The sequence below is a fragment of the Glossina fuscipes genome, unplaced genomic scaffold (assembly GCF_014805625.2).
Source record: "Glossina fuscipes isolate IAEA_lab_2018 unplaced genomic scaffold, Yale_Gfus_2 0, whole genome shotgun sequence".
In the NCBI taxonomy this organism is placed as follows: Eukaryota; Metazoa; Arthropoda; class Insecta; order Diptera; family Glossinidae; genus Glossina; species Glossina fuscipes.
The window spans coordinates 37,287,668-37,359,756 of NW_023998414.1; the positions used below are offsets into that span (position 1 = coordinate 37,287,668).

Genomic DNA, 72,089 nt, shown 5'->3' on the forward strand with positions numbered 1-72,089 from the left:
TTAATTAATTGCTAGACATTGCTGATGCTCCCCGCTATCCCCTATCATCCGCTATTCATCTTCACATTTATTGCGTCCTCGGGATAGGATAATATATCAATGCGAAAAGTACGATTTGAAGGAAATGCACTGCGATCTGAAAGCTCAGCTACAAAATAAATCAAAGTAGATAAATAAGTGAAGAGGACGACGAAATCATAGTTTAAAAATATATATATATTTCAAAATAAATATATTACATATATATATTGTTAAGTTGAGTTGTTGCACGTTTTCTTCGAACTGACTTGCAATAAAGCACTCGTTCCGAGATAATTTTCTGAATCGATTGAAACTTCTCTGTTCGATTGTCTATCGATCTGACTAAAATCGATTTACAAATTTGTTGCTGCCCTTTTCAAGAGGTTTCAAAGAAATTCGCCAAGAGAACGAGACCCGCGAAAAACGAATTGCATCCAATCCTTGATTCTTACGATCAGTCGCCGTGCAAAGCTTTGACAAGCGATGGCAATTACTAAATAGATATGGAAAATTTTGTCGGCTTGGGATCACGTTTTGAACCTACTGCCCAGATAAACTTGTTTTTCGACATCAAGCCTTAATTTTTTAGTATTTCGTTTGAAAATATGTTATAAAACTTAAGATCATCTTGACTTGAGATTATCTTCTTCGGACTCTGGTCTATGCAAATGCATTGATAAAGCATTGCAGTGGACCGAAGTGCAAAAAAATGTTCGCATTCTATTTACGAATAATTGTACACTATGATCTCATTTTTCGGCGTTTTCCGAATTTTATTGAAAATTTTTAATTTTCGCTTCAATATTTGCTTTGATTTCTTTACAAAGCTTGATGGATTGATTATCTTTTTTACATATTTACATATATTGATTGTAATGCGGATCATTCATCACGGGAAAGTGCAAACGAATCTTATGTAGAGGGCAAGGCTCATTAAGCCGTTTATGCTATGCAACTATGTTAACATTCTGTTAAACCGATAGTTGATAGTTTTCTTTGTTTAAAAAATATTTAAAAAAAAAAAATTATTTTTATTTTTATCCTTCACAAAAAAGAAAATTACATAAAGTAGTTTAGCATTAGAATGAATGCTGTTTACATAAGATGAAGAGTCAATGATGTCGTTAATAAATTTTACTCGGAAACGCGTTAAACGAATCAAGTTCTTGCTAAAATAAAGTAAATGTTAGTTTTTAAACTTTTTGAAATGTTTCTGATATTGAGATTCATCAGCATCACTTCTTGAGATCTTATAGATGATAGGTGAGTTAAGTGCATATGAATCGCGTTGGTTTTGCGGACATTGATAACTTGTAGAAGATCACTGCAGGTATACTGAGAAAATAATAACAACATGTATATATAATATGGATAAAAGAATAAAATTAATAAATAAATAATCGAATGTAATCGAAAACGAATGTAATTGTTAAAGTTAGTGAGGAAATCGCGTATAGTATTCCTTTTGTCCAATGGATTTTGTTTCTGTTTTTTTTTTTTTTTTTTGTTTGTTTATGGAGTAAATTTAGTTTTATTTACGCACCAATACTGAGTGGTTAATACGTTTTTAAAATTTTTTATCTAATTTACTAAAAAAAAAAAAAAAAAAAAAATAAAAAACCAAAAATAAACATTATTTCAAAATTTCATTCCTTATCAAAAAACCAAGTGTATACATATGTAAACGTGTCCGTCCTTTAAATAAACAAAAAAACGTGGGAATTACAATTTTTTTTTTTTTTTTTTTTTTTTTTTTTTTTTTTGTTAATTAAAAATTATCCAAGTGTGTACTGGACGACATAACCCAAGCACTAATTTTTAATTTGTTTTCATATATATAATGCAATCTATATATGTATTTTGTACAAATCCTTATCACAAATTTTACGTTTTACTTAGAATTCACTCCACACATCAAAAAAGAAATAAATAAAATATACTAATAATAATACAACAAATCCATACAAAAGCATTTACTCTGCTTCTTCTCTTACATACGTATTACTATTGCTATTATACTTTGCTAACATACTTTGTTTTTGTGGGAATTCTTAAGCTTATCAGCTTCTCTCTCAGTTGGTTATCCAAAGTCTCTCTGTGCACAATTGTACAATTGAGTTTGTCCCGTTAGATACATTTTGCAATAATATTTTGATAAACGAATTCAATGAATTTCGCTACAGATTGTTGTTGTTACAACGGGTACACATTTAGTAGCGCACTGGGTTTATCAAAGCGTATAGAGAAAATGCATTACATATATATCTTTAAAAGAGAACGATATTATGTTATGTTCACGGAAAATAGGATTATATTTTCCAAATTTTGTTAAAAAAAAAAATTAAAAAATTTTAACAAATGCTCGATTTCTCACATAATCAAGTATACGCGTTTGGGTACACGTAAAGGAATTTATTTGAGATTTTTTAAAACTCGAAATGTTCTCGGATTTAAAAGAACACAAAATCTAGTCAATAACTGGAGTTTTACAAAAAATAGCATCGATTAGTTTATTGATAAGGATGAATACGATCAACGATGTAGGCTGGGTTGGGTAACTTTTTCCATCAACAGTTCATATTTAATTTTCGTATCGCAGCTCAGGCCAGCACAAGGTTTTAAAATTTTGAGCCTAATAAACCGAATTCGACGGCATCATGAACTGGATGCGGCACGCGATGCGGCGCTTGCCCATACCTGAATTAAGGTATGACTAAGATCTATGTTCTCTCAAATTGCAAGTTTTTTATTATCAGTACTCTATAAAATTAGGATTAGATAAAAGCTTTAGCCGTAAATCTTTCTCTCCTTCGCTCCTTCCTTCCTTATTTAATCTTTTTTAGATCAGTTTCAGAAATCTGATAAATTGTTTGATTCAAGTAATGAATATTTAAACGTTCGACTTATTTGTATCATAATCTTTAAGTTACGTAATCAAGTGTGTTTTGTTGCTGATCTTGATGACCGTATTTCTTGAGTGTATGCGGAGGACATGCTGGCCTACGTTTAGTTGCATCTTGTATACTACAGTTGAAGATAAGATACAAAAAGTCTGCATATATCGTAGTGTAGACAATGCTCTCTTACAATAATAATATTTTAGCATAAGCACGTTTAGATATGCATGGCATGGTCCATTTAAACAGTCCACTTTTAGATCAGAATAATTCCGTAAGATTAGAGCGAATGATGGAAAATTAAACAATGATGTCAAAGGGTATCAAATGTGTCCCTGTAAACCCATATATATAAATAATGTTTCTTCTTTTCTTATTAATGTTTGTTTTTGTATATTCTCTAAAAACAATTTAATTTTCTCACGTTAATTGCTTCTTTTTTTTTTTTTTTTTTTTGAAGATTTCCAGGCCATTCATGATTTCATATTTGAAAAGTGCAAAGTCCGTGGCACAAACCGTGGCACTTGATTTTATTACAATTTAATATTAAAGCTTTATTTTAATTTGATGAAATATCAAGCAAAACAAATCCTTATAATCTTATTTAATACATATATAGCAATAGCATAGCATATAGAAATACGTGACTCATGACTATAATAAATATAATAATAGCAGTTAGTTATTATGAAAATTCTTGGCCAAGAATTTTCACCTGAAATTCTTTTGAAATTTTAAAATGACTTAAATCGCTTCTCTTACTGAATTTGAAGAAATCTCTTTAGCTTAACCAGTTTTAATATAGAAAATATATCATGTTCTTATTGTCAAGTTGTTTTGTTATGACAGCGAATTTCTTTCTAACAGAACCAATCTCTCGATCTCTTCGATCTCTAGCACAAAGAGTTCTTGGTTTCACTTAATATGGTTTCAAGATAGTCGATAACTCATGCATCAAGTTTAATTTGCTTTGTTATTTGCTAGGATATATCTCGCTTATCTATGCATTATTCCTATTTTTACATTAACAGTTTGTGCTGATTCGAGCGAATATCAATTTCTATACTTTGTCCTGCCTAATCTATGATGAGATCTGTCGTATATTCGTATTTTAATAGAGCGAGCAAATTATTGCTGTAGTAACTTATACTCATGGAATGATAATCTGTTCACTGAAGTTGTTTAGCAGAAAATTTTCTTAAATTTTAACATTATCTGCCGTGCCTCTCAATCTTTGGTGGCAATCATCTCATACAAGAATCATTAGTCAGAATTAATTAATCCTGGTAATGTCTTATGCAACAATTTTAATGGTATTTTTATACCTATCACTGAACGATAAGATTATGTAAAGTCCAATATTCCGCTAATATTTTAACCGCAACATATATGGATAATACAGAAATATTATTTTTGTCTAATGATCCCAAAAATCTTTCTCTTACTTCCTTACAAGACCATTTGAGCAACATTTTGTCGTGCCTGAATAAATAACGTCCACGCTGAATACCATCTGCTATGACATACATGTAAAGTATCTTGCCTTATGTATTGATCGAAGACTAAAATGAAGAAATCATAAAAAACCTAAATGCTTCCAATTCAACTTAACTCTATTGACTAATACAGCCCGAATTGCAGCTTAATCTAATGACTCAATTTCATATAAGAGAATTCTCCAAGTCATTTGAACTTATGGCATGCAAATGTGTGCGAAGAAGGCAATAACTCAAATATTAAAATTCTACAAGAGTATCAGTCTAGGACTATTTATTTCATGGTTAACGTTGTCTATGTGATTCGCCTGCAACGCTACTATTCATAATGACCTTGAAATTGGATAGCCTAAAAATCCAATTAAACATTTTTCTTTAAAATATTTCGACAATCCTTTGGCAATTTCTTCACCGCCCATGAAACCAATGAAATGAGAAGATTGAAAAGGCCCCAAAAGTCAAGGGTCCAAGACTCCTTCTCAGCATGCATTATAATACCAGTAATTATTAATGTAAACATCATACATGTATGTAGCTCTATTATTAACTACACGTTGTGATGGGTTAAGAGGAAGATCCCTCGTAGGCTACGCACTTTCGTAGGCTACGCACTTTCCCTATTCGAAGACAATCTTCTTGGTACACTACAGTCATTTTGCATATTTAGATGAGTTTTGGTGTGCTTGGCGCTGTATCGCTGCAGTAGCTCAAGGCCGTACCAAGATGTGTATATCAAAATTGTTGCGAGGATTGAAAATATCTGACTGGCACAAGGGGAATTACTTTCAAAGGGGGCAAAATAGATATTGACGAATAAATACATAGTTTTCGAGAAAAATAAAAAGTTAACTTGTTGTTTTTTTTTTTTTTTTTTAACACACACGATTTTCGAGGCTAACAACATATCAGTGGAGTTTCAGCTTTGTTTGTCAATTTATGCTAAATTTGACGTCCAAACGAACTATGCATAAATGATCGCATATCCAATTCTATTTAGAATCTCTGATCGATGACTTTCGACTCCCCACTTTTTTTGTACCAAGTTTAAGGGAATTAAAAATTTGCCATATCTTCACCGAATATGAAAGATCCACTGAATAAGTTTATTGCGTAAGGGATGAATGAATTATTTGATTTAATATACTTGAAATCCTCATACGCTAAAGCATTTATTTACTCGTTGTCGGCGATTAGGCAGTGGGAGAAGAATATTGTTGATGAGAAGAAAAAGTTTATGGTCTTTGTCGCAAAACTAATTGAAAATTCAATATTCTTGTATTCATTAGAAAAGGAAAAATTTAACTGTTCTTCTTACCGTTGTATTTACCATAAAGTAATTTTCTCGTCCAAATCTTAATCATGGGGGAATGAGTTACTTGCATTGCTTGCATTCAAATGAACTCTTTAAGTCTCTTTCGTTTTTTTTACAGTTAAATTGTTTTCGCTCTTAGTTATCATTTTGCGCATGTCTACGCAGTAATAACGAATAACATTTTTGAACCTTTGAAGCATATAATACGCATAGGGGATACTTACGCTCTCCGTTTTCATAGTCCACACAGCAGCATATTAGATTTGGCAAAGTTCTTCAATAACCCCCTAACACAAAATCCGATATTCTTGTATCCTTCTAGTCAAATAACTATCACAATCTTAAAAGTTTGCCTCAAGCTAGAAGCATAAGATTACTATTAAATGTATTTCAAATGTTGTCCTTTCTCAGTTTGCATTCAAAAATTCCCTAAGATACGAACATTTTGGATACGAACTCAACACAGTTTAGATTATTAAAATTGGTCTTGAAATTGTTTTCTTTAAAATTTGCCCTTTAAGTTTTGAAATCGGCCAAAAAGTGGTTTACACATAAGACGCAATATTTGCGACCGATTTTCACTATATGCAATAGCTCAGGCATCGATTTAAGCTTGTCTGTCCGTCAGTCCTTCTTGTTTTCGTGCGTGAAACTCAAAAGTCGCAATTTATGAAATATTTTCATGAAATTTTGGTACACCGATGTGTCTTGACTCAACGACGGGTCACTTCTTCGAGTACTTCCCTTATTATAACAACTTATTTTTTGAAAAGTCATTGTATGAATAACTGCCAGCATCGAAAGATGAAGGTCATCAGTTACTTTATGACTTTTGAAAAACTCTAACGGAAGCTTCGGACACCCTATAACGTGTCAAATTTCGAATCGATCTAGATATGATTGCATCGGTCCGTCTTTCTGCCCGCTGGCGGTAAACGTATACGGGATCGCAAATATTGAAATATTGACTTAAAGTGCAAAGTAATTGTTGAATATGGTACGCTCTTCTATTCCATATATTTTTCTGGCTAACAATATATATAAATTAGAGTGTCTTCAATTCGTACTGTTATGCGTTTATTTTCTCTTTCATGGAGATCAAACAATTTTAGATGCGATTAGACTCGTAGATTATATAAATATAGCCACGACAAAAAGATAGGATAGATATATTGATTGTGTTGAAATTTTTGCAAATGGCTTGAAAGAAGCTTGAAAGACGTTGTCATGAATACGGGCATGTCTATACGCATTGTAGATGCAGTCGCGATAATTAATCTATCCTCTTCAAAATTACCCAAAAAAAAAAAAACAAAAAACTTGAAAGTTCTTAAAAGCTCGTTGACATTGAAAATAGGATAAATCGGTCAAAGGATACGTCTGTACCGAAAGATACACTGTAAATTTGAATTTTTTGCTTATTACAGCAATAAAAAAGTTTCAGGTATATATTCCGTGATTCACTCTATAGTATGTATAAAAAAATCGAAAACATTGGCCACGCCCACCCAATATTGTAGAGTAGCGAAATTTCACTTTTTCGTTCTCTTTTCGGCGTGGGGAGGACGACGAGGTGAGAGTTGGAGATATGACAGACTGGAATGCTTTGCCTAAGAGTCGTTGTCCGTCAAAATTCTTGCATATTTTAACGCCATCTTAGCGTTGTTACAACGAAATTCGCATCCGGCTGGTATTTAATATTTTCCCATCGATAATTTTATTATTATTTTGCAACCATATTGGAATTCATTTAGCTGAAATTGAATGCAACTGACACACAGAATGTGATTGAAAGTTAAACATGTGCGTGTTAAAGTCAGTTTTTTTTTTTTTTTTTTTTTTTTTTGTTAAAGACACATCTCAAATTTGTCGAAATAAAGCTATCAAAAAGACGTCCACATTCATAGAAAAAGTTTATTCGTTGATGATAGCTCACCATTCCTTACATAAATAACATATCAAAATAATGCAAATTATCACAGTACACAACGATTAAATTGATTGGTTTTGACCTTTCTCCGCATAAAGTAACAACTTTCCGTTTAGTAGTGTTGAGTTATTCAGTATTTGCAAACACTAATCATGGATTCTTGACTCTACTTTTCTGGCTTGATTTAAAGAAGTCGGCTGCGGAACTTGTGCAAACACTTTTAGAAGCTTATGGTGCTGCTGTTCACTCATATCTTAAGAGGCCGAAGACAATAAATTGCAAGACGAAAACTCAATACAAACACTCCAAGAACTTTTGAACAGCTTAGGAGTTGATGAATCAACTGTTTCTAGATGTTTACATGCGATAGAAAAGATCCAAAAGGAGAGAAAGCCCAGCTACCATACGAATTAACTGTAAATGTCATTTCGAAATGTCATTTCGAACCTTTTCAATATCATGGTTTCATTGCTTGCCGGGCAAAAAAAAAAAAAAGAAGAGTTTTCTAAAACGTATTGTAACTGGCAATGAAAAGTGCATCTACTACGACAATCCCAAACGCAAAAAGTCATGGATCAGTCCACAATTGTCATTCACATCGACATCGAAGCGGAATATTCATGGCCAGAAAGTTCTGCTGAACAAATGGTGGAATCAACAAGGTATAGCGAGCTTCTTAAAACCGAATGAAACTGCACTGTAGGATATATTGGAGCAAAAAAGACTAGAGGCAATAGCGGTTAACCGACGCAAAGTCTTCCTTTTGTACGATAACTCTCGGCGACACGTTGCTAGAGTGTTTAAGGATGCACCGTTGCAGTTCGAATGGGAAACTCTGCCGCATCCAGTCTACTCACCAAACATAGCAACTACTGATCACAATCTGTTCATTTCTATGCATCATGGCTTGGCTGGCAAGTGGTATCGAAATGCTGAAGAAGTGCGAAAATAGATCGATATTTGGATCGCTGCTAAACCAATACCGTTCCTTTGACACGGCATCGCCACGTTGCCACAAAAATCGGAAAAAGTGGTAGAAAATGATGAAAAATATTTTCATTAATAATTATTTCATCAATTTTTCTCAATAAATGCTTTCTTCAAGTGAAAAAACGATCAAAATACATGCAGACTTGGAAAAGTCTTGTGAATAAGGATACTATCGGTTGCCTTAGCTAGGCAAGGTTATCTTTTGAACAAAAATAAACGTTGGTTTGCATTCGATCATAAGCGTCGCTGTACCATCAAGCCGGAGTTGCAAAAATTACTCACGACTTCCGAAAGACCCCATTAACAACAATAGTTTTATTGAAACTCGGACCCGGGAATTTTTGAATTAAAAAGTCTACTAATCGCGACTACTAAACTACTTAACTGTATTACAACAATGATAGATACGTTGGAAAGAAACCTATTATTACCATGAAAAATATGGCATCATTATCCACATTCGCTAACTGCGTTACATATGGCAAAAGAATATGTTACGATAAGTTAAATACCTTGTAATTTTTGATCAAGATGCACACAGAAAGAAAACATTTTTAAATTCCTCGACTACCTCGGCTATCAGTGAAAACATTTGCATTAATCTCATTCGGGGCTTTTTTAACCCATTCATGAAAGGTAGATCCTCTTCCATCCTTTATAATCATGCTGTTATTGTTGCAGTAACGATTAACGGAATTAACGGAGATAACTTTAGAACTGGTTCAACTAGTGCTTAATATTCCTTTATTTCTATTAGTTTAAAAATTTGTTTCGTTTTCGCTTGAAATATTCCGTTATATGCATTCAACTTTGCTTACTCGGTATTTGGTTTTATCCTACCTATCTTCAGTTTTAAAGATGTTTTTTTTGACTCGCTGCGTACTCATATTATTGCAGGGGATATTATAAAAACTGATCTATGAGTCGGCCAATTAGTCGAAATTTATTATTAATAAAATCGACATTGATTATATATATGTTATTTGTTGTTGCTTTTGTTGTAATAGAAAGTAAAAATTATCATAGATTTAAAAATACTACATATTATCTAATAATTTAATGCCTTTTTTAATGCAACCCTGCAGTGTAAAGTGATTGTTTCACTAAATCTACAGATGTTTACATCATGCTTTCTCGCTACTATGGCTAATGTTGTGTTAGTGGAATGTTTTTTACATCCATTCATTTAGTTGTTGTAATTTAGTTGTTTTGTGTTGTAATAAATTTATTTAGGAATTGTTTTTTTTTTATTTATTTATTTTGTATTTTTTTAGTTAATAAATAACATTACGGATTGGAAATATGTTTACAGCGCTTTTGATACAATCGTCGAAATTTCTTATATATAAGAATGGAAATAATATGAAATTTGTACCTGTTTATGTAAAATATTGTGCGACGAAAACTAGCAAAGAGGAGAAGATTACGATAGGTGATGTAACGAAAGAGATCAAAACACCACAACAACCTGAACTAGTGCCGCAAAAATATGGTTAATCCACAGATTTTTACATTTCATGCAGAGGCATCGGATTAAATAAATATTGATTTTTTTTTTTTTTTTTCTTTAGTGCAATATGCCGAAGATGGTACTATACAGCTAACGCAATCGGCTTTACATCATTTGAGATGGATGCTGCAAAAGGACACATTGAAGCAGGATATATTTCTGCTGGGTCAACCTGGTCCGCTAAGGCGACAATTGGCGATGCAATTTCTGGAATTGACTCAAAGAGAATTGGAGTACATTGCCCTTAGTCGTGATACAACGGAGAGTGATTTGAAGCAGAGACGTGAAATTAAAAATAAAGCGGCCGTCTATTATGATCAAGTACGTTGTCGCGGCGAATGATTGATGGTGTGATTGAACTTTGTACTCCTTTGTACAAACGCGTGTTATTTTATGATTTTAGTGTGCGGTTAAAGCAGCGATAAATGGTCGAATATTAATATTAGATGGCGTGGAACATGCGGAACGTAATGTTTTGCCGATTTTGAATAATTTGCTAGAAAATCGGGAAATGCATTTGGAGAATGGTAAATTTCTGATGGCCCCCGAGCGCTATGATAAACTATTAGAGGTAATTACTATTGGGAATATTTATGGATGAGTTTCGCTTTGGGAATTCGTTGCTTTTTAGAACTATACTAGAGATGAACTGGATTCTTGGGGTCTTTTAAGAGTTTCCGAGGATTTTCGCGTAATAGCTTTAGGTTGCCCTACCCAAAAATATAAAGGTACACCGTTAGACCCGCCGTTACGATCACGCTTTCAATCAAGAAATATCCCACACTACTCGTTTGAAGTAAGTAGTAGTGACCACGTAATATATGAGTTTTAAGATTGCTTCTTAAACGATTTGCTTGAATATTCTAGGAGATGTTTATCGATTTGATAGTCTCCGCTCCTCACGTTCCTGTCGATAATCTGAAAAGTTTGCTTTCGTTTGGCTTGGCCGTACAAGCGGCCGATAGCTCTTCTAACTTACCAGATTTTCCTCTGGACAATTTACATTTAGCCGCCACAATGATGGTAATTGCTTTCTTATTAAGTTTAACGCAAACAAAAGTGAAGCTTTATCAAAGTAATTCATTTTATAGAACACAAATCCAAAGCTGAGTGTGCATGATGTTCTGGTGCGCTTGTATCCCTACAATTGCAGTTTAAAAAAAGAGCAGCAGCAACGTATTAAAAATTTATTAACTTCGTTTAGTATATCTCCTTTGCCGAGCGGTGCCGTAAAGAAGATCATTACTCAAAAAGATAATACTCATAATATAATAAAATTCCAAATCGATGACGTTATGGTGAATATACCCGGTGGTCGATATGTTAAGCTTTCTCAAAGAGAAAAGAATTTTGTTGATTTAGATCACCAACGCCACATACTTGCACAGATGATTCAGGCGGCAGCGGTGGGTGATATCTGCCTAATAGGTCAAAAAGGGGTAGGAAAATATACGCTAGCTCAACATTTGGTTTCTACGCTGCAACAATCTCTTGAACCTATGGTTCTCTATGAAGACATGACTTCACGTGATTTAGTTCAACAACGTATTACTACCTTGGATGGTGATACAATATGGCGTGATTCTCCATTGGTACGAGCGGCGAAGAATGGATCCGTAGCTCTGCTGAATGGTCTCAATCGTTTGCATAAAAGCACTGCAAGTGTATTGCAGCGACTAATACATGATCGTGAATTGCAATTATGCGATGGCATCACCCTTCTACGAGGCGATCGTTATGAGTCTTTGTTGCAGCAAGGTTTCTCCAAATTACAATTAGCGGAGCAGGGTATCTTTAAAATACACGATAGTTTTCGTATCATAGCCTTAGCGGAACCACCAAACCTTTCCGTGGCCGCACAAAACTGGTTGACACCCGAGATGTTGAGTCTTTTTTTGTTTGTTGAAGTTCGGCCTCTACAACAGTCGGAGGAGTATGAAATTTTGCGCAAATTGTATGGCGAAATTAATGAAGAAATGCATAAAGTCATTGATTTGTCTCATATATTGCGCAATTCACCTGACAACACTTTACAAAATTTGGCAGCTACCCTGTCAACACGACAGCTACTTAAAATTGGACGTCGTATGTCAGCCTATCCCACCGACACCTTTGAGATTATACAGAATACATTTTTAACAAAATTTATGCCAGCGTTACCAAGGGCGGCTTTAGAAAGTGCTATTGCGAAAGCAAAAATTGAAACATCGTCTACCAACCGAGAAAGTAAACGCCGTAAAATTAGCGTAGAGAACAACGTTTTGCGCATTGGCAGCACGGAAATGCAACTTGAACCTACAAGTGAAGAATCCAAAGTTCCTAGCACCCTGTTCTATGAAATGCCTCAGCATGTAGCCTTATTGGAGCGCCTATTGCAAGATTTTCTTATTGGCGATCACCTGTTATTGGTGGGAAATCAAGGCGTAGGTAAAAATAAATTAATCGATAAGTTATTGCAGTTGATGAATAAGCCGCGTGAGTATTTGCAATTGCATCGTGACACTACTGTGCACAGTTTGACTGTTCAGTCCACGTTGCGTGACGGTCAAGTAGTGTATGAGGATAGTCCGCTGGTGAAGGCGGTTAAAAATGGTCATGTTTTAGTAATTGATGAGGCTGACAAAGCTCCGGTAAATGTCACATGTATTTTACGCACTTTGGTGGAAAGTGGAGAGATGATGCTCTCGGATGGGCGCAAAATTGTGGCTCCTGGTGACAAAGATGCTGCTCTCGCTGAGAATCCTACTCAAGATATCGTAGAAACTCATCCCAATTTTCGGGTTATTGTCTTAGCTAATCGTCCCGGTTTTCCGTTTTTGGGTAACGATTTCTTTGCCTCTTTGGGTGATGTATTCAGTTGCCATGCAGTCGACAACCCTTCGCCAGATTCCGAAATTTACCTTCTACAGCAGTACGGGCCTTCCGTGCCTATGAAAACTTTGGCAACGTTAGTAAACGCTTTCGGTGAATTACGACAAATGGCTGATGAAGGCTTACTAAATTATCCATATTCCACTAGGGAAGTTGTTAATATTGTTAAACATTTGGAAAAATATCCTAACGAAAACATGTCCGAATTGGTGGGTAATGTTTTGGACTTTGATCGATATCAGCCGGAAGCTTTAGAACAGGTTACAAATGTGTTGGCTAAACATGGTTTACCAATAGACGCCTACGCTCGTAATGAATTGTTTGCCTTGCGTAAAAAACGTGAAATGAAATTAACCGTTCAGCGGACAAGTGGTTTGGGGGTCTCGGGCCCAAAATATGGTAAGGTGGATCCTAAAAATGAGCCTCACGTCGGAGGTAATACTTGGGCGGGAGGGACTGGTGGCCGTGATACCGCTGGTTTAGGTGGTAAGGGTGGACCTTTTCGTTTAGATGCTGGCCATCAAGTACATCAATTATCAGATGAGGAAAAAGATGATATACCGGAGGAGGTGAAGAAGGCCGCTCGTGATATGAACCGGAAGGCATATGAAGAGAAATTGAAGGAGATACGCATATCAGAGCACGATCATAAACTCTATGCTCAATTTAGCGAACCCATAGGTAAACAAGTGCAGCAATTGAAAGCCATTTTGGATGCCATGCAAACCAAGAGCAAAGAACGTCAGTGGCAAAAGTATCAAACTCATGGTGAACTGGACGATACACGGTTAATTGAAGGTATTACGGGGGAAAAAAATATTTATCGGCGTCGTGCAGAAGCAAATCCTTGGGCCGATCATATTCAAGAAAAGCCAAATCGTTTAAAACTCGTTGTGGATGTCTCTGGTTCTATGTATCGCTTTAATGGCTACGACGGTCGTTTGGATCGTGAATTGGAGGCGGTAGTTATGGTTATGGAAGCCTTTGAAGGCTACGAAAAGAAAATTGTCTATGACATTGTCGGTCATAGTGGAGAAAGTTTCGAATTGCCTTTCGTTAATGCGGGCAGTCCACCAAAAACTGATAAGGAACGATTGGAAACCATACGTATGATGCATGCTCACTCACAATTTTGCTGGTCCGGCGACAGTACAGTTAAAGCTACTAAAGAAGCTGTAAATTCATTGACCCACGAAGATTATGATAATAACATGGTTGTTGTGCTAAGTGATGCCAACTTATCGCGTTACGCTATTCAACCAAAAGAATTTGCCAAAGCTTTAATGGACGGTGAACCGAAAGTTAAAGGTCATGTAATTTTTATAGGTAGCTTAGCGGAGGAAGCAGACATGTGAGTAAAAAAAAAAAAAAAAAAAAAAAAACACTTTTTCCTTCTGCTCTTTTAATTCTCTTTGATGCAACTTTCATTGTCTCTCTTTATGGCAGCATAAACGCTCAAATGCCGGCCGGTCACAGCTATGTCTGCATGGAGGTATCTTCTTTACCGCAAATTTTAAAACAAATTTTCACTTCTTCGTTATTGTGATTTAAACGAATTATGAAATGTGTTAATTTTTTGTGATTACAAGCTTTACAGTTTAATTAGAAAAATTATTTGAATTTTTTGCAAAATATTTTTAATTATAATATATATATATGTATAAAATTTAAATTAGAAAGATTTGTTATTAGCGATCAGTCAGTTAAGCATTTATAGAATATTAATGGTTAGAAAAGAAAAACAATCGCTTTTGATTTTCTAATTAAAGTCTTTTATTTACAATGAACTTAACTTAATTAATTCTACATAATTAACATTCTATTAATGACTTAAACACTCTTAAAAATAAATATTAAACAAATCATTTCACATCTTAGTCTAACAACTTTGTTCTGAGATCACAGGCATACAAATTTCTTAGACATTGTCACTCACACAATGGCACATCATTTTATCAAAAAAAAAAAATTAAGACATAAGTATAAATTGAAAGTGAAAAAATCAATTAATCAATTTAAATCTAGGCACTCTGATTAGATGGTATAACAACCCAACTATCATCGGACTCGACTTCGCCGCTGCTTTGAGAATTGTCATTTTTAAATTGATGCGATTCTAATGTTTGTCCCGTACGCAAAACATCCAATTGCTGTTTCAGATTGTTATACAACTCGAGCAATTCGGTCTAAAAAGATTTTCAAAATTTCAATGCACTCTTTATTGATATTGAATATGCGAATATTGTTCTTTACCTTCTCGCTCATTTTCTGCAATATTTGTTCTTTTTCTCTCCGCTCTTCCGGATCCATTTTCAAAAGGTATTTCTCCTTGAAATCCTGAACATAATATAAATTCGTATTAACTCTTAGATATTCTTTCGCTAAATGTCTGTGATCGTTATAAATTTCTTGCGATTCGGCATTATCGGCAATGGGTTGTTCCGGCTGTAGTTCAGTATCTAACATTTCATGCCATGATTCATTGTTATCGTCATCTTCATCGAGCTGTGTTTCGATTTCTTTGCTCGCGTGTGTCGGTAATTTATCAGCTGCCATTATCGGTTTGGCATCAGTGACTGTAAGACGTTCTTTGCCATCAGTTTTGGCTGTTTAAAGAACAATAAAAAAATAAAAAAAATAAATTATATGATAATAATAATAATATTAAAAATCATTAAACTTTAACTTTACTGTAATTATTTCTAGAGCGAGATCTAAATGAATATTGATAACGTAACGGGATATAATTTTTCATAGAGAATGACTATTAATATTAAAATAATATATTAAAAACTTCCTCAGCGAATTATTAATGTCTTGCGCAATATACAACTAAACGCTCTTTACGCAATATATATAAAAATGTTTTGAATTTTACTTTAGTCTATTTTAATCCTTAAGGACTATATCATTCTTGCTCGACGAAATTATATCAGCGTACGGATCTTTCGCTAGTAAAAATGGGAAAAAGGAAAATTTTCACAACTAAGCTCACCTTCTATACCCTATTTATCCTAAATAATTGTTTTTGTCTAAACTGACTATCAAAGCTCTCTTGTTGCATTCACTTGGCCACAGTTGCTGCGTTCAGAAAAGTGAACACTGAACGAATCGTACTTTTGTAGTTATAAAAATTTCGTGGAATTTCGAAAATGATTTCAGATGAATGTTATAATAAAATCTTTTTAATAATAAGCGATTTTTTAATAGTCAGCGATTTTGATCAAAGCTCTTCACGAACGGTTATCAAATACTTGAACAAAATATTTGACGATTCTTTAAAAAAAAAGAGAAGAGATTAATCACTCAAACGCTGGCTTGCCAGCCCTGCTTAACACTTCTGATTAGGTCGATTATTAGATATATAAGAAATAAGCTTAGATTCGGCTTATGCCGAAAGTTTGACATAAGACGTAAGTTGCAAAAGTTATAAAAGCCTTCTTCTAATTGATAACGTTTCAGTTAAGAGATCGAAGCTGTTTTCACGCTCGTCCTTTTCACTCGATCCGCAGAAAATTTGTAACACGTTTTAGTTCATTATCTCTATAGTTCATAAGTCAAAGTTTTTTTTTTTTTTTGCAAACATGTATGTGTGTCTATCGAGAGTTTTCAATTAGATCAATATTTGCTCTATATCAAATATAGTTATTGGTTGCCTGCTCTGAACGGATCACGATCACGTCATGGTCAAACTTTATCTTTGGCCGGTAAACAGAGTAAATAATATATGTATGTGGTAAGTTTCGTCTTTCTTTATCAATTTATATATTCACCAACGAAGCATGACATATATACATAGGTATATATGTACCTAACAAGCATTAAACTTTGATTCAATTCAAGTATGTCCGTCTGTCTGTCGGCGGTAACAAGAATGACGTTATGTGTGCTTCGAGTTTGGAAGAAGCATTGGAAGTTCTTGCACGTCAATCAAAAGTCACGCGTTGCATGCGTGCAGCAGGAACTGGAGATACCCTTCTTTCTGTGTTTTTTACCCATTACTTATAAAACACAATAAACATTGTGATCTCCACTTATATATATCCTATAAAAAATGGAACATATCAGTCACGCCATCGTCACGCTCGTTTTCTTTTAGGATAAAAAGTGGTGGGTATAAAAAGGTCCGATCACAGCCGGTTATCATTTTTTTAATTGTTACGCGTACAGCTGTTCTTATTACAATAGAGCGAACATATTGAATTAATTCGCAATCTTACTTTGATTAGGAATATATATGTGCTTTATAGGATCTGTAAAGCATATCTCTCTCTCTCTCTCTCTCTCTCTCATAATCTAATATATGATTATCGCACAAGTGCAACAAATAGAAACTCTACACTGGGACAACGTTTATGCAGACTTTGCCAAATACTGTCATTCCTCCAAATATCAACTTACGTGGGCGAAATTTAATCAACTTATATTACTTGTCAAAGTTTTTATTATTTTTCAGTTGTTTTTGTTATAAAAAACTAAAAAATAGAGTATGTCGGCATGCAAGGTATTGCTATTCATTACAGCCCCTATGCATGCCATGATGGGGTTTAATAAATAGACCTACGTGATCCAAATTCTCTACCGTTAATTTCTATGCTGCATTATTACTGTAAACCAATTTTTAGCACAAAATATTAACTCCCTATTAGCATAGATATGAGAAGCCATATATGGAATGGAGTCCAAACAATAAATCCATTTGGGTCAAATTTTATCTAGCTAGATTTTATATCAAGTTATTAACATGAAAAAATTTTTGATATAAAATATCCCAAGTTAGATTTGTTTAGCAACGAATTTTACATTTATTGCATGCATGCGATTATGTACAAAAAATAGATCTACTGGATCCAAATTCAATACAGTTAAGTTTTTTTTATCAAATCATTCCTGCGAACCAAATGTCAATAAGTGGATTTGTTTTTTTGCATAAAAAGGTTTACTTGCTTTTCTTTTGAACTCCTATGGGCGTGGGCTCTCACAAAAATAAACCTTCGTATTGCCAAACTTTAGATCAAATTATTATGTGAATCAGTTTTCATTATCAAATACTGAAAAATGGACGTTCTTACTATATATTTCTGAAATTTAAGAAAATTGCAGTTTTTTTTTGTTTTTTATATAAAGATTTTTCAAAACATAGCGTTATATGGGGAGTGGTCCGAAAAGTGATTTGATCGTAACCATTATCACTAAGGTTCGTTCCTCGGTCAAAACATGTCAATGTACGAAATTTCATCGAAATATCTTGGAAAAATCTCAGGACTTGTATGTTGCACTCAAGAATACAGTAAGGGTAGACGGACAGATAAACTTATAATATAATATATAATAGAGAGATCTATTTTAAGCTTTTCGCACAATTTGACAAACCCTGTACCACACAAGTGGTGTAGGGTATAGAAAATAGATGATGCTGCACTAGTGAAAAAGTTATGCTAACTATCCGTACTTCTGTGCCACAAAATTCCGAACAACAGATTCGCTCGATTACGTCGCTCAAAGGCTATTGACACAATTACTCGTCATCAGTGTTAATAGCATTGATGATTAACTGTACAAAAGTACAAATTGTTTTTTTTTTTTTTTCGAATTTTGATTGTAAATAATGTTTACTCATAGATCCGTGCTCTCTATAACCTCGACGGTAGGATGAAAGTCGACTAAGCTTGTTACACCGTTTGTAACACCCAGACAGAAATGTCATAGTTTGTTCACAAATATTATAAACTATTATAAGGTTGGAAGTCTGCCTATTTTGGGTCGCTTAAGCTGTTGTTTGAGTAGACGAAATAATAAAAGAAAAAAAAATGTTATTAAATTGCAAAATTTAATAGAAAACACACTGGAATAATTATTACTTTAACATAATACAACATACAAACGTCGTACTACCTATGATGGTTAGAATTAATAATGACTTTGCAAATTTTCATTAATTCGCTAGAGATTGCGGATATCGGATATGACTGATTCGTGTCAGGACGAATAGATGTGTTTTTGATTTCACTAATAAAAATTAATTATTTATATAAAACATTTTATGCAATCGCGAATAGCAAAGTTGATAGGTTGATGGGGTTATAATCAATGTTTACGGTTCGCATGACATTATTAGAAGAGATTTGGCACACTTGCTGCCCTCGACGTATTAGATATAGAGTTAAAAATATAAATGAACCTCTCGGAGTCTCGGACGTCTATAAAATTTTTTATGAAAAACAAAAAAAAAAATCATTCAAAATTGAATATAAATTTAGAATTTTTGCTTGTATGTTACATAATGGAGACCGATCTAAATCAATTCTTTAACATTAATTAATTAATTGTTTATACACTTGTACGTACTATATATAATCCAACAACTATGTATATCGGTTTGATTCGCTGATATTATTGTCGTGGAATCGCACATTTTGTTGAAGGATAAGAAAAAATATTAAAAATATTGAATTTTTTTTCTCTTCTTAAATAATTTCTTCTTTCACTTGCAATAAATTTTTAATATTTTTTAAATTATTGAAGAAAATAAAGAAACATTTAATTGTCATTTAAGATAAGATCTTATTTTTCTATAAACAAATTTTAAAAATAAATTAAATTAATTTTTTTTTTTTTTTTTTAATGAAAATTAATTAAAAATAATATGAAATTTTTATTTATTTATTTTTTTTCTATCGATTAATTAGTTATCATTTTATTCGAATTATAATTGGTTCGTCTTATTGAATTTTATTGATTGGCGCGCGCTCATATTATCCACACTACCATTAACGCAAATGAACTGAATCAATGCTTTTCAGCTAAAGAATATTTTAACAGCATTCGAAATATGTGAACAAATTTTCGGGATTCAGGCAAAACAAATGAAATGAAGAAGAAAATATTCTTGCATATGATAGCTTAACTTGTACAATAAATATTCACACAGAGCGACGATGACGAGAGAGAAAAAGAAAGAGAAAAAGAGAACGGGAGAGACAGCGCGAGAAACATGGCACTGCCAAGCGGAGAGTGGCAGAAACACACTGTAATGTAACGATGACTTTTGCATTAGAGATGGGTGTCAAATAAATCGCACCTTACGTTCGCCCTATGTGACTTTAGCTGACACACACAGTCCTCAGCAATAATCCAGTAACGAGATTGCGTGAATCTTAAGCGACAAGAACATGAGTAAACGAGAAAAATAATATTTAATTTTTGATTACATCGACCATACTACGCTCGGTAAAGGCAATAAACATACTATGACCGGGAATGCATGTAACCGTAACGCATGACAAGCTTCTATAACATTTATGAATTATAAAAAATGTTTATCAAAGTTTACCTTTGGTCAGGCAAGTGCTCTGGTGCCAGGTTACGGTTGTTGAAATTTCGAACAATTAAAACACTTGTCAAAATATATATTCTTGTGCAAATAAGATCTTGACGTATAAAGGATGAAAAAATAATTTCTACGATAAGTTTTTGGTGTATTTTTTACACATTTTTAAAAGGATAGGACGAAGTTATTTACGTTCCGTAAAATTTCGAACAATTAAAACACTTGTCTTAATTTCAAGTCGATATATGCTGCCAACAAGATCTAGACGAAAATAATGTTACATATAGCTTTCTCAAGTACTAGGCATCTCTACGATAAGTTTTTGGTGTATTTTTTACGCAAAAGGACCCTTGTTATAATATCAGGTCGATATATTCTGCCAACAAGATCTAGACGTATGAAGAGCGGAAATAATGTTAGACATAGCTTTTCCAAGTACAAGGCATCTCTGCAATCAGTTTATGGTGTATTTTTTATGCTTTTCTAAAAGAATAGGAAATTTTCAGAGTAAGTCGCTTGTTAGGGCACCTCGCGGTTACCCATTAGCTACAGAAAATACGCAGAATTGACAGAACTCTTTTTCAATATGATATATGTGTCCGCGGAGGCAATGTATTTTAATATTGACGGTCAGACGGTTCAAAATTTAGATTACTATTTATTAAGAATTAGATTTTGAAATTCTTGTTTTTTATCAGCTTGATAGCAAATGTGTCAGCAGCATGCTCTCATCATATAATCCGCGAAACCGAATTTCCATATGCGAAGCATTAAAATTTCTCTTCCGAAAGAATATAAATTTCTTTCATGTTTCTCTAGTACTCAGTAGGACTTATTTTCATTTTTTTGGAATTACAAAGAAGCGCTGTTTGCTCTCCGTTTCGACACTAACTGAAGGAGGTCATCGAAAGTAGCCCTCTTATATGCCATGAGAGGTGGGCCGCATGTCACGTTCTACCTGCTCGTCTTGATTTGACGAATACAATTACTTTCAGAGGGTAAAATACGACAGAATTTTCCCACCAACAAGTTTTGTTGTATCAAGCGTATAAAATATACGAAGGCAGATCTATTTGCTGTTGGCATTGTCATGCGACAATTATAAGAAACACACAGTAGAACGCTGATGTGTGAAGGCTTAGATTTAAAAGGTTCGTTTTCTAAGAATCCAGACCGCGCCTAAACTGTTTTTTCTAAAACCCACAATCAGAACTTAACGTTTATCACATTTATTATATTATATACATTCTTAGTTCACAGGCTCAACAAACGTTCTACAAAAAAAAAAAAAAAAAAAAAAAAAAAAAAAAAAAAAAAAAAAAAAACTCTATTGGGCGTAATTAGCTCTGTTGTATTTAATTTTAGTTGAAATTCAAGATTTCAGTCTAAAAATAAATGAGATTCGCTATCGATTGTCATCATTATATATATTCTTAAGGCAGGTTCAATGGCCCAGACTGAACGTAAATGTAATCCGCTTTCAATCCCTCCTCTTACACATCGATATTCTGCCAGTTTCCAGGTAAACCTGTTGCTCCTGCAAACAATCTCCTTCTAACGGGGAAATTAAACGTGTCTCAGCGAAAAAAAAAAAGCGAATAAAAATTAGGAATAATCCCAGGCTTCCACCCTCATAAAGTATTGATCGAAAAGAGTGTGATCTGAATATTATTACAAGCAGAGAGTTCGCTAATAGACAGGCAAAATATTTGGGATTCGCGTTTGGCGGGGAATTAGTTGCGTAAGAGAATTTAATTAGAAATCGTTGTTTTAGTGAAGATGTGACACAATTTTTTGAAAATATATTCAATTCTTTATGAAAAATGCAGTGGCGTGACAGCAAGTCACGTAACGTGTTCATCTCTAGTCTATTAAACGTGTACAGATGCTGTTTTGATTTTTCTAAATACTTTTTAAAATGACTTTTGGCAAATTTCCTAAAACCATGATTTAATCATAAAAAATTAACAATAAGATCGATTTTTTTGCAAAAAAAAAAAAAAAAAAAAAAAAATATATAAAATCAAAATATTGAAGGCATAATTTCAAAACTATCTTTTGTGTGTTTACACATGTATATGTTTACGTAGATGTGTAATATGAATTCATTTTCAAGAAATAATAATAAATTCTGGCAGTATATGGATAACGATTAATATCCGCATAAGCATGAGATCATGCAATATAATGGATTTTTAATGTTTAAAAACTTTTCATTTCATTGTCTACAAATTGTTTATACATATATCTCTTTATTAGCCGCTCAACAGTGAAACGTCATCATGATTGTTTTCAAGTTTCTTTTTTCTTTCTCTTTTCGTTCTCTTTAATATATACATGTATACATATATATATATATATATATATATATATATTGATTTTGTTTTCGTTTTAGTCATTTTTTTGAGTATCTACCGAACGGCCTGATCGTATACGGATGACTTCTGGCTGAAAATGCACGCAACAGTCCGAGCTATGAACGTTTGAATGATAGTGCATTGGGGAAAACATTTCACAACTAAGTTTCCATTACATACATATCCATACATATAATGTATATAATACATATGCATATATATTCATTGCTGATGAATAACTTTGGTATGTTTTAATTAGATTGAATTGAGCGTATTGCAGCGATGATACGGTTTATCTCTTTCATCAAGAGAAGAAATGTTAATCTTTTAACCGTGGCGTGTGTTGTAGCGGAGGGAAATCCCACGAGAACACAAAAAGCACAAAAATCTATGATTTTCAGTTTTCTTGTTGTAAAACATTAATCAATTTTTACTGCCAAGAAAAATACGAAATCAAATAATTTTTCTTTTCAGATTTTTTTTTCTTTTTTTTATATGAAAATCTTTTAACGAGATTTTTATGGTGCATGAGAAAAATATATTTTCTTTCATTTTATTTTATTTTTTTATTTTTTTTTTTTCTTTCCGATTACAAAAACAAAATAAAAGTGAAAATGGCTAGTGAATGAGTCATTCATTATATTGTTTCCTTGATTCTATTCTTTTTTTTTTTTTTATTTTATTTATTTTATTCGTTTTGGTTTTGTAAATTTTATACTAAACATATATGTTCTTTGTGCACGTTTCTTGTGTTTACTCGCAGACCTATCAACAATGTAGAGCAAAAGTTCAAATTTGAAAATTTCTTTTCCATACATATGAAGATGGATGTTGAAGAAAACTCTTTGAAGAAGCAAGAAGCATTTTTCGGTGAACAGGCAGATGAAAACAAATTAACTCAACATTTTACATTGAATCCAATATATTATATTTTATTATATTTCGTATTCTCTACACCACTACTAACTACACTATAATGACAATGATCAAATATGTTTATCGAAGGCCTTTGAATAGCGCGTTCGTCAGAATGTTTCTTCAAGCTACCATAAAATTATTGCGTATTCGAGAACTAAATTAATGATACACCGTTAAATCATCGAAATGAAAAGTATTTTTAAAATCATATTATAATTAAGAAGAAAGAATATAGAAACGACTTACTGGGCAGCTGACAAAATGCTATTATATGATTTACCAAGAACTGAGACCAATTTCATTTTTTCTTTCTTACATCTATTATTATTATTCCAAATTTATTTCGTCGCCTTCAAATGTTGTCCTCAAACTCAAATAACATTCATTGCTAATAGCTTGGCCCGGAGGAACGAATTCACAATAATCCGAGAAAACTGTGAGCATTGTCGCTGTCACCTTGATTCTTGAGCGATATTTTACGCGTTATTTCCGAACTGGGAAAACCTTTTGTGCGATACTTGCTCGATTGCTGGATTTTCTGTTTTTTTTTTTATTTATCCTCTGCATAGTATCGATAAATGAGTAGACCCCTTACGAAACTGTTGCTTACTTGTGTAGATGTCTGGCCTTATTTTAAGCGTGGCACCCGCAAATTTATGCATTTTTTTTTTGTACTCGTTTAAGATGTGAACGAAAAGTTCGCTAACACTGGTCATAGTTAAATAAACTAAGAAGCAATGCCACTACTTGTAAGTATTAAATTGGACATCATTTAGGAAATTTACCGAAAATCAGGTAAAATTTATCACTTAAGAAAAAGTAAAAATATTATAGTCGACCATGATCTACCATTAAATATTCCACATCACTTTGCTTAATACAGCTATTGATATAACGGTTTTTTCAAAATAAGACGTTCGAAAAACTGATCCATTTTAAAGTATTTTTAGTCGGGTTTTTCATTGAGCCAAAACTCGACTGTCTTCCAAATGTCATCAAAATATCACGAAAATTGCGATCTATAGATGGAACATAAAAATAATTGGACAAATATGAGACAGACAGATGGGCATAGAAGCTTAGGCATAATAAACATCATAGATAGATAGATAAGGTTAGGTATACTAAATCAACATCATTCAACTCACACAGGGATAGACAAGCTTAGGCATAATGAAAAGCACGTCTATATCAAGTCCTTTCAGTTGTTGTACACATCGGCACAAAGTTAATATGCCTGATATCACTGGTGATGTAGGTGTGGACATCACTAGAGAATATTACTACGACATAACAAGTCAAACGACTAAGTATTGAAAGCGCTGAAAAGTCGGGGCAACTCGTAAGCTATGGGCTGCAAAAAAAGGCGACTAAAGAAACCAGTCAGTGTAAGTAGCGGTTACAGAACTTGAAAACCTTTTCGACGACACTAAGGGAAAACGATGAAAAGAATAAGTTATTTGCTGACAACTTTGATGGAAATTTGTTGGATGCTTAGCCATCTTCGGACTGATTTGATCGGTGACTTTAAATAATAATGCCACAAGAAGAAACGATATAAATAACGATAAAAATTACCCAAATGTTTAATTTCATTTAACAGTCAAAAGCTAAGGCGACCGTTGAGAACATAATGCAAATTAAAAAGCTAAAAATTAAAAAAAAAAAATACTTTGTTTATATATTCTCAAGAGGCAAAGCATATTCTCACTCTTACAGAGATGAGTACACGCACAATAAATAAAAATAAAAAAAAAAAAAAAGTATAAAAATAAAAATAGATTTTGTGTGTGAACTGAATTGAACTGAACTAAATTAAAACGACCGCCTATTTCTATGAATCATCGTCGTCATCATCGCAATTATCATCATCATCAACATCATCATCAACATCATAATCATCATCATCATCATTATCATCATTATCATCATCATCATTAATATCATTATCGTGATCATCGTCATTATTGTTTTTTTTGTATTATTTTTACTAGCAACGACAAAGAGAAAATAATGCAAAAATAATGAAAATGTTGATAAAATTTATTAAACTAATTAATTATACTAACAAATATATATATATATATATATATATATAAATGAAAATGTTATAAATAAATTTGTAATATAGAAAAACAAAATAAAAAAAGAAAAAAATGGAGAAGAATTTCAAATTCTCTAACATTTTCTTCTAATATACCAAATAGTTAAGTGTGGGTATATATAATAGCATTAAAGATCATTTGTACAAAACCCGCATAAATTGGGACAACGTAAGCCTTTTCTCTCTGTTTTATCTTTTCATTTACTTTGCTTTTGTTTAATTATTTAAGAAATTTAACATATCAGCGCTTATTATAATAATAAATAATTTGGGGAAATTTCGCAAATCATCAAACACATACACACGCGTGTACACATATAAAAATGATTTCAAGCAGATGTTTTACCTTCAATTACTCTACGGTTGTTTGCCGTGTATTATTATATGCAAAAATTATCTTATGCTCGTAAATCGATTATACGCCGTGTGGGGCCTTTATGCTAAACTGCATTAACATTGCATTCAAGCAACACAATTATGCGTTTACTCGCTGATTGGCTTAAGTGAAAGATGGAAAGAAGGAACGAGGGGGCGTAGGAAGACAGATAGAAGACACTTTTTTGAAAACAAAAAATAAATTAACAGGTGGAATATTTTTTGATCTTTCGTTTATCGTGCCCACATACAATATAGTTGTGTGCATATATGCACATTGCTAACATGGCTATCTTGGTTAATGATTTGCTGTAGAATGTCTCAACTATTTGTCATCGCTATCAACTTTTATGTTAAAAGCATCTCTCTATTGCTTAGATATTTAGTGCGACGACCATACATATGTATGCATATATATATATATATATATATATATAGAACTTGTCGGGCAATGTAAAGTACAAAATATTTACAAGATGTTTATGATCAAGCATGTGTACGCTAAGAGCTTTACCGTTTAATAATTGTCAGGTAGGTGATAAGTCTTTCAATGTCTTTTTTATTATTCTTATTCTGTTCGTGAAAGATATTTGTCATAACTGTCACTATGGCATATAAATAATTAAATTCGAAAAATTCTTTTATCAGTTCATCAATTTTACAAATCGTTTTTCCTAACGCAAAAAAAAACACAAAAAGACGAAAATCCGAAATCGTTTTGAAAAACTACAAAAATAAATCAATACATTTGTAAATATTATGAAAATGAAAAACGCATCAAAAAAAAAAAAAAAACTACATTTGCCTTTAAGCAAATTGTAAATGTTTATTATTTTAAGCAAATATTATCAATTATCTTGAGAGTTTTTCGATAATTATGAGATCGACAAGTGTCAATGGAGCTGAGCGATAATCATTTTGGCATTATATATGCATTATAAATAGCTGCTTTAGCTAATCGAGCCAACGGTAGAAACAATAATAACAACAACTGATGATACGATTGAATCGAACGATGAATGCCATGCCCTAAAACTTGCTCAGAGCAAGCACTGAACCACTGAACTGGCAGATGGTGTTAACCTCACCTGTTTATTTATATTCATCGCAGCCATTTCGCCTTCTAATCAATATTAATTTCTATTCGAGTAGGACGTCCATTTTTATTATTGTGATAAATATTAAAGTGAATTTTGGTCCTTTTGCGAATAAAATCAAAAGACTAGCAACTTTTTAAATAAGAAATTCATCTCTTATATATAGAATGTGAAACAAGTAGTTACTAGCAAAGTCGATCCGTTAAATAACGCACCTTGTTCGTATCTACCCCGCAAAACTTGCGGCACATTAAGTTTGTGCGGATGTATACAACATCAAAAAAGATTTGAGATGGACCCATTCTCTATTATACCGATTGGTTCAAAATCATTTTTTAAATCGATTTAAGCTTGTCTATCCATCTCACAGAATTTGATAACGTTTAGTACACTGACTCAAGAACGAAGGCTATTGAAAATGGCACAGATCGGACCACTTTTTCGACCACTTCGCATATAAAGTCCTATTTTGTAAAGTCGATATATTGATAACCGTAGGCTGGTAGGTGTGGGGTTTTTTAAATGTTGGCGGCCCTGCCCCACAATAGTGTTTTTACTTGTCTTGTTAGAATAAATGTTGAAATTTACAAAAAAAAAAAAAATATAATAACAATAATAAATAAATAAGTAAAAAAAAAAGAAAACGGGATAAATTTACATTTACACGCCTAATATCAATATTTTGCATTTTATTTTCCTATTCTCAAAACATACCTCATACAATGCGCGGAGCATACGTACATTCCCTTATGCGCCTATATGTCTGCCAACGAAAAATTACATAAAATCTAATTAGAAAACCTTAATTTGACAGATATGTTTCTTACAACTACTTCAGACTGAAACGAGCCGCATCTACTAATGACCTTGGGGGTGATAGCTACAACAGAAAAGAAAATATTTAAAAAACAAACGAAAGAAATGAATCAAAATGTAATTTTGTTTAAACATTTATTAGATCCATTATCTATAATCTCAATATGGACCCGACCGCACGGTCGACTAGGCAAAGAATCTTGACACAATTCTTAACTCAATGGTTGTGGCTTCAAATCTCAAGTGTGATAGTGTTTTAAATAAAGCCGATGGCCTTAGATGCTATTGCTTTAAGCCTTTGGTGTTCGATTTTATTTCTCTTCTATTCATTAATAATAATAACAATTTCAAGATGAGAACAGTCTCCTGAACAAGGACACTGAATAGAGTGCTAAACAAAATGAATCCATTTGCATCGTGCATCAAGCAAATATATTTTTTTTTATATGATTTTTACTTTAGCAATGCAATGCAAGCATCATTGTGTTTAGAGCTTAACCTATATACACATGCATGTAATATGCATGAACGGCAATAATGAAAAAATTTGTGTTCGCTGCTTGCATTGGTCAATTTCAAATGATATGAAAAATGGAAACAATTGGTGATGAAATAAATTTTAAACACAATTTTGCCACACCCTATAAAGATGTTCAAACCAATCGGATGCTGCAGGCATTGCAGGATGCAAGTTAAAGAACCTATTCCTTATAATTAACAAACACATCCTTCGAGTTTAACATACCGCCAACTTCTTCAATTTTTCGTCCGCTAGCTCCTACATTCTTTCTTGTTCCTCTTATCTATTGAATATCTGTTCGCTGCTTGCCTTCAATGTTCGATTTGTATCACATAATACCCATTGTTAAACACTATGCACCATTTTCTTTAATATAGTTATTCATAAAGACTTGTCAGCATAAAGCGTTGTATGTTGTAAGTAATCGAAAAAGTGGGCATTCCGCATACCATGAACCTTGCATGTCGGTGCATTAAATTTCATAAAAAAAATAACTCACAAAATGGCGACCTATAAGTTGAACAGAAGATCACGGACAGACGGACGGACAGATGAACAGACAAGCTTGGATCAATTCAGAATATGATTCTGTTCTCCTCGGTCTTGTAAACAGATTGAGCGGAATGACACAGACAGATAGACGCAGAGGCAGAGAAAATCGTTTTCTGAATCGAACGTTTTTGCAAAAACTCGGTTCATCTACCGTCCTCTTCCGTATATCACAAGTACTGTAGAGTACAATAAGGAAAACCGAATTTCTATTAGAAGTAGAATAAGTGAACACATGACAATAGTTAAATCTATGGCATTTCATATATATTTAAAATCGATTCTTTTAATTCTCTTCAAATCTCTAATACAATTAAAAAGAAGAAGAAGAATTATAATGATGATGAAAATAAAACGAATCGGAAAATGTAGGACACGTTTTTCGGGAAGTCACAGAACAATGGTAATGAACGCTGAAATGAGAATTGACTATGTATGTCCGACTAAACTAATAATAAGAAATCAATTCAGACAATCAATCCTGTTATTAAAAAAAAATTTTCAATATATTTTCATAAATTATTTCTTTCATCATGTTTCAAATTCTCTAGAGAATATATTATTAATTGGTTAGCGGATTGCGAATTGTGCAAAATGATATGAAAATTTTAAAAAACAATTACAATTATATATATAAAAAAAAAAAAAAAAAAATACATGAAACAATAATTCCAAATTAACAACAATTATGAAAACATTTTTTCTTGCTAAATAACAATATTGCTAAGATAAAATTCTATAAACGATGACTGCTGATTTCTCGTCTTAATCTCCTTTATGCAAATGATGAAAATCAGTCTTTGTATGTATATTGAATAGTTGTTCGAAAAAAAAAAAAAAAAAAAAGAAAAAAGCCAGAAAGGAAAAGAATTTATATTTTGATTAAAAAGTAAAACCGTCCTTCGGAATGTCGAGTTTTTCCATTGTAAATTCTAATCCTCCATGAGTTTGTCGCGGAATCAATTTAACTTCGGCTTTTTCATTTTCGCTAAAGTATGTATCAAGGAGGAAATATGCTTTCTTGTAAATCTCCTCGTTCTCATGTCGTTGCAAATTTTCTAATTTATCTAATCCGCCTGTTTCTTCTATCATTACGCATAAACGTTCGGTATCGCCTACAGCATTCTGTACGTCAGTCATGGCGAATATCTGCATCAAACCGGTTAGGACGACAATAATGGTGCGCGGATCCTTTGCTTCCAATAAATCGCAGAACGGTTTCAATATCTGATATTTTTCGATTATATGCACAAGTTGTTCATATGTACCGCTTGTAGTCATATTCGATACAGCGTAAGCCGCTTCTTTCTGCGACTTGAAGTCACCATTTTGCAGTACATCACACAATTCCACAAATATATCAGCGTCAATAACATCTTGTATTTGTTTTGCGCTTCCCGCCATTATATTACTTACAGTCCAAGCACTCTCCTTAACGATATTATGATTTGAATATTTAAGTAGTTTTTTCAGTCTTTGTAAGCCCCCCGCTGCGATAATGATGTCGGTTTGCTGATCGGTGCCGGTGACAATGTTACCGATAGTGCGTAAAGCAGGTACAATAACATTAGGATGATCGGTATCTAGCAAGCTTACCAAACGGGGCACAGTATCCGCGTCAATTACTGCTTGTATTTTGCTTTCATTATCATCGCTCAGATAAGACAATGCCCAACAAGTATCGGTTATTACTTGTGCATCGAAGCCCCATAATAGTTTTGATAATGCGGGCAGTAAACGCTTAATTTCCTTGAATGGAGGCAATGGACTTTTATTACGGCACAAGTTAGACATTAGCCAGACAAGGTTACGTTCCAATGATAAAGAAGCTAAAGTAGAGTTCCTATCCAGCAATCGTAAAATGCCATCAATTGCATTGTGCTCGATGATAAAGTCACGAGCAGTAGGGCCATCACCGGCTATATTACCTAAAGCCCAAACGGCTTGCTCAGCTACATAAATGTATTCAGATTGCAATAACTTTACAAAGTGAGGAACAGCATTAGATGCTATAACACAACCTGTCTGCTCACTAGTACCGGAAGCTATATTAGTTAATGCCCAAGCAGCCTCAAATTGTATATGAGGGTATCTAACGTTTTGCAAAAACTGAACACAAATCGGAACAATCCCGTTATCAATCATTAAATCAATAGGTGGATGTCTTTCGTCTGACAATAATTTGCGGGCCGCTAGCAAGCCAGCATATTGTCTCGCAGGATCCACGCTACGCATGCTATCAAATATGTGCTCGACGGACGGGTCCGGGGGCGATGCAACTTTAGACAACACTTTGATCGGTGATGTTACATCTTCTTCATTTATGTTGCGTCGTTTAAGCAAATGATCTTCCTTTTTAGATTTGCGCAACTCCACGGTAACCTCATGTCGTCTCAACCGCGACTCATTCGTATCGATGGTGTTAGTTTTATAAGAATTTAGTCGATTAAGACTCATTTCGCTATCGAAAGAATATCTTTTTTTTTCCTTTTTGATTGTAAAAATAATCCAGAAATGTTGCTTCTTCGTATCGTATTTTAATTTTTTTATTATATGACTTCAATTTTAAAATTTTGTTCGCACAAGCACTTGGTTTCCCTTCTTCAACGTTCTAGAACAAAGACTGCATTTATTCAGCATTAACTTAACTGTTCGGAAAAAATGTAAATGCCGTTAATTTGACAATAACAATAACAACAACAATAACAACAACAACAACAACAACAACAACAGCGATATCGCTAATGTAAAGGAGAGAAATGGCGCCAATAAACTCAAGGTCGCATTTTATTATTGTGAATAAACTTCTTTTCACCCAGCAAACGAGATCAATTATCTATGTAATATAATTTATTAATCAGTTAAATTTTGTACATTTTGTTGTAGGTAGGTAGGTAGGTAGGTAGGTACGTACGTAAGTTAGATTGTAATAACAATTACAAGGGAAATATATAAAGCAGACTGCAGTATGCAGTGGTGTATATAAAAAAAAATTATAGATAATGCGATTTCAAGGTCATTAAAAGTTTTTAAAAATATATATGCAAAAGTAAAAGCTTAACTTTTGTTCTCCCTGCCAGCAGGTTATTCTGCGATACCGATGGGATTTCAATATAAAGTCTATACTTGCATCTCTATAAAAATGAAAAAAATTATTTCGCTTTGCTAGCGTAAGCACAACTATCGCAATGACTTATGGGCCCATAGCCTACTGCAGCAGCTACCTCTCTAACCCAATATACATGAAGCGACATAATATGCAAACTAGTCGAATAGTCGACTAATCGACTAGTAGAGGATTGCGAGAAACAGATTCGCAAATTTGAAATATTCTGCTAAGCAAAAAAAAAACACTTTTTTATTATAGACTAAACAAAAAAGGGGAAAATGGCCAAATTCGATTCTTATGCAGATGCCGATCACAAATTTATTTAATAGATTATCAGATTTACTCCGCAAAAATGTACTCTCATGTATTCTCATATTTCTTGTTTTAGATTATACTCGTTTTCTTTTCTTCTTCTTCTTCCTCTTTTTTATGTATTCGTTTTTTACTCATGCAAAAGTTAACCCATGACTCGACGCATAAGCATAAGCGAAGATATCTGCCAAAATGGAAAATGCCAACATAAACAAGGAGAGGAAGAAAGAAAGAAAGAAAGAAAGAAAGAAAGAAAAAAAAAGCAGAAAACAAAGGACAGACAAGAGCCTAAAAAGGTGAACGCAATATCACTCCGAATAAGAAAGTTGGACTTGTAGATTGTTGCGGTCATATTTTCTGATTGACTGGAGTCAATTCATTTACGCTAACCGTAACAATACGTTCCTATCACGTCAATTATCACACAAAAGTTTTCAATGATCCTGACAATTGTTTGTTGCAAATTTTATCATCATCGCTTTTATGTCTGGTGTAAATGGATGATTAAGTCACTTTTAAAACTGGATTTATCTCCCATTAAAAATAAATTTATGAAAAGTTGATCAAATTTTTGAATTTATCCAATGTTCGTAACAAGTGGAAATATTCTACGCAACTCTGTAAAGAATGTTCGAGAAGCGATGATCTCATGTGCACTCATATGACCCGAATGACTTTTCCCGTCGACTAACTTGAACAGCAGTTTGTCTAGAATATTGGATTTAATCTTGGCGTATTAAGTAAAGGAATATATCACGAGACAATTAGCATTAGCATCAAGATTTATCAAAGCTTAGAACTGTTAGAACGGACAAAGTGCTCAAACTAAAGAAAGAGAATTTCGAGCTTGGCTTCTTTGCCGCAACGCATACGATTCTATCAAAGTGTTCTAAGGAAATTCTTGATTTTTCTTAACAAAAATACTTAAAATTACTAAAAAAGTTTAAAATAAAAATACTTGTTGTTGTTGTTGTTGTTGTTTTTTTTTTTTCTTCATCTAAATGCTTTCATAAACTTCGTTTTTTCTTCCACTCTTTATTTAAAATAAACAAACATCTGTTTTTTGTTTACTAATTGGCATCGTTTGACTTCACCCATAAAGCGCACAAAACTTGACTTCATTTACGAATCCTTGATAAGTTAGTTATACAGAACTGTTTCATGTCTATTCTATTAATTTATTAAGCTTTTCGTTTGTTAAACGTGTTGAGTGCGCAATTAATAAATAATAGCAGAATAAATCGAATAAACATATGATAGATGAGCAAGATCTACCAGTAAATTTCGCTACAGTCGCTACACACTTACTTAGTGAACTTCTTTACCTCTTTTCGGCATAAAATGCAAAAAAATTATGCTTTGTTGCTACAAAATGTGCTAACTTTCATGGAAACTCTTAGACGGATGGGAATATGAAAATTGTGGTCACATCGCCATCATTCTTACAAGATATCAAAAAGTTAAAACCCATTGTCTTATATTAGGTGTTTGCAAATATTTTGATCAGCGACTTTTACAAGTAAAAATGATAACAAAAAGGGAAGTAAGGGAAAAAGGGGAATTCGATGATTTTAACCTTCCTCTACATAACATAACAGTTTCCCATCTAATATTACTGATATTGATTTAGCATATCCCAGCCGATGATGCCGATTAGGGTGCGTTCAAAATTCTTCTTCTTCTAAATTCATGAATTTTGTTTTTTATTTGAAGATATGTGCTGCCAAAGCTCATCAAACACTTTCAATGGCTTATGGTGATACTGCTCCATCATATCCCCAATTGTCGGTGTTAGTTGCAATGGTTTAAAAGTAGCGACACGAATTAACTGAAAATTCCATTTTTTTAACCACTTGCTGTAAAAGTTGTCCAGAATACATTGTTGCAATTCGAATGAGACGTTCGGCTATACCCAGCGTGCTTATCAGGCCTGGCGCCTCCAGATTACCACTTTTTCAAATCGCTACGGCATGGCATGGCTGGCACGCGGTTCCGTAAAATTAAAGAAATGTGAAAATAGATCGTTGGATGGATCGCCGCGAAACTAATATATGCTCTTTCGACATGATATCACTGTGTTGGCAAAAATATTGTAAAATGTTGTAGAAAATGATGGCAACTATTTTGATTACTATGCCACTGATTACTTGTACCACTTTGCCACAATAAATCTTTTTTTCAAGCGCAAAAGTGATCAACATTTCTGCAAATACCTAAGACTTTTTTTTTGTGTAAAAAAACCGTTATATTTGGAAGGAATTTTTTTTAATTATATTCATTTCATATACCAAAATAATAATTTTTCATCGATTCAAAAATATTAAAGTAAGCAAATCGTTATTCGTATAAGAATTTCCTCAAATTAGAATAGTATCTAGGTAGTGGTCGTCAAATTGTTTCGATGTAATTGATTTCATCAAAAAATTTCACCAAAATTAGCAACACAAAAACATGAGACATCGGGAAGATGGACATAGATGGAACAGAACAGGCTTACATTTTTACATTTGCTCTACTCTTATCGATTCTTTGCATGTATCATCCGCAACAGGCGGTATAATGTATAAAAAACCAATGGATTTGCATCGTTTATTGGATATAAAAAAAAAATCTTATTTAAACGGATTCTTAAAAAAAAAAAAATGCTTCATGCACGCTCGGTACGAAAGCGTTTCACATCTGTCTGCTACTAACCTAGAAAGGCTTAAAGTATATAATAGTATATCTAAACTTATTAACAGTACGTACAGTACATTCGCCTAAGGTGTAAAATGCTTTCCTTTCCTTTTTTCACATTTTTTCTATTTTTTGTTTTTAATATTTGCACAAAATGCAATAAAAAAAATGCAGTTTTATTAAGCGCGTTGTTAAAATGCAACATTGTAAGTTGAATTAATAGTGAATATGAGTGCATATATATATACATATATATATATATATATATATACATATATTTGTATGTTTATCGTATAATACGTGACCGTATAAAAGCATTCGCTCTCTCGGCATCATCATCTTAAAATAAACCCCAACTGAAATCATTTCAAACGGAGAAAAGAACAAAAAAAAAAATTACTATAAAACCAAAAAAAAAAAGAAGAAGCACTTGACAATATTCAAATTAAACGTTTAGTTTAGTTACGCTTGTGTTTATCGCATTTGAAATGCGTAATCGGTTGCTGTTGATCTATCTATGATAAACGTGTACGTACAATCAGCTATATATACATATACATATATATATAGGGTATCATGTTTGTATGTATATTGAATATATCATAACAAAAATTGACAAATTGCTTTCAGACGAATTTTTGGTGCCCATAACCCGTAAAGCGAACACATATACGACGAATTGATTTTCATTATGAATTACCGTTATTTACGAAAATATATATTTACAATAACCATTTGCTAAGTGATGTGTGAATGTACAGCATTTCTATTTCTACACATTCATTCATTAAATAGGTCCTTCAGTCTATGCGAGTCGGTATAACGTATATCGTGAAACTATAAACAAACTCTTGATCGGTGGAAAATTCTGTCTCGGCTAAATTCGGTCAATTTTTATTCTATGCTTTTTCGTTAGCATACTGCGGTAAACCAAAACTGGACCGTTACAATTCTACTTAATGACTAACATATAGTTCCCGAATAAGTGAGCGTAACGCAGCCACCGTCATAAAACATGAAATAATTACAACTTATTCCGTACAACTCCTCCTGATACAACATTTTGAAAGTTCACGTTCACCTAAAACGTGAACGTAATCCGCCCACAAAACACTTTCGTAACGGAAATGTTGATTGAAAACTTGTTAGATAACAACAAATGCTTTTGAAATCGCATTAAAAAGATTAGTTAGTGTGAAAAGGATCCCGATCGAGAAACTGACATTGGCAGTGGCAAGTGGAGTGCAAAACTTAGCATATGCAATATACGCAGCAGATGTGGGGGATAAAAATATCTAATAAACGTTTTCAAAATTTGTATTGATGCGAGGAACAAGAAAATGTCTTTTCCGAGAATTTGAGCAAATGAGCTAAATTACTCATTTTTTTTTTTTTTTTTTTTGCTTATGTGATGATGCGTATATGCGTCTCATCGTTATTATTTTATATAGCGTATACACTTAAGTGTTTTTTGTTGGTTTTATATGGTGACTGCCTCTTTAATGAGTCATTTGCATTGTCAAGCATGATCCAAGCGAGAGGCTATTGGCCCGCAAGGGTGGACGTATTAACAAATATGTAAAAATGGTTTTTTTTTTTTTTTCATTTTTTTCAGTTTTTTTTTCGTTTCAAATATTTTCGGTTTTATGATATGCTCACAATACCGAACGGGAAGAGAGTGGGCTCGTTTCACCAAAATGTTTGCAACACTTTTGGAGATCTTGTAAAGTCTATCCAAGTCTATCCTTTAACAGTCCATCTGTTCGTTTGCGTTAAAAATCCTCATGTTCGAAAAAATTAAGCAGAAGCATTAAAGGATCTTACATACCGTTTGGTATTAAAAGCAGGGCAAATTGGTCAAACAACATTCCTAGAGTAAACTTGTGCTTCCAAAGGCGCTCACTATTCGTGTAATGCGATCACTGTTAGAAAGAGGAGAAAAAAGAAGAAGAAAATTGCAAGATGACGAACCAACCGGTGAATATTATACCTTTACCGGCTGACCAGTCATTATAGTAACGACGAGCTAGGAACAAAGAAAACTCTACCGCACGTCAGCTACTCGGCTATTCGGCTACTGAGGCGGACGTATGGATCTTTACGATAAAAATTCTCACGTGCATTCTATAGAGAATCCCAAGGTTACTTCTACAGTGATGGAAAGTGATCAGTCATGTTCGCATAATATTGTACAGTATTGGACCGTAATATGTGATGGGTAAGTAAAACTCGTCCACGGGTGAACATAATTTTCTTACTTATCTTTCCTTTTTACTGTTTACGGTAGGATATTAACGAGCGGCTTCTTTACTGCTCAAGTTAAAGAAGTTGTCATTTAGAAATTTTAAAAAGTCTCCTCTAATGTTCATAATTTTCAATAAGTTTTTCCAAATATTTTATAAAATTATTTTGAAAAAATTTCGAAAAAATATTTTCAAAAATTGAGTTAGAATCAGAAATCAAGAAAGTTTAATTCAAGGCGCGAAATTTTTCGCATTCATTGCATTTGCATGAACACTATTTTTTCTTTGAAACTATATTAGCTTTTGTTCGTGTAAACACTTTTTCATGATATGAGACCTGATGGTAGCGATGTGAAATTTTTGCTATAGAGTTTCCTCTTGGGCTGAAACATTGTAGCATATTACATTTCATGGCAATACCTCAACAATTCCATTGTATAGGTTTAACACAAAAAACGACATCAGACAGATAAGTAAGTTAATCCAAAATGAAGAGATAGCTAGATTTACGAAGCGTATGTAATGACGACCTGCTGAGATAGGTTATGGACTTTTGCAGCATTTTAAAAATACGATATCTGCATAAGTTTCTTCGATTTTTTTTTTGATCATTATTGTGAGACGTCAATCGGTGGATCGGAATCGTTTTCATTTTTCATTTGTGAAAAATTTTATTATTTTTATCTCAAATCTATTGATGATGTTTTCAAGAATTCTTCATTCTTCTTCTTCTAGTGGCCGCAATTATTTCATCACATATAAGTGCCAACTTTCATTTGGTTGCTTCATTCTTTCGAACATCGAACTGCGAATCCTAGACTAATCAATAATATATTTACTCTAAAGTCTTTTCATTATTGATATTAAACATTTTAAATAGACCGAGCAATAAATCGCAAGCTTAATTCATAGATGTGGTAAGTGATAAAAAAAAAAAAAGTCAATACTATTTGTAGAAAGTAACAATTCTTAAGAAGAATGGCCTGTGAAAGCTTTTTATTCCACATCGAACGTTTCTTTATAAGATGAAGTGACTTAAATAATATTGCATTGCATCATTTTCAAAGCAATTGAAAAATCTGAAATGTGTGTGCGTTCATTGAACATTATATTATATGTAACAGTTCAAATTCAGCATTGATTTCATTCTAGAGACGAGATAATATGGACATAAATGATATTTAAAAACAGTGCCCGCAATGGAAAATATGAAAAATTTTGACATCCTAAAGATATTAACCAATTGTTAATTGTTTCAACCTATTTGGAAAATGCGCATTTAAATTGCGTCGCAAAAATTCAACGATGACGAATACACTCGTCAAACCCAAAGTGCAATCCAATATTCACAAATCAGATTGTAATCGAATGATTTTTATTTTATTTTTTATTTTTTTATTTCAATATTTATTTATTTACTTAAATTAATCTGAACGAAAAAAAAAAAAAAAAATTAATTTAGAGAGAATGGTATTAAGCCAAGTATGGTAGAAATCATAATGAAATTTCGCAGTTTAATGTGGAAATTCGACAAGGAATCATAAAACTTAGGAAAAGCTGGCGAAACAATTTGAACGACTTGTTCAGTGCTTTCAAATTATCCCAAATACCGAGCAACAACTTACAGTCCGACTTGGTGTCAAATCGTTTCACACACATATCTGAGTTGATTTATTAAATTGCAATTTAAATAGCAAATTATCAATAGTTATTAATTAGGACGAGTATACTCGTCTTATTACTATAGCTCATTATTATGCTTTTTTCTTTTTATATCCAATTCTTAGACATTTCCTAAAACATAATATATTTCGTTGATATTATTTTTGGTGTAATATCACTATGGCAATCTAAAGTAGAGGAAATTTTTTGGATAATCTTTTCTTTTTTCTTTTTTTTTTTTTTTAATAGAATGAAAAGTAGTTTAATAACAATATTTAGGAAATAGAAAAAAAAAAGAAGAAAAAATGATTTTGGAAAAATATATAAAAATTGCTTGCAATACAAATTTTAATTTTAAAAAAATTGAAAAAAAAGTCATTTTTTTATTTGTAGAGTCAATCACATAAGGGTTTTTAGAATCATTGAATTTTGTATAATTGGCAAGTGTTTGAATGAAAAAAAGCTCGATTTTCGACCAAAAAAGAAACACTTTTTTTTTTTTTTTTTTATTATTAGTATAAGACTATAAGACGCCCTTGCACTTCACATTTATAAGATGATTTTTAGCAAAAAATATATTTTATCTTCACTCTCGGTACAATCACCCGTCCTGTCGTTAATGTTAATGTTAATGTTAACGTTCGTGTTACTATCGTCTGAACTATAACCTCACCTGAACGTACCTCGTGTATCTCATATTTTGAGAAGATTTATGGAAAAAATATTTTAATTTTGCTGCCCGATTATAAGACGCATCCAAAAATTTAACGCCATTTTAGAGAATTTCGTTGCAAAAAAGAAAAAAAAAATGAAAATTGTTTCAGTTATGCTGAACATATTTGTTTATCACAATACAATTTTTATTATTTTTTTCTTATTTTCTTTAGTCTGTAGTTCCAGGAACATAAGAATGTCTCTCCTCGACAATTGTTTGCTCGAAAATACCACTTTTGCTGAATCTAGCAAAGACAGAATCGCACGTTTTCCACTTAAAGTGCTGCGAAGTATATATAGCTCCAAAGTCAACTTCATAACGAACTCTGAAAACTTTGCCGCAAAATTTTAATTTCTTGATAGAAGTGTTGAGTGCTCTCAAGCTCACTATTAGTAATCAAACATCATTTTGATGAAGCTACTAAACACCAATATATAATTTGTTGTTGTTGTTTATTGGAAATACTTTTAAATGAATGCAAACACATTCGAAAGGCACTCGCTAATGTATTAGAGGCAAGACAATGGGATGCATCTTCTCAGTAGACATTTGATCGATATAGCGCTTAGGAAAGATAGAGGAGTTTGAAATTTTCAAACAAAAAAAAAAAAAAGTTTTTTTTTGCAAGTCTTGAATCTCTTCTCGTAGTTTCTGAAGGGTTTAACGTGTCTATTAAGAATATATAAGAATAAGTTAACTAATAAAATATTTTTAGGTATGTCCTTATTTCAAGACAAGAATTCAATAATAATTCAATAATTCAAAGACATTTCCATTGCCACACACGACTAAAGGATGGGTAAATAGGTGCAGCAACTCACCCAAATCGATCTAAGCCGATTATAATTTTTCTTCTGTTTCTCATTTTGCATTCTTTTCAAAAGAAAAAGTATAGATCTTGGATGCAATCGATAACATAACAAGATTTCTAGATTAACAATTTCAAGTAATATAATGTTCCAAGTTGTCCAACTCGATATGGCAGTTAGCGTAAAACATACAATGTCGCGATATATTGATTATTTTTTATAAATAAATTAAAATAACTAAATAACTTATTTATTTTTTTGTCGAGTTAAATGTCGTTACCTAATGCTCTAACTTAATGAAAATAAATTTTGATTTTAGGATAAAAGAAAAGGTCTTTTGGATTATTGAACTGGAATTTTTTTCGCTTAATGAATACAATAATTTGATTGTGTAAAAGACATTTACCTATAATAGTTGCATTGATAGCGATACGTATATTTTCGGAATCCACTTTGAATTCAATTATTTATCTATAATCAATGTGTAGTTAGTGAACGCGGCGGCGAGAAAGAAATGCGCGTAAACATCTAAACAAATATATATGAAAAATCCGAGAAATTTGTTGATTACCGCAAGTCAATCAATGATGAAAACAAAATGAGATCGCGTAGGTAAATAATAATAATAATAATAATAATAATATAAAAATGAAAAAAATAAATAAATAATAAAATTGAATTATTTTCCTTGAATTTCGTAATAATACGTATATGAATTCGCGCAGTGATTGTCTACTACTGAGCATTCGTTTAAATGTCTGAAACATTTGCACCAATAAACGCTAGTGCAACAGCAGCAATTAAACAGATAGACGGCGGTTAGACCGTTTGACAGTGATGACAAACAGACAAATGCAGGCAAATATCATTACGATTTTTAACAAACATATGAAATTTTATTATCTCACTAGCATCACAGCAGCAAATACAACTAGACAAAACGACGTTGTCCATTGCATAAGTGTGTGTATGCGTGTGTGTATGCGTGTATGTATGCGTGTGTGTATGCGTTACTTGTATTTAATAAATATAAAAAATGCAATAATTTCGACTGACAAAAAAAAAAAATTGCTTTACATATATGTATGCATAATGCATTCGTACAAACATGCGTACAATCGTATTAGCACATGTGATGTGACTTTTTCATTTTCTTAATTATGCCAAAACAAAAAAAAAAAAAAAAACGCCTTTTTAAACACCTAACACGCATTTACATATCCATTAAATGCGGCATGCGTATGCATATACCTATGTATGTATGTTTGTATAAGTATGCCAGCATGCATGTATGTGCTAATGAATCAGCATAATAATGTGTAATATTTGTTGTTGTTTGCTTTCGTTATTAATTTGCTTGCTATTGTATTTAAGGTTGGCATACTGAACGTATGAGTAATACGAACGCTATTACGTACAAATGAATTTTAAATTAAAAATACACAATAAATAATGCAAAATCAAAATTGTAAAATAATTAAAACTCAAAAGAAAAATAAATAAAATTCCTACCATAAGATATTAAGACGCATACACACACACACATATATATATATATACACATATTATATATATATATATATATATATATACACATATTACACATAATGTCATAATTAAAGAAAAAAAATATTTTCAAAATCATGTCGTTTGTAAAAATGCGACTGAATTTTAATAAATGAATCGTTACGCTAATCGAATATTAACTAGCATTGAGAACTCGAAATCGTAAATTAATATTAATCAGTTATAAATTGTCTCAGTCGTCGCCGCCAATGCCAAATGCGGCCCTTTACTACACCCACTACTACTGCTACTACTACTACTACTACTGCTACTAATACTACTCCGAGCATCTGATTCATATGTTAAGGTGCCTTAAATATTAACCACGAGATCTTTTAGTAGACTTTCTGGGTGTAACGAGAGAGAGGAAAAAGGGGAAATAGAGAGAAAGAGAGAAAGAGATAAGTTTTCATAATTCTGCCATAAATTCTCGGACTCGCAACCTTCTTATTATTTTTTTTTTCGTTTTTATGTCTCGAAATTTATGATATTTTCAATGATTAATTTTTCAAAACAAAAATTTTAATTATAATTTTCTAATGATGATTAGGTTCATAAATCAAATTCTTTACTTTTTTTCAATTTTATTACGGATGCTTAATATTCACATAAAAACATTTTTAGCACAAGTATTATTAAACACTTAAATGTGATATAAACTTTAATGGATATAATTAATATACGGAAACACTTGCCTTCATATCATCGCTTATTAGAACTCTTAGTTTTTTATATTATTCTAAAATTAGAAATTTTTCTATTGCTTTCAAAATTTATTTCTTCTTACAGACACTTTCATACGATGCAAAAGAATAAGGCGTTGCTTGAGATGGATTACTACTACTACTACTACTACTACTACTATTACTATTTTCGATGATTGGGAGACGAATGGTCGGGACACAGCAATAGTGTCCCTTGAATTGCGACTTTTGACGGAACTTCTCAAGAAAATTCATATTTATTTTTTCTTGTCATACTCCGCCTTCGGATGGCTAAGAGGATGCCCTGTCTTGCTGCTACAGCACTTTTAGACCAGACATACTCGAGACATGATTGCCACGGAAATATAAGTCCTTTAACGTACAAAAGGCACTAATTGGGGCCACATATGCCAACATTTACTCGGCTCTAGTGAACGTATAGAAAGATGTGATATAAAATGAATTTTATTTTTTTATGGAAAATTCTTTGGTTGCCGACACGTACAGCCACGGAAGAGGATGATAGACTAATCGAAACACAGTCGCAATGTTGCCCTCGACACAAGTTAAGCTCTGAAATGGAGAGTCAAAGAGCGCTTATTCCACATGTAACGCCAACAGCGCTAAGGCGACAGCTGAAAAACTATGCAGCGTATACGGTGAAGGACTGAGAACTGATCGGGTTTTTGGGAAATTGGTTTGTAAAATTCCATTCTGGTAATACGACCTTAAAAGGCGGGACGTCCTACCGATTTGACGACAATTTTTTAAAGGCAAAATTCACACCAATCCACAAGCAGAGTTGAATGCCCTATAATCAAAGGTGAAATTAATATAATTTTGTCATTCAATGAAAAGAAAGTGAATGTCTGGTAAATAAACGGAATTAACTTGTGACTCGACCCACTAGTCTAAATCAATACTTTGCCACAATAAACGTGAAAGGTTTATTGCTCTTATCGCCACTCAAGCAAGTGTAGGCTCCGATCATAGGATGCCTGTTGTGCGTAACGGACATACTTACGTTGGATCGCAATGATTTAGCGCAATACAAAAAGCAAATAGTTTATCAAAACGAAACTCGTAAGCCTCAGGAAACTTTGGCAACGAACTTTCCATGTCCTCTCGCGGACAGCAGAGACCGTAGGTACAATTGTACTTCGAGCTTGTTAGTGTTTTAATGACTATCAAGTACAAACTGAAAAGACTCTCATTCAAAAATATACCAGAGAGAGAGAGAGAGAGAGACGAGATATAATTGAAACGATCTCACTATTGACAAAGTCCGCGTGTTTTGGTCGGAAGATCTTAAATGGACATTAATAAGTACCTCGATCACGCTTACGAGAGAATGAGAGTGAAAAACTTGGAGCAAGAAATACAAAGTGCAAGTTTGACGTAAAGTGAAATATTTAGGATTAAGTGACGACTAAAGCCAATACAGGTACGATGTACGAAATTTATACCAAGTAACTGATAGGGTAACCTGCTGATTGTCGTCGGATGCACGTTGGAGAGGCAAACAAACCATTCATTCTCTTTCCGTGTAAATAAATTAAAAAAATGTTATCTGAAAATCGAAAGCGATAACTCGTTACCTGTACTCAAGAAGTAATTTCGAATAGATGAGGAGAGGAAAAGCAAGTGGCAATTTAAGGAATAGACAGAAAATGAATCTTTGTTTGTGCAATAAATGTGCAAAAAGCATATCAGGTTTACATATTCATGCATATTTTCTTTTACCATTTCATATCTATTACGCATTACATTTTCTCGCTGTTCGTATATATGTTTTCGAAGCATTATTTTATTACAGTTAGGAGCAATTTAAAAGATGTTCAAAGGAGAATTATGTTCAGCCAAAAAAATAAAAAAAAAAAATAGAAAGCTGGCGGTCATCATCGTTTCGAAGAGTATTATCAGTACGACCCACAGAGCCAATTAAACGCTCAAGAGACACGAGGATGTGTCATCTGACGTGACAGGAGCACTGGGGGATAATAGCCTCAACCTGATGAAAAATGAAAATTTGAACATATCACGTTTTATAAACACAAATTTCTGTTCACGGAACATGGCATTATTCAGTGTATCAAAAGTGCGAAATTCAACGAAAGAGATAAACGTGATTAGTTCAATGAGCTTCTAACACACAGTACAAACTTTCAAGCAAATTTGCCTTAAAAGGAAAAGATCAATATTGTTCTTCGTGGCAAGCAGTCAAGAGCGCTAGATGGACCATCTAATACAAGCCTTTGGTTAAGCAAATTATAATATACAATTTTAAAGTAATTAATGCACTTACATATATTAAGTATGATGGAACACTAAATGTTAGATACCTATGGGCTCGTGTTAGCTCAAGACGTTGCAATCACTACTTTCATCAAATTTAACTGATCTCAAGCAAAGATATAGTGTATAATTTCATGCTCTTGATTTTATAGCCTCCATGTAAAAAAAAAAAAAAAAAAAAAAACTTCTCTTTCCTATTTAAGACTAAATTTATGGTTCAGCATAGGAAGTCGATATATTTAGATGTTATATATTGCCTTCTTAATGACATACTCAAGCAAACACATTATGCAACATATGTCTGCTCTTTTTTTTTTTTTAGGACACGCCTTCTTTTGGTATTTTTATGGGTAAGTTTTGTGAATCGATACAGTCACAGCAGTTTGTCACAAACATTCCTTTGTCAATTAAAAATAGTATGTTAAAAAGTGGGCATGATTTGTTGATAGACATGCCCACAAGGCCGAAAAGACCGAAAATATTGTAATATTTTCGTCTAGAACTTTCGATCCCGTGAATATGTTTCTGAAAGATTGCTACTTAAATATTTGCCAGAACCACCTGCATGTTTGGCCCAAAAATTGTCCCGAGTGGTTTGCTAATGTTTTCATAGTTAACGACAAAATTTTAATTCCAACTTATTTCCCATATATTCTAATGCACATCGAATTGAATTTTGTCGTTAACTGCTGACGTGTTGGTAAACCGATTCGAACCATTTCTGTTGTGAACATGAAAGCGATTCTAATAAATATCTGGATTATTGGTTTTCGGAAACAGACTTAAGGAATCCAAAGTTATAGATGAAACTATGAAAAAGTTTCCAATATTTCTCAAGGTTATTATAGTTTCTTCTGTATTGTGGGCGTGTCTATGAACAAATCACGCCCGTTTTTCAAACTAATGTTCTCAATTAATTCGACCAAGGAATTTTTATGGCATATTTGGCCTCCTAACTTGTGTCAGAAAAGTAAGTTGCATTCACTGCCTTCTTAAGACCAAACTCAATTTTTTTAGTCTCCACCGCTTGTGATACAAGGGTATACTAAGTTTGTATGGATATGAACAACACCAAAAGGATTTTGGGCCAGACTCACATTTCATTGCACCGATCGATTCGGGAAGTAATTCTGAATAGCTTGTTTGTTCGTCTTGTGTTTTTGTTTTCAACTTAGAGAAGACTATTTTTGAGATATTTTGAAGAAATTTGGTATATCGACGGGTTCTTGGGCCAAGGACGAACGCTATTGAAAACGGTTCGGTTCCAAGCATTTTTTCGACCACTTCTCATATTTAATGCTGGGCCGTGATCCACAATATTGCTTTTACTTGCTTTAGGAATATCAAACAAACTAGAAGTATGGAATATAAATTTTTGTTTGCGCAACCTTCGCGTAAAAAGAAAGTTGTAAAAAACGTAAAGGTGTGCGGAAAGAGTTCAATGAAAGAGGTCGAATTTCTCGTCATCCTGTAATACATTGACATTATTTATTTATATATTTTGTTACATCTCTTGTCCCTCCCGTAGGACGAGTTTCAAATATCTTTACCTCTACTGATCGGAGACAGTTAATCGCTTCTCAATATATATTTACATTTCGATATTTACACATGAACTTATTTAAAAAGGGACTAAGTTGATCAACACAAATTCGGAGATAATGAGATTGGCTAGAATGAAACTTCATTCTTATCGATATCATTTAAGTTATACCTCATCGACGACAAAAAAAACATTCATTTCTATCTTATCTACTTCAGCGGGTAAAAAATATTAACTATTGTTTAATAAAACCGTAAAAAGACAAACAATAGTTTACGTTTTTACATCGCATGATTGCATAATAGTAATGATAATTAAAATATTAATGTTATGAATGCTACTTACCCAAATTCGTAGTGCTATCACTTTCATTTAGATCCCAAGCATTCTGCAAAGAGTTACAAAATGTGAAAATGAATTTCATTGAATTAAAATTGACAGACTTACGGGATCAATGTCGATTGATAAAGGAGCCATAGGAACGGAAGCCATTTGTAACATGTTGTTACGTATAGTTTGGTAGCGTTGTATAGATTCGTTTGAAGTAGCCACGTTGAATGTATCGCAAACATCTACTTCATTTTGATCACTTGACAGAGTTTCTGATTCCTCGGGTATGGTATCCCAATGTGCAGTCGTTATTGCTGTTGTTGTCTGAATATCAGAAGGGAAACTAATTAAGTTTTCCACGTTGTTTTCCGGCGGATTAGTAGGGGTGGGTGTACTGGACGCAGAGGTAGAAGATGCAACGCTGGTCTGATGAGTAACTTGTGTAGTGGCACTGCTGTAACTGGACGAACTAAAATTACTGAAATCCAATACGTAATTATTTGCAGTAGATTGATTAGAAGTGGGACTGATGATCTAAGAATAGATTATTTTAATTATAATGTATTTACATAGAAGAGTTGTAAAATTACCTGTTGATTCACAAATTCGTATTCCAAGGGCTCTTCAGCTCCCGGGAATCCCAAGACTAATTCATTCATTACTTCCACTACATGCTGCATAGAAGGTCGCAATTCCGGTTTGGTTGCCCAACAAGAAGTCATTAAATTTTCTATCGGCCTTGGACAATCTGCTATCAGAGGCGGTCGTTCTCCTTTATGAATTTTCCACATAATCGAGTACGTGTTATCAACATCTTTAAATGGCTTTTGCCGTGATAGCACTTCCCATAAAACAATACCCCAACTAAATATATCACATTTTTCGGTATATTTTGAACCTTCAAAAACCTCCGGAGCCATCCAGGCGGCACTGCCTTTATTGTTAGTCATCAAGGTGGACTTATCAGCCACTGTCCCAAAGTCACAAATTTTTAAAAGTCTTCCTCTGTTGGTAAGCAGTAAATTTAAGGGCTTTAAGTCACGATGTATTAGAGGTTTTGGTTTCATAGCATGTAAATAAGCCACGCCCTAAATCAGAGGTTGGCTTTATAAAATGTATTTTAAAAATTTATTTGAACATTTTACCTCAGCACATTGACGGGCCCAACTCATTGCGTGTGCAGTGGAATAATAGGGTTTCGCTTTGCCATGTAAAAAATCATATAGCGATCCACCTTCAGCATATTCCATAATTAAGTAAGTCGACATTTGATTTGCGGCCAAACCATATAAAGCTATTATGTTGGGATGTTGGACGCGGGACAACTGCTTCACTTCGGTCTCTATCGCTTTTTGTTCTGCTTTAGGACCAAATTCTTTTACCGCTACGTAGTGATCACGCCAAATTGCTTTGTAAACCACACCGTAAGAACCATGGCCAACTTTCTGCAAAATGAAGAGCATATAATAAGATATCGCAATCTAGTTAAGAATTTTAAAAAAACCTCTTTAAACGATATCTCTGAAAAATCTACAGTTGGGCACAGGAAATTTAAGCTGCCGTTACCGCTTGTCAGCATGGAAACATTAGTATCTAAAGATGGAATTGTTGAGCTGGCAGCTTCTTCCAATTGTGGAGTGTCTTGACTTCTTGGATTTGAAGTTTCATTATTGTTGTTACCGCTTTGTTGTTGTTCATCTGTCATGTTTTTAATTTCCTTTTGTTTGGCTGTGTCTATTTTTAGATTTCTCGTATTTGTTTAATATTTAATTGCATATTTAAGCATTACCACACTGCACCTCTGGCCATTTTAGGATTTTTTTAGTTAAAATTAAGCTGGAATTTGCTGGCTTTCTTTTCCATGTAAGTGTTTTAATAGTGTATTTCACTTTTTCTTTTGTTATTTATGTTTCAAAATCTGATATTATTGAGTTTAATCGAGATTTTATATAAATTAATTTCTTGCAATTTTTATTCATCTACTTTTTCACAATAAATACGAATGTCAAACCTTTGTCTTCCTCATTTCTATAAGCATTCATAGAAACATAACAACGCAATACTAAAATGAAATTAATTCTATGACTATTAAATTGTAGATTATTTTAAAAAAAAGAGAAATGTTTACAAACATTAATGTTACATTTTATTAATTTTGCGATTGTCGTCAATAATTCCAATAACGTTAAAACAATGGGAAGGAATTAAAAATTACTGTTAAGTAGATATTTTCGTTATGTTCGCCAAATGTATTCTAGATTCATTTAGAAAAACTGCGTGTTTACAAAAACATTCGTGTAGCTATTTATTAAAAAACAAAAAATAAATAAGTTCGATATAACCGCAATTATAAAAGCGGTAATATAACTTATTACAGAACAGACTAATTAATATTTTATTAAAATTAAAAAAAAGCGTCTATAACGTGTTTCAAAAATATTAAAGGCGTTTTTCCTCAAACACGATTTTTTAAAACGGCGAGCAATATAATTCAAACAATTGTCATTCTTTTCCATCGATCTTGTTACAATATTTTTAAAATAACATTTCGAAGAGTATTGTAACATTATTTATTAACAAGAGATTTCTTTTTTTGAACAAAAATGGGATTTTTTCATTCAATTGCACACGAAGCGTACAAAACATAAAATTTTTTGAAACTTCCCACGTAAATATTCCTCTAATTTTAGGCATATTTTTCTTTTTTTTTTTTAAGGTTGAAATATTTATCACTGACACAAGCGGACCCAAGCCGCCTAGAACCCGTTAGATTATGTACATTTCGAATTGATTCAGTATGGCTTTTTTAAAAATATTTTGCAGAAATAATTTTTTTTCTAATACTTAAATTTACGCATGATAACCACTCAGAATACTATTATCCTACTAGCCTTACTTCCACCCCAAAAAATACCAAAGATACACTTTTTTTTCATAGGCTACATTAGTGGTGTTACCGCTTAAAATTATTATGTGCCAATGGTTCACACTTATTAGAGCTGCGCAATAGGTTCTGATAAGAAACACATGGTATTTGGCCTGCAAGGTCATTTCCCTTCGGCAACTTTATTGAGTGGTAAACTTGCTCATTAAGCCTGTTACAAATATCCGATTGCTGAATTCACACGCAGAATGCAAGCGAATGTATATCTCCAATTAAAACGTCTAGTTGACTTGCTTTATAGTGTGTCAACAATACAGTACACATAGTAGAAATGAAATTTCACAAAAAAAGAATTGTGGATTATATAGAAATTACGATGATGGCACAAGTGTTTAATTGGTTGGAGCATGTGTGGAAATGAGACCTGTAAAGAAAGCGAAGTGATTTGGTTGTACAATTATCCAGTAGCAAAATTTCTTGCTCACGATCGTTAATGGTACATCACTGAAAATCAAGCCTTTCACGATGTCTTAATAATTTTTAATATGACTTCCCACCAAAGCCCAATGAGCTGCCAAGTATGAATTGATAAAACACAGACCACCCTCGTTAAGATGGGTGCTAACTGCACTTCCCTTAGTGCCCAAAGCGTTAGTAGAGCTATACTGTTAAGTCGACAACGAGCTTTTGTCGTAATTCACGTTTGATAGTAATGGTCAACATCATGACTACCAAACGTACGAAGGATAGTTCTCTCCCCAATAAATAGTTCCCAGCATATTCTTTTGATATATTCGTTTTGTCACAAAGCATAGTTAGCGGTTGTATATACAAGTTCATCTACACCCGCAACGCATGCGGTCGATTTTTGTTATAGTTTTGACTGAGCTATCCAACTTTTGTAACGCTATAGTATTTACATCAGGAGGAGTATCGCAAGCGGCCAACCACAGATGTAAGGGAGAATCGCTAGAAGATTTATCACTAACATTCGGATTGGCACAATATATACTAAAATGCAACGCTATAGCACGATTTCGTAAAATCACCATTAATGTCTTCACTTTTTCTTCTCTTTAGCTCTTGCTTGATTTCGCCAATTTATCATTTATCCAACTGAAACTTAAAGCAGTTACTCAATTTAGATTCTAAAACAGGGTATGTAATATTGACAGTTTTGCCGAAATAACCTGATCATGAAATGCATTAAAATCTGAAGTTCCTTCCGCTGGTATTACCGGATAATAATAAAATTTAACTGCAGCCTACTCGAGAGTTTATAAGGTAAATTGCAATTGGCATACGGCTGCACTCAATGAAAACACTGCAACTGTACCGCCTGCAACTGGTGCAATTAAATCCAATATGTGGCTAGTCTGCTTTTGTCTCGTAATTTGATAACCCTCGCAAATCTGCAAATAGATCCACTCGAACCGATAAGACATTGTCATTATTTTTCAATTTCTATTGCACTATTGTCACTCCCAAACCGTCCATAATTGAAGTCAAATCAACCGTTCAAATTGTTGCTGATATTGTGGGCAAATAGTCCATTGCGCCATCTTGATTATTGACTTGATGACGATTAACGTATTAGATAAATTTTCTTGATTTTCCTTTTCACAATTTCGCATACTTTTCAAAGTTGTTGATTTCGTTACGTTCAATTATCAAAGTAATTCCATATACGTTTATTTATTGAAAAACAAACTCTTCTTCTTTTTAAATCAAAAACAAATGGTAAGCTGTTTAGAAAACAAAATGGCACAGTGCGAACACAATGTTCTTCGACTGGGTGAAATGACGGTTAATTTAGATTGTTGATTGCATATTATATTTTTATTTTTATTTGTTGATGCTAGTAAATATTTCCATTTCTCGTAGGTTGTGCGTCCGCTTCTTTTATTTTTGGGTTTATTACCGCTTTCTTTTGAGGTGTTATTGTTATTAGTTAAGGATCAATACATTTTTATTTTTTCATGCTTTTTTTTCCAAATTCTCCCGTTATGTTTAGAGGAAGAATTTTTTTTTTTGTTATTATTATTTGATATATATTTCTTGATGTTTTTTCTTTTTAATATCGTTGGTAATTTTATTGTTATTGTAAAGGTCATTATTACTATTTCATTATTTTTTTATTATGTTTTTTTCAAGAAGTGTGTGTTTATGTAGTATCTTGGAAACTTATAGAAGCTGATAGAGGCCATCAACGAAATGCAACAATGGTCGATTGTGTGAAAAGTCGGTTCGGAATCTGACTGGTACATTTTATATGTTTAAGTTATGCGCATTGAAAAAAGAAAGATTGCTAAATAAACTACCAAGTTTTTTGACTGAAGTGTATCTGGGCTAGGAAGACCAAATGCGGACAATTTGCAAAGCTTGCTTTGGTGAATAGGGGAATCAAAGTTCGAATAAAGAAAAAGAAGATAATCTGGAGGTTGTAATGCACTGTATGTACATAAGGGACTGGTTATAACGTTGATTATCGTTATTTTCGAAAAACAAAGGTTTTCGTATTTTCCCCCTTTCAGCGATAATATTTTCATTCATATTGATAACGTTGCCAAATGCTTGCGTTTTGTTGTTAATTCAATAATATCAGCTGATTTTTAACAGGTGTTATTATTTTCGCTAAATATAATGCTATCAATATTGTATTGAGGAGAAAGGTTTGAAACTTCGTTGAATTGTTTTATTTTGTTGTCAATATAAAAGTCATTTAAATATCACAAATAACAGCAAATACAATGATCCTTGTTTGGGTTGTAATTTTCGATTTGTTTCATTTAATTATTGCACTTTTGCAAGACATGAGCCGAACTCGTCCTGCAAGCAGTATTATTAATAGAGCTCTCAACAAGGGAGTTTAATAATTTCAAACGTTTTTACCTTTTCATTTCACTTTTGCTTGGTTTGTGTCTACAATTCGTTTTAGTTTGTGCTTCAAATCTGACTTAGCTTATCTGGCAAGCAGAGGTCTAAGCGGAAATAGAAAAGGAGAGAAGAATAGAGCAATCCAATAAAACAAGGGAAAAATGTTATAGTCAGACAAGGATGCTTTTAAATACCCTACATCACATCGCTTAATACACTTATACACTTTGGTTGTAGAAAACTACAAATTTAGCTTTGTCGCCATATAAGGATTTAATTTTTATGAAACAACTTTATATGTAGTGGGCACTAAAAAATGTATCTATGTGATTTATTATGTTTAATTTTTATGCCAAGTTGTTAGAATAGACCAGTTTTTATTACTTTTTATTATAAATTAAACCTTTAGTGGTGCAAACTGTAACACAAGGCATAAGAACGTAATAGGAAGTTGAGATTGCTGGATAGAAGGTTCGTTTTATGAAAAAGTGAGCAGGAAATTGGTTTAGAACGCTTTAGGGAAAAAGCAAAGAGTGAAAGTGATATCTGAAATTGTTTTGCTATTTGCGGCGTATTTAGTTTCAAAGTCAAGCACACACTTGCAAATCATTTGAATAGATTGTAGTCTTGCGATCTCTTACAAAGCATTTACAAAATGAATTGAATGAGCTGAGCAGGACAAATGATATCATCATCAACTCGACATGTTAGACCTGCATCTCAGCGAATTTTCGATTCTTAGCTTGATGAATATAACAGAGGAAGAAGAAGAAGAAGAAGAAAAAGAAGAAAAAGAAGATTCCAGCTAAACAATCAAATAACTTACATCACCGAAAATTCATTCAAAACCTTGTAGACAACTGAGAGATTTTCTAAACATAAATGTAGTCCTGTAGTGTGTGGTTTCCTTGGGTGTGTAATTATAACTTTATTCTTTTTATTAATATTTTTAAAATCAAAACTATTCTCTTTCTCTCCCCAAGTCTCAATTAAAAATCGAATTTATTATGTGTTCGAAAGAGCGAAGATATTTTTTTTTTTTTTTTTTGTTTATTTCAACTTCATGTGATATATATAATATAAAATGGTTGGTATGACGTCAAAAACTGCACCTTATTTTCATACAAAGGCGTATTGAGGGATAGGCAAAATATTGCATGGCGTGATCCAAGTTTTAATTTTTCAGTTTCTGTCTTAAAAAACTACAAAATAGACCTTCTCTCCATATAAGGGCTTGCTTTTCACAGTAACCCTCATATATATATATATATGTTGTGAGGTCTATAATATAGATCTGCATGATTCAATTTTCTTGCAGTTAATTCTTTTGTTAAATTGCTACTATGGACAGATTTTCATCATAAAGTAAAGTAAAGTAAAGTAACTAAAGTTTTTCTGATGGGTTTAGTGTTTATGAGAAATCTTAAGCCGATAGCCTTAAATGCTAGTGCTTTTAAGAGTTTAGTATTAGAATTTATTTCTCTGGCGAAATTAATAATAATAATAATAATAATAATATGAGAAATCTTAATTGGAATGGGGTCCAAGAAAGAGATCCAGGCGATTCAAATTTGATCTGCTTAATTTTTATGTCATTTTATTATTATGAACCAGTTTTCGCCATGAAATGTATGTCTTTGTGAATATGGGTTTACATTTCCTGAGCACTTTTATACGCACTATGATGCAAAAAGAATAGATGTATGTGGTCCAAATCCGATAAGGTTGATTTATTTCTCAATTTCCTATTATGAATCAATTTTCATCATGAAATATTGAAAATTTAGGTCTTTTCACTATATAAAGAATCAGTTTTATATAGTGAATCAATTATATGGGAGGAGGTTCGAAAAATTGTCCCAGCCGAACGAAATTTTTCTTATCGATTTAGAGTGTTGAAATATTGTTACTAAGCGATTTTGAAAATTTGTCACTTCTTTCCATATACTTTTCAAAATAATGTATTTTATTGGCGAGTGGTCGAAAATATGGACCCATTCGAATCATTTTTAATATTCCTTAGGGAATAGACCTTAGGGTCAAGCATATGAGTATACCAAAGTGTGAAATAAAAAAAATATCTCGAAAATGCGATTTACCGATTGAACAGAAAAATACAACAAATACATCACGGAACGGACAGACGGACAGAAAAGTTTATATGAATACAAAAAATGATTCGAAATCGATTGGCATAATAAAAGGTGAGCTTACCTTACGACCTTCTGGGCGTTACATATACGTTCGCATTAACTTGAATATGTCCTATCCACCACATTTGGTGTTGAGTATAAAATTGTAATTTTTAAACTCTATTAGTATTAGTTGCCTAATTTAGCTCAAGTTGCTAATTGAAAAGCCGATATTGAACATATTGAAAGAAACTGAGATAAGCTGAAATTGAGAAGAGGAGCGCAAGATCGCCAAAGCGCTTCCCACCACCATCATTTTTTTTCCGAATGATTACAATTTTTGAATGCGGTTGAGTTTACTTAGTCGTAGTTGTAGTGCAGTTCAGTGCCTGTTCAATGGCTGTCCATTTAATAAAGACATAACACCTACATGGCTTTGGTCACACACTACCCATTAGGCTGGATCCGCTCCTCAACTCTTTCGTTTTCCTTAATTATTATTATTATTATGACGTCATGCATGATGCATGTATAGATGACATTATTTGAGTAATTGGAATCTTATAAGCAAAAAAAAAAAAAAAAAAAAAAAAAAGAAAAAGAAAAATTGAACCAAATTTCTGATTGAAGTAAGTGAACAAGTGGAGGATTTTTGTAATATTCTTTTTTTTTTTTTTGCCATTTTAAATGAAAAATAATTTAAAATCCTTTCAATATCTTAACATAGTGCGGGATATATTTTATGTATAACGTAAGACTGGTTTTTTGATTATGTGAGTTTGTGTGTGTGTGTGTGTGTTCTTTGTGCATTAATCTAAATACAAATACATAGAATATGAAAGCTAAGGTCCTTTTTATCATTTATTTACAGACGCACATTCATACATGCATCCCAGCATACCAATGAAAGTATTCCAGTGCAGACCCATATTAAAAGTTACACATGGGTGCCACAAACATCAATTTTAGATTAACACACATTTATGAGTATATATCGTACTTATATGCACATATATATATATATATATATAGACAGGCAAATACGGATACACATGATTATTATCCGCAATACGTTTACACACATATATACATACACATACTTAAGAGTCGTTTTTTTGTGCACACATGCATAAGTTTTATAAGTATGCGTGTAAGCGTGTGTTTACAAATGCGTGTGCGTATGTATGTATGTATGTATGTATGTATGTATGTATGTATGTATGTATGTTTTTGATATGTAAATAAATCTAAACTTAAACTTAACAAATTTACAATTGCTACTAAAAACTCTGATGGATGCATGACAAGTTGGACGGTCATTTGCCAAAGTGTATCCGCGCTGTTGTGGCATCATTGGTAGTGTGGTGGTGTGGGTATTATTATACGTGCTGTAGTTGTTGCTTGGATTTAATATTTATGTAACTGACTTAAAAAAGCATTTGCTGTAAGTGATATTGTCGGTTGGGTTGGTCGGTTGGCTGCTTAGCTCTGAATATTCAATGTTGTAGTGCTTGTCTGTTTCGTTTCTTTTTGTTTTTTTTTTTGTTTTTTTTTTTTTTTTGATTTCATTCTAACCATTTTTCTTCTTCTGTTTCTTTTTTCGCTTCTTCTTCTTCTTTTTCTTCTTCTTCTTATTCGATTCTGTTGTATTCTGAGTTCCTCATACGTAACGGAATTTAAATTTTTCATCTTCGCATACGATAGATAACACGTATGCTTGTTTGCATTCGTGTTTGAATACATAATGTATCAGCATTACATTAGAGGAGGGTAAAGAAAGTCTAGCTTACTTGCCAGAGACTAACGAAACAAAAGAAAACTTCATATTGCGTCGCGCACTCTTCTCTAAAATACTCAAGTAATATACCTATCCCTAATATGTTTGTTCATATGTGCACATATATGTTTGTATGTATGTATGTATGTATGTTATGTGCCTTTATGCTTAGTCGCTTACGTTGTCGTGTCCCGTGTGTGCAGCTGATAGCTACAACTTTTACAAATGCACTAGTATTAAAATTTCCCATAAAATTTGTCTTCAGTAACCGTCCGCTCCCCCATTCCATATTACGTCAACGACGAACCATTTCATTGCTTACGGAAAAGTGATTTCTACTTTGTTTAATGTATTTCTTCTTTGTTTTTTGTTTGTGTGTTCGTAAATGAAAAAAAGAAAAAAAAGAAAAGAAGGATACTGTGAAGGATATAAATGCATCTACATTAGACCCATGTATATCCTTAATGTGTAGTCGTATTTTCTGTTTTTTTTTTTTTTTTTTTTTTTTTTTTTTTTCTTTTTTTGCTGTTTTTTTATTTTCACTTTTTCTTAATATTTTGTTGGCGTATTTATTTTCAACAACATGTTTATTGTATCCCATAGCCTTTGGGGTCTACCCTCATTATATACACAGGCAGCAGAAATACATTCAAGTCTAACTTGATGGCATATCATTTTGTAATGGTATGCATATCCACTAACTGGCCGTTGTTGCCATTCATACTATTTGGTGTAGTAACAATTTAAAAAGACAAGTAAAAACATTATAGTGGGACACGGCCCACTTGCTGAATACGCTACACCATTTTGCTTAACACAATTAAAAAGGTGATCGTAAAAGTGGCCATGAATATGAACCATTTTTAATCGCATTTTTCTTTTCTTCCTTTCGTCTAAAAAACTGCGAGCTATAGATTAGAAGAATATAAAGAAACAAAACGGACAGATGGACCGACGGGTAGACGGGGCAGGTTTAATCAATTTACAAAAGTGATTCTTGAAGTGATCGATGAATCGATCTCAAGTCCATCTGGGTATTGCATACATTCGCACAAAATGAATTCATTTTCGTACCACAAGCGGTGTAGGGTATAATAGAAAAAAAAAAAAAAAAAAATAAAAAAATACGAATAAAAAGAACAAAGTTACAGAAAACTTTTTTTGTTTTGTTTTTTTTTGTTTTTCTGAATTGCTTTGAATTGCAAAATGACAAAAACTTTAATGCGAAAAACGGGAAAAAGTTTCAAGTGCCCGAGCGTATTAATTTTATTGAATTTCCATTTTACCCTCATTTTGATTCAATTTCTTTTTCGCATCAAAAGCATTTAAAACTGTGGATTACATTTGTGCATACAATTAGAAAAATTAACCTTTGGAAAGTAATCATTACATGGAGTGATCGACTCCTCTACTTCGTAAAAAATACATAAGATACACTGATGCGCAACTGAAAAATTGCGGTTTTTTTCTCTTTTTTCTAAAAAAAAAAAAAAAAAAAAAAAAAAAAATGAATTTTTTTTTTTTTTAATTCCTTAGTGTAATGGGTAATGCACGTCGCGTTTAGAAGAGAGATAGAGAGAAGAAGTTTCTTATTATGTTAAGACAGTCGTAGCGTGACGATATGCGGTTTGACGTCTCCATTGGAAGCTTTCGCGCTACGCATAATATAATTAATATATTCGGTTCAGTTTCTTTTGAGTGAAAAGTTTCCTTTCAACTAAACCATAACTCAATTTGTTTCGAGTTTCGATGATCAACTCTTACAGCGTATCACTGTGTACTGTCGATTGACTGAACTTAATCATCCGGTGCATTTGGCTTGGACTGGTTGATTTTGCCGAAGACTGTTTAACATTTTAGAGTTTAGCATTCTTGCGTACAAACATAACTATTGTCCATTTGATCCTACTTTTGAAAAGTGTCTCTAAAAAGGCGGGAAGAGTGTTAAGCCCAGATGCATCAGGTATGCATATATGAAATGCATCTTTATCGTACGGATATGATTTAGAATATTTTATTCGAATGTCTATTGCAAGCTTTTCTTATCTGTCATTTTCGTATATATTCCTAGTGAAGCGCTACTCAGTAAGTCTGTGCCTCATCGATCCAAACAAATGATAATCGCAGGCAAGGACTTGAGTTTGATGCGTAAGCCGTACACGTTAATACTCTTAAAGGTTGAGTGCATCCATCATCCGTCATAATTACATTTTTGACATATGGATGGATGGACGGATATCATATAAAAAATTTTGATTTGTGTTGTTTTTCTAGATATTCTGAGAATACTTTTGTTTTCTACTATTAAAAAACTGCAAAATCACGAACTCAAGTCAAGGGCAAGCCTTTAATTTTGCATCAGCAATTGTTCTCACGAGTCGATCTAATTTTCAATCTTTCGTGATGAAGATCGATTCACTCAATCGATACTTAACTATATCAAAATTTAGATCAAAATGATCTATGTTTTAGATGGCAAGAAGTTATAATTTTTAGTGTAATACTTTTTGAAGGAACTAATTGAAGATTAATTTTGCTAAATTTATACCATCTCGTTTCAGGGTCGAAGGGCTTTCATGAAAAATCAATCTTTACTTAGAAATAAGGTATAATTTTTGAATGAATGTTTGGAGAATTGGTGAAGGATAGTTAAAGGTCGGCTTCCCCTGACTATAAAACTTTTTTGTAATGTAGTGCGCACGTTAGAGAAGAAAGTGTTTTGCTAAGAAGCCAGAGAAATCAAATTAAAAACCACATTCACGTGTAATCAAAAAAGTTAGTTTTGTCTAAGTCTCAGTCAATCAGTGAGAAATAAGAAGACAGAACCTTCGCAGGCCAGCGAAGAACAACGGTGCGCCCATTACAAAATTTAATGAATTATTATTCAAAGCTTACTCATATCTAATAAGAGCGATTGGCCAAGGGAACGAAAATATATTGAAAAAGGTAAGAAATATTATATAACGGTCAGCTGAAACACTATCGACCACGTGTAAGTGTAAAAACTTTAAAAAAAATAACCTAAAATTACATAATGACTAACGTAATAATTATGTAATACATTGCGACGCAATAAAGTAGAAGGCGAAATGCGGTATTTCGTTGGGCGATGAGAGAAGGCTAAGATTATAAACGCTATTAAACTTTGAAACGAATTCCCGTAGACTGATGTGTACTCCCATCAGAAATATTGACTTAACAAGAATAAAGTTAATCATAGATTATTATAATTGGTGAGCTTAACTTGAAAGTGACGCAACGACTATAATTAAGATAAAATTTATTTGGTAAGCATGTATGAGTATATGTGATTTGCCCACAATCCCTTTTGGAATATTGCTTATATATTAATCTATGGTATGTTAAGTGCGGCAATTTTCAATGTGCCATAAATAATAAAAATAAGTTGCATCGCTGGAAAGGCTATTAAGAGACGAGTGCAAAACCATTTTAATTTTTTTACAAGGCATGGTTTAGTCACAAGTTGAGAATTCGATTTTGCTCATCGGCTTCTAATACGTGTCACAACTTTCACAAGATAAAGATAGAAAGGAATCGCAAGAAAATTAAATCAATTTTCTAACATCTGCTCGCTCTGCTAATCAGCTCACAGAATGCCTACAAAGCATATAAAGTGAAATTTAAACTGAAATTTGCTTCGCATTTATTTAAGAGCACCTTTTACGACATTTTGATTAACGCCACCGTTGCTTTGGTATTTAAATCTCGTATTTGATCGAGCTGAGGTTAAGATTTTTGCATTTTTGATTGGCTGGCGTTGTTCTGTTCTATTGTATAGAAAATCTATAGCGATATATCGCTCTCTCTCTTCGTGTAGTTTGTTGTTTCTTCCATTAACCGAATCGTGCAGATGTGTTAAGTTTCGATCTATGTATCTTATGTAAGCAATTGTTCGTGATAAGGTTTTAAAAGTTGATATCGCTACAACAGCTTAAAAAGAAAGTGTTTCTGAGATGCAAAAGAAGTTGAGAGAACAGTAATATTTGTATAACTGTTTGTTTATTTATTTATTTATTTATTTTTTTAATTAATTGATATGTTCAGATGTTCAGATGTATGTGTTTATATCTTTTATTTATTTATTTATTTATTTATTTTTTTTTTTTTGAATTTATTCCGTTCATTGCATTGCTTTCCTTAAATCGAGTCCTTTCAATTTGGAGAAGAGTCGAAGTGCAACATATTAGTGTGAAACGGTTGCCAGTTTATACAGGGTAGCAGTAACGTTACTTTTGTTATTTTTTTAAATTATAAAACAAATCCGAGTTTAGTGTGCTTTTTGGATGGATCCATTCAATACCATTCAAATCCATCCAGTTATCTTTGGTTGGACAAATGTGTTTCACAAATTTTCTCTGTCGAAAAGAAAAAATTTGGTGATAGTTTGTCGAGATGGTACGACCATCGATAATACTGAAGGTATTGCACGACCAAATTGTCTAAAAAAAAAGAAAAAAAAATTTTTTTTTTTAAATTATTCCCAATAATCGGAAAGTGAAGTAAAGGGCAAGAGACAATTGACATCATAAAGATATGAAGAGAGAGTGCGTTCACGATTTTGCCTGAAAATCTTGATCATGAGAAAAAAATTGTTTTCCAAATGGATAACCGGTTTACTCACAACTGTATGCAAAAGAGCTTGTAAAAGGTGTCACTCGCCGCATTCTCTCTAGTTCGAGGTCTAACCACCAGCAATTATTATCTATTTGCGAATCTCAGACAAACTTTCTAGGAAAAATGATTCGCATGTTATGAGCACCGTGTTTTGAGTTTCCTCACAAATCGTCCTACAATAGCGAAATGCCATTAAAATATTCGAAAAGCTTTGCCCTGATTGCGTCATCCTTGAAGGAGACTATGTTGGTGAATAGTGGAAAGCAGTGCTTTTTTATTTACTTTGTCCCGATAGTTATTGATCATAGTTAAATATCACCTTTGTATTCTGAATTATTATTATTGAACACTTGTCAAGCGAGCGAAGAAATTCCATTTTATTCGCTTTCACATTACTTCGCATATATTTTATATTGCAACGATAGGATAATCGAATAGTTTCTCATTTGACTGATGAGAATGATTTGCTTATAATATTTTTAGATTACATTACTTGCGGGTTTTTCGTAATAACTACAAAGGCTACATAGATGATTGGGTATTTTATTGTCATTAAAGCACTAACATCTAAGGCTATCGGCTTTCATTAAAAACTCTACCGCACTTGAGATTCGAACCCACGACCATTGACTTGCTAGTCGAGACTCTTGCCTACTCGGTCACTCAGGCGGATACAAAATATAAATGTGAGAATTTGGCTTGAATGAAATCATTTTTTAAACTATCCCCCTTGGAACGGTTCCTAAGAAAAGTAAGTCTTTATATAGCAAAGAGGTTTACCTTTTAGCGTTGAATGATTGAAATCAGTATCGTAACAGAAATTTGACAAAAAAATATTTTGTACGTACTTGAGCCATACAGGTTCCATTCTATTTAAAAGTTTTTATGCAAAGCAATCCTCTGCGTGGCAATAAGGTCTAACTGTTAGTATTAAACCAGACTCTTGCCTATCCAGCCACTCAGGCGCATGATTGGGTATTTATTCTTCGTAAGCTGAGAAAACAATCGGGGAAAGAGTTGAAAGTCGCTATTGTTCATTCTATTGTTCATTTTATTTAAGCAAAGTGTTGTTGTAGCGATTAAGCTATTATCAGGGAGAGCACCAGAAGACTGCTCAGACCACTAAAATGGTTTTTGGTTTCTATGCAATGGAAGTTGACGTAAGCTTTCGCGCCTATTTAGGAACGACTCGATAGGCACAACCTTATAGCATATCGAGTAGGATCATGACAATAAGACGAATAGGGAATATGTGTGAAAAGCTGGGCCATGTAAGCTCTTGCGACAAACATTGATTGATTCGAATTTTTAAAAGGCGATTCCATTTACAGTCACGATCTATGGAACGGACAATGGATGATTTTTCTAAATGGACTAATGCTAATGAATACGGAAAGAGGAGATGTGGTTGTAAACTTGAAATGCAAATTGACTCAGTTATTAATATTGGCATACATATAATGTGGTGGGGAGAGAACATGTAAAAATTTTCTTTAAAAATCATTTCAATTGATCGACCTATACTCCTATTATTATTAGAAAGAGTTGCGATTTTGATACGCGTCTCTGATAATTCGCTTTAAAACTTTTTTATTTGCCTCGTCCTTCTTTCTTATTCTTTCTTATTCTAATACAATGTAATGATATTTCCGTATTAAGTAAATTGGCTCAATTGCAATTTTATATCGCATTCGAAACTGCCTTTCAAATACAAAAAACACAAATACATTTGCGTTCGGTGTTCGCAAAGAAAGGACACAAAGCCTATGAAAGTGTATATATATATATATATTAAAATATAAATACATACATATATATATGTATTAAATGGGATGAAGAGAAGTATTCAATGGTTCGTATCTTTTACCACCATATGTGTCCAATTGTGGACACATTCAAAAGCTTTACATGTCCATACAAGGACAATAAACGCTGCGTACTGTTGGCCACTGGCTGGCTGGCTGGCTGGCTGGTAGTGGAGGTTCGCGCCAATATTTGCAAGAAAAAGATGTAAAAAAAACAACAAAAAAAAACAAAAAAAAAAAAAAAGGAAGAAACAAAAATTTACTTTCATTTCGAATTTTTGTAAGGGTATCATAGCACGAAATTGTATTACACCTCAATAACAATACCAAAGTACACGACGATGATGATGATAATGATGAGTGCGACTAAAAGGACAACGATACCAATGATAACGTTGGACTAGCAGGAGGATAACAATAAAGACACACACACACACACACACACACACACACACACGTATATCAACATAGTTGACCATCATCAGTTGTTGTTATTGTTGTTGTTTTTATTACACTTTAATGATAACCGTTCGGGCCAGTTCAGCATTTTCAGTATTTTTTCTTTCTTTGTGTGTTGTTTTTTCGGTAAACATGTGTGACAAGTGATGCGTGTTTTGTTGCGGCACTCCTTAAGTGGTAAAAAAATTCGGTCATTTCTCTCGTCTCATTCTCTTACCACTCACTTCTCAATTGGTTCTTGCGTCTGTTACTGTATTTTGTAGTTTTTATTACATTTTTATTTTTTCGCCTGTGTGTGTGTTCTTTTTTCTTCATGGTTAATTGAATGGGTCACTTGTTCTTCTACTTGGAGTCCATTATAACGATATCCAATGATGATATCCACTCCTACATTCGCATACTCGCAACGGCGGGAACGATAATGATGATGATGATGATGATGATAGTGACGATAATGATACTTGTAAGGTTGTTATGGTCTCATGTGTAAGTTTTTTTTTACGTGCTTACTTACTGCTTGTGTGAGAAAGAGTTTTTTCTCTTTTTTTTTTTTTTTTTCATTTAACTATCAAGCAATAGAGATATACTAGATTTATCCCTTTTTTCGGAACATAGCCGTGCACGCGCCGGTGACAATATAAAGTTTTTATATATTGCAGGTATCACTGTAAAATTTAGGATCAGCTGAAAGTGCGTTTCTCCTGCCTTTTGGTTTGTATGTTTTCGTGAACTTTTTTTTGGTTGGAACGTCTGGAGCTGGAAGAATTGATCTAAAAATCGAAGCTTTAGTTCTATGCACTCTTTGCTTAAGGCTAAACATCAATTTCAATAAACATGCACAGAATAAAGAATGGGCTTGATTCGCTTAATTGAATGTGTCCACGATATACAGAAATTTGTAGCTCATACGTTATGTAAGACCTTATAGTTAACTAAAGTCCGGCAAGAATATATATAGTTCAGTAGGAGCCAAGAGATTAGTAATGCATTAAAATTTGTTTTCATCCGCCTGAGTGGCCGAGTAGGCAAGAGTCTCGACTAGCAACTTAATAGTCGTGGGTTCAAACCTCAAGTGCGGTAGAGTTTTTAATAAAGCCGAAAGCCTTAGATGCTAGTGCTTTAAGACTTTAGTCTTAGAATTTTTATTCTCTGGCTAAACTTATAATAATAATAATAATAATAATAAAATTAGTTCTGAAAGAATAAATTACACGCCTCCATTTAAAAAAGTATTACGCAATTATAAGTACTGGTGTCTGATAATGGATATGAAGGATTCGTCTTTGAACGAATATAATTTTCTTGGTTTTTTTTTTTTTTTGTATATTTTTTACGCGTATTGATGTAGCCATCGCTTACCGTGTGTAGTACATCTGTGGATGTATGTTTATTTTAGGAATACAAACACATATACATACGCACACACACACACACACACACACACACACACACACACACACACACGCACATACTCGAAATATATTGAATTCAGAAATTTATTTATTTATTCGTTTGTAATTTTCTCTTATTAGACACGATACAAGTAATTTTATAAAGTGGACGCACAGTGGGCTGTTTAAAGAAAAACTTGGGGGCCGGTGTGTTCTTAGTTTTGCTCCAATCTAATGGAACTGACGCTAAGGAACGCTACTAATACTATCAGATGCAATTGAAATGAAAAACGACCACCTTATGCCAAAGGCCGTAATACTCTAAATTTTCAGCGTGACATACTCATAAGGTTAATCCACCCCAAGAAGAGACATGGGCAATACTAAGTTGGAATGTGTTGCGGTTGCGGCAATTATTAACTTTCCTTTAACCTTTTCTGATTAACATCGGTTACAATCGACGACTTATTGTCTAAGTGAGCTGTGCTGCCATCCTTATGACGGTCAGCAAAAAAAAAAAACACATCTTTTCGTTCACACCATCCAAATGTTGGTAGTGTTTGCTTAATGGCCAGGAGAACTATTTAAATGCAATTTTTTATTGATGTCAAACCAAAGAAAGAAACTCGGATAACGAATCGCTGATTTAATTTAACTCTAGCTAATTTTAATTTTCCGGTTACAGTTGGTCTGTATTACAAGCTATTGGGAACCCTTCGACTTCGAGATGGAGCACCATTAACAAATTAAGGAATATAATTACTACACCCGACGGAAAAATTAAAATGTTATGGGTACCAAGTCACATCGGTTTACTGGGAAATGAGCAGGCTGATCGAGCGGCAAAGTATGCTGCTTCCGCTCCTCTAATTATGGATGATGTCATGGAAAAGTTGGATCTTCAAAGATACATTGGAAGAAAAGTTAAAGAGAAAATTGCAGAAGGAAATTTACAATACCATCATCAACACTACTCTTCCATTAACCCTCAATTAACTCCACCTTTATATCCAACAAATGTTGAGGAAGCCAAGATCCAAATATTTTCGAGACTTCGCCTTGGTCATACAATTGCAACTCACCAATGGATGCCGAAGAAGAAGTCTTCTTCCTCAATCTGCTGTTGTAGACAAACTCTTACTATAAAGCACATTCTCTGCGACTACCTCAACTTTTCCTTGGCTAGAAGTATTGCATTTGGAACGATTAACCCTTTGAACATTCTACAATCAGCTTCAGAACAGAATATCAATTCAATATATTACTTCCTTAATACTACTAAGGTCATTATCTAATGTACAATTTATTTAAATTAGAGCCGATAGCCTGTGTTGCTAGTGCTCAATGTATTTTTTTAGTCTAAGAATTTATTTAATTAGTCTAAAATTAAAATAATAATAATAATAATAATAATAATAATTTTCCGGTTTCAACTATATATCTGTGACAGGTGTCGATTATTTAAGGACGAAATTGTTTTTTAACTGTTAAATCTCTACTGATCTTAGCTTTTTATCGATTCTTGGCGGTGATTATTTATTTATAGTCGCATATAAGAGAGGCTGCATTCGGAGTTATGGCCGTATTTAGAACAAGGGCGCCATCAACCGAGAACAAACAATCATCAGTCATGATGTCACTTTATTGATTGCGCTCGAACTCAGGCCGGCATAAACGTGTACTTGACTTTTTCATTGCTGATGAATGTCATAATAAGATTGCCGGATAGGGCAATATTCCAACGCTGCCTATGATATGTAGTTGTATCTAATGAAATTGACTTTCTGCTGGTTGATTTCGGCCCAGAGAGGCTTCAGAATGTCAGGCTTTTATTCATGTAATTTCTAATCGTGATCTATATCGCTATGGCTAAGACTTATGGTTGAAATAGAGAAAGAAGTAAAAAAAAAAGGCGCAGGAGGAAAAAGACAAAGTAAAGGAGAAAAGAAGTGCAGACGTATTGTCTTCTATGTACAGTCAGCGGTTTCTTCATGAAAGGCATTATGCGACTGTTTTCTTCGGCTTCTGTCTGAATCAATTTCATCGGTTCGCTAATTAGTTTCATCGGGCCAAAGAAATCGGTTGCTTCCGTAATACGTCACATAAAGCCGGTGACAGAATCGACTTATTGAGGTTCAATTCAATCAGGAGCTTTCTTAATGAAAACCCCGAAAGCCCGATGGAACTTTGACTGATTGATTAGTTCCGATCGAGAAAAAGAATTCGATTGTTTACGCAATGCGTGAGGAGCCTGATAAGACGATCAGTTCAGAGGTTTCTTAACGAAAAGTCCAAAATCTATTTGTGTAATCTCGATTTTTGCATGCTTTTTGATTTGCTTAGCTTGGACCTATGACTGTTTGATTACATCCGATCGAATTAAAAATTCGATTGCCTTCGTAATAAGCCATATAGAGACGATAAATTAAATTGGGAGATTTCTTAATGAAAAGCCCGTTATCGCTTGGTGTAATTTTGGATTTTTGCAGCTTTAATGTTTTATTTAGCTTGGACCTTCCGGTTGATTGTTGAGCTTCGATTGCTTACGTAATATGCCGTAAAATTGATGAAAGTCATCAAATGACAAAGTTGAAGTCAATCGAGAACAAAGTCTTTTGGAACAACTTTTCATATCTCTTTCGTGGCATTTGTTCTTAATTTGTGTACCTTTATCAATTTGTGTAAATTTAAACGTTTTATGGATTATGGATTGATTATCATCGATTGTGCAAAAGAATTTCTTTGCTTAGTTGATTTCGTTCAGTTACGATCTGTACAAAATTATCGCTAATTAACCTTTAATTAGGTAAGCAATTTCATATTCATGCGTTAATTTAATGGAATTTTCAAAATTATTTATTATTTTGTTGGGGAAATGAATTTTTGGCTAAACTTACCCACCGTAAGCAACAGTATGAGCTGAACTCTTAGGAATTGAATCTAACATTGAAATTGACAATGGTCAATGGACAATGTTTAAAAGGAGGGTCGAAAAATCGTTATTAACCTCATTTGCTAACGCGAAGGTATTCATTGATATTTTATATGGAAAGAGAGAGAGAAAGAGAGAGAGAGAGAGAGAGAAAGAGAAAGAGAAATACAATGTACCTGTAGCGAACCGTGATAATATCAGTAATGATGTCCTTTTTAATATGTAACGTAACTATGAAAGGTGATATTTTAACGACCTCTATGAGGTGAATGAAGGGAGGACTGCTGAGGTTAGATACTCAAAACGTAAACGGCATCATTATGTATTCGAATCACAAAAAATTATCTACGAAATTTTTGAAATTGCTTCGGGAGCGGATTTAATAGTAAATGCTATAATGTTCATGCGTTTTGCTTTCTTACGAACGAAAGAGAAGGAGGGAAAGAAAAAAATGAAAAAAAAAAAAAAATAATAAATAAATAAATAAAAAGAATTTATGGGAATGTGTGACAAATTTAATAGACACCGAAGAGTATGATAATGATACACAGAGGCTTACAAATTGAACTGATGGCCTGTGGTGTTTATTAACTGATGTCCAATCAATTGTGAAAATAAATTCGAAAAGTTTTTTTTTTTTTTTGTTTTGGCTTTTGCTTTCATTTTTTGCTGTTTACGATTTTTTATGATGCTATTGTTGTTGTAACGTTATGTTGTCTCTTTATTACGGTAAGTTGTTTTTTTTTTTTTTTTTTTTTTTGCCTGCTTTTTTGCTGTTGAGCACTTTTGCCAAGTTTATATATATATATATATGTTTATGCATATAATAAAGATCAACCACCCTTCAAAGTTTGCAAGATTTTTTGCTTTCTTTTTGTTTCTTCTTCTTTTTTTCTGCGTATATTGGATTTTTTTTTTTTTTTTCAAATTTTCTGTTTTATTTAACAAATTATGCTGTTGTTGATATGTACACTGGCTTTTATAGGCATTGCAGGCTTTATAAACGACAGTGTGTGTGTGTGTGTGTGTGTGTGTGTGTGTGTGTGTGTGTGTGTGTGTGTGTGTGTGTGTGTGTGTGTGCGCAAGGATATTGAGAATATGTTGAATGCGAAATGCAAACAAACCATAAAACGCGGTTACAGTTCCCCTGTGAGTAATCATTGATGGATAATAAATAAAGCAAAGAACTACAATTTACAAAAAACTAATTTTGAATATGTTTCTAAAAAAAAAAAAAAACAGAAATTGGTATAATGTTGTATACATGCATATGGAAAAGATTTCATAATCTCTTGACATAATTTTTGCTTAAAAATAAGAAAGAAAGAAAGACATTTTTTTCATACACTTTAGCAGCATACGCTTGTACATACTTAAGGATGTATTCCTTTCATCTGTTAGTTTGGAGTTTTGTCATATGTCACTTTTTATCAACACTCAACTTAAGATGTCAGCCAGATGCCAAAACTTGCAAAGACTCTGACAAATTGTGCTTAGAAACGTATATTAATTCAACTCACCTGTAAGTACATAAGTCGAGGCTCTTTACATTTGTGTGTGTTCATGTTTGCACTTAGATTTATCAAATTCTCTTTCTTAAATCAAAGCTGGGTAACTGGCTGGTTGACTCGCTGCTTGACTCGTTGACTACGTAACTGGCTGACTGGTTGACTGGCTGTTTGGCTGGTTATTTATCCTTTCATTCATTCTTATCAACTTTTTTTTTTACTTTATTTTACTTTTATTTGAACAACCATTCATATGTAGGTATGTTTCACTTTCCTTTTGTTTGGAATGCTGTCTAAATAACCCCGTGTACGTAAGCTTGGTTACCCTTCTGTCATTGTTGCTGAGGTTGACAAATGTGTCAGAATGCAAATCCGCAACAATTACAAGAAAACAACGGGTAACGGCAAGAGTAGCAAAAAAAAAAAAAAAAAAAAAAAAAAAAAAAATCTAAACAAATACAATGCAATGCAACAATATTCATTCCTATGATGGAATAAAAAAGTAAAAAATTTAATTGAAAATAAATTCGCAGAAAACAAAAGAAGCAAAAAAGGAAAAGAGAGAGAGAGAGAGAGAAAAAAAAAAAAAAAAAACAAGAGTTGCATTAAACCTCTGTTTTGTTAGCTTTGGCTTGTATCAACAACAAAAGACATTACAAGTGCTTTACACCTTCCAGCTGCATTCATGTCTTGTTTATTTGCACATTCGCCACGACACCGGCCCGTAAACGCATTCGCTTTATCATAGCACTTGCAACAGCCAAAACTTTGCATTTGATATGCCTCGATAAAGCTAATAATTAGTTCTCGAGATTGAGGTAAATTCCCAATCGAAAAAATCTCAAAATCTCATCTTTTAAAAGTGAAGACAATAAAAGTTTTTCAATACACATTTCCATCAATTGTTTACCATTCCGGGCATTCCTCGATCTATTATAAATTCGAAATTTTTTTTACAAACACTTTGTCACAATTGTGCACAGTTCCGTTAAGCACGGACTATTACTAATTAAAGTTTCATTGTTTTTTTTTCCCCCCCAACTATGACTGACATAAGTGATGGATGTCGTTGCGTCACCTTAACAAGATTTATATATAGTTTTGACTATTGCTTGTACCGCATTGCATTTAGTCTGTTGCCTCGTTCGTTCGTTCGTTCGTTCGTTCGTTCGTTCGTTTAACATTTTATAAAAAGGTTAGTTAGAAGAAGATTTTCGTTGCGTTTAAAAGTGTTGTAAACGGAACCATCAAAATTGCTTTCAGGCCATACTTGTAACACTTGAATTGTTACACTTGTTAACGTATACCAGAATGTGCTTGAAGATGCGTGTTTTTAGGTTATATTTTAATTGGCCAAAGTTAAATACACGTAAATGTAGACAAACGTTTATGTGCACCTAAGTGCAGCGCATGAATATTTGAATATCATTTGTTTTCGCTGCTATGACGCTGACGATCGACAATTTTTACTTTATAGTGTTTTTGAGATGAGTTCAGTGAATATAGACGACAGTCAGTCATTCAATCTTCACAAGGATTTTTACGTTAGCAATTATTAATACACATGTAATTATTTTCACTTTTTATGAATCCCTCCTCCTTCAAACCAGGAGTTTGCATCAAATTTATTAAAAATGTGATTGAAATCATTTTTGATTAAAATTAGAAATCATTTAAAAATAAACAATGATTTTTTTTCTTTTCTTTTCTGTTTTTTTTTTTTTTTTTTTTTTTTTTTTTTTAATTTTACTGAGTACCGCATGAATTTTCGATGAAAAATTTGATCGAATCAATCCCGAAGCTTTACGAAATTTATGCATTTTTGAATATTCTTCAATCCTTTCGCCAAGTCACACGTGAACCGGAAAAAAATTGAGAAAATTTGTTTACGAACTTTTCATGTGTCCACGCTATAGTGAAGATCTTGCTGTCCATCTGCTTAGCATATATTTCACTTTGTGAAGAACTGTCTTAACGACGTAAAACCCTGTCAGGAACCCGTACTTCAGCTGTTTGCTGTATACTGCTTTTATCAAAACTTAAAAAAAAAAAAAAGAATGCAAAGACAAACTTTCTTCTAGATCATTAAAAAATTCTCATAGGAAAGTAACGCCTCAATATGATTGTAGTTGGAGTAGGAGAGGTGTTGATATTTCTACTCTATACAACGGGTTGTACAGAGGTTTACGATGAATGTAACTAACAGTCAAAAAGAGCTTAGATGGACTTAACTTTTTGTTTTCTGAATTTGTCTGTCCGTCTGTTCATCGGATGCTTGTCCATTTTATTGTGTATTCAATCTAAAAGTTGGAATTTTTACGAAAACTGTCATATTGCCATCCAAGGATGAATCTTATTGAATATGATCGAGATCGGATCACTTTTGCTGATCGGACTATTCGCCACATAAGGCTTTATTTGGAAATAATTTCTACCTTTTTTTGCGCCTGTACCGTATAAGGGGGGGCATAATGAAAAGTAAAGCTTTTTATGTCAAAAAAAAAAAAAATCTAATTTTGACGCTTTCTGACGAAAATACATGCAGATTTGGACCTCTCTCCCATATAAGGCATTATATATTTTCACTTGCTTTCTTTTGCTTGCTTTAATATCGATTCAAAGTAACGCTTCC

At 33.0% G+C, this 72,089-nt stretch overlaps 3 protein-coding genes across 5 annotated transcripts; 1 reads left to right on the top strand and 2 right to left on the bottom strand.

Moving 5' to 3' along the window:
* Window positions 1–9,843: 9,843 nt before the first annotated feature.
* Window positions 9,844–14,996, top strand: LOC119644767 (von Willebrand factor A domain-containing protein 8). 3 transcript variants are annotated; one of them, XM_038044492.1, is made up of 8 exons: window positions 9,844–9,862; window positions 9,921–10,138; window positions 10,218–10,477; window positions 10,560–10,727; window positions 10,788–10,952; window positions 11,024–11,179; window positions 11,248–14,378; window positions 14,474–14,996. In XM_038044492.1, exons 2-8 carry the CDS (start codon window positions 9,949–9,951, stop codon window positions 14,571–14,573), a joined length of 4,170 nt encoding a protein of 1,389 aa, XP_037900420.1. In that variant the 5' UTR covers window positions 9,844–9,862; window positions 9,921–9,948; the 3' UTR covers window positions 14,574–14,996. The 3 variants fall into 3 exon arrangements, with proteins under 3 accessions (XP_037900420.1, XP_037900421.1, XP_037900419.1); XM_038044493.1 differs by having other exon boundaries at window positions 9,846–9,862; window positions 9,959–10,138; XM_038044491.1 differs by lacking the exon at window positions 9,844–9,862 and having other exon boundaries at window positions 9,870–10,138.
* Window positions 14,777–48,999, bottom strand: LOC119644768 (mitogen-activated protein kinase kinase kinase 7). Its single transcript, XM_038044494.1, has 7 exons — window positions 48,562–48,999; window positions 48,203–48,502; window positions 47,648–48,145; window positions 47,175–47,591; window positions 47,073–47,115; window positions 15,281–15,633; window positions 14,777–15,213 (listed from the first exon to the last, which is right to left on the bottom strand). The coding sequence occupies exons 1-7, from the start codon at window positions 48,760–48,762 to the stop codon at window positions 15,049–15,051; spliced, it is 1,977 nt and encodes a 658-aa protein (XP_037900422.1). The 5' UTR covers window positions 48,763–48,999; the 3' UTR covers window positions 14,777–15,048.
* Window positions 29,602–31,758, bottom strand: LOC119644769 (importin subunit alpha-like). Its single transcript, XM_038044495.1, has one exon. The coding sequence runs from the start codon at window positions 31,548–31,550 to the stop codon at window positions 29,976–29,978; it is 1,575 nt and encodes a 524-aa protein (XP_037900423.1). The 5' UTR covers window positions 31,551–31,758; the 3' UTR covers window positions 29,602–29,975.
* Window positions 49,000–72,089: the final 23,090 nt, after the last annotated feature.

Coding starts and splice junctions, on each gene's coding strand:
- LOC119644767 (XM_038044492.1), top strand. CDS start 9,949: ATGTTTACAGCGCTTTTGATACAATCGTCGAAATTTCTTATATATAAG. Junction 10,478..10,559: donor CGGCCGTCTATTATGATCAA/GTACGTTGTCGC, acceptor TTATGATTTTAG/TGTGCGGTTAAAGCAGCGAT. Junction 11,180..11,247: donor ATTTAGCCGCCACAATGATG/GTAATTGCTTTC, acceptor TTCATTTTATAG/AACACAAATCCAAAGCTGAG.
- LOC119644769 (XM_038044495.1), bottom strand. CDS start 31,550: ATGAGTCTTAATCGACTAAATTCTTATAAAACTAACACCATCGATACG.
- LOC119644768 (XM_038044494.1), bottom strand. CDS start 48,762: ATGACAGATGAACAACAACAAAGCGGTAACAACAATAATGAAACTTCA. Junction 47,592..47,647: donor ACGAATTTGTGAATCAACAG/GTAATTTTACAA, acceptor ATCTATTCTTAG/ATCATCAGTCCCACTTCTAA. Junction 47,116..47,174: donor TATCAATCGACATTGATCCC/GTAAGTCTGTCA, acceptor AACTCTTTGCAG/AATGCTTGGGATCTAAATGA.